The 72,089-nt window shown below is 42.0% G+C and overlaps 1 protein-coding gene across 1 annotated transcript; it reads right to left on the bottom strand.

Annotated features, from left to right (window-relative positions):
* Positions 1–29,440: 29,440 nt before the first annotated feature.
* On the bottom strand, positions 29,441–58,590 carry E2F7 (E2F transcription factor 7). The gene is made up of 12 exons (XM_065887820.1): positions 58,507–58,590; positions 50,680–50,955; positions 49,385–49,553; positions 44,480–44,770; positions 43,077–43,235; positions 41,465–41,599; positions 38,343–38,528; positions 37,763–37,835; positions 35,121–35,616; positions 33,748–34,003; positions 31,723–32,144; positions 29,441–29,611 (listed from the first exon to the last, which is right to left on the bottom strand). Exons 1-12 carry the CDS (start codon positions 58,588–58,590, stop codon positions 29,441–29,443), a joined length of 2,718 nt encoding a protein of 905 aa, XP_065743892.1.
* Between the last annotated feature and the right edge of the window lie 13,499 nt (positions 58,591–72,089).

Raw genomic sequence — 72,089 nt, 5'->3', positions numbered from 1 at the left:
GATCATTGGAACCGGATAGAAAGGCCAGAGATGAACATATGCACATATGGTCACCTTATTTTTGTTAAAGGAGGCAAGAATACACAGTGGAGAAAAGACAGCCTCTTCAATAGGTGGTGCTGGGAAAACTGGACAGCTACATGTAAAAGAATGAAATTAGAACACGCCCTAACACCATACACAAAAATAAACTCAAAATGGATTAAAGACCTAAATGTAAGGCCGGACACTATAAAACTCTTAGAGGAAAACATAGGCAGAACACTCCATGACATAAATCACAGCAAGATCCTTTTGGACCCACCTCCTAGAAAAATGGAAATAAAAATGGAAATAAACAAATAGGACCTAATGAAATTTAAAAGCTTTTGCAAAGCAAAGGAAACCATAAACAAGACGAAAAGACAACCCTCAGAATGGGAGAAAATATTTGCTAATGAAGTAACTGACAAAGGATTAATCTCCAAAATTTACAAGCAGCTCATGCAGCTCAATATCAAAAAACAATCAACCCAATCCAGAAATGGGCAGAAGACCTAAATAGACATTTCTCCAAAGAAGATATACAGATTGCCAACAAACACATCATCACTAATCATTAGAGAAAAACAAATCAAAACTACAATGAGGTATCACCTCACACCAGTCAGAATGGCTATCATCAAAAAATCTACAAACAATAAATGCTGGAGAGGGTGTGGAGAAAAGGGAACCCTCTTGCACTGTTGGTGACAATATAAGTTGATACAGCCACTACGGAGAACAGTATGGAGGTTCCTTAAAAAACTAAAACCAGAAATACCATATGACCCAGCAATCCAACCACTGGGCATATATCCTTAGAAAACCATAATTCAAAGTCATGTACCACGATATTCATTGCAGCTCTATTTACAATAGCCAGGACATGGAAGCAACCTACGTGTCCATCAACAGATGAATGGATAAAGAAGATGTGGCACATATATACAATGGAATATTAACCATAAAAATAAGCGAAATTGAGTTATTTGTAGTGAGGTGGATGGACCTGGAGTCTGTCACACAGAGTGAAGTAAGTCAGAAAGAGAAAAACAAATACTATATGCTAACACATATATATGGAATCTAAAAAAAAAAAAAAAAAAGGTTGTGAAGAACCTAGGGGCAGGACAGGAATAAAGACGCAGACAGAGAATGGTATTGAGGACATTGGGAGGGGAAGGGTTAGCTGGGATGAAGTAAGAGAGTGGCATGGACTTATATATACTACCAAATGTAAAATAGATAGCTAGTGGGAAGCAGCCACATAGCAGAGGGAGATAAGCTCGTTGCTTTGTGACCACCTAGAGGGGTGGGATAGGGAGGGTGGGAGAGAGATGCAAGAGGGAGGGGATGTGGGGATATATGTATATGTATAGCTGATTCACTTTGTTATACAGCAGAAACTAACGCACCATTGTAAAGCAATTATACTCCAATAAAGATGTTTTTTAAAAAAAAAAGACTGCTTAGAGTTTAGGGGCAGGGACTATGGAGCCAGACCCCTGCCACTTGGTAACCAGGTGTCTGTGAGTAGGTTACTGAACTTCTTTATATACTTCTGTGCTGTAAAACTGGGCTAGTGATTGCACCTAGCTATACCCCAAATTTGGTGTACATAAGATTGCTGGAAGGTTGTGATGCAATAAAACTGGTGCAGGGCCCAGGAATCTTCATTTTAAATAAGCACCTCAAGTAATTCTGACACAATCCAATTTCCTTTGGGAAATAGTTAATTCTGTCTCATAGGCGAGGTGAGGAGTTCATGCCTGTGAAACACTGGGCACAGGCCTGGCGCATGATTGGTGGGCAGAAGGGCAGCTCTTGTCTCTTTCTGTGTTGCAGAGATGGACCTGGGTCAGGGCAGAGTGAGAGGAGTCTCAGATCTCAGATGATATTGCAGATGCAGGGACACAGTGCGCTAGGATGATGATGACGATAACAGAGATGATGATGTTGATCAGTATTCTGGTACCCTCTGTTTTGAAATAGGTATCGTAAGGAGGAGAAGAAAGAGGAGGTTACCAGTTCCTCCTATTTTCATCCCCAAATCTCCTTAACAGGAGTTAATTAAGTTTGCCTTCAGGTTTAACAGAAGAGATCTACTCTGTTTTAATTGTCCCTCTGCTCATTCTCTCTGCATATTTCCTTGTGTACTTGCACATGCCAATTTCCTTTACTAGCAGCAATCTTTCACACTGCAATTTAATGTGAAAAACAGAATGCAAATGTCTGGATGAAGTAATGTTTAGTTTGAATATGTTTCAGCAAAGTGTCATTAGTCAGCTGTAACAAACACACATACCCACTTAACAAATTCTTCCTTGTTTTGGTGGAGTGAAGTAGTGAGGAAAACTAGAGCTCTTACCATACTTAAAACAAAGGAAGGAAATCCATGAGGATGGATAAGTTGTAGAAAGAGTACTGAAGATGCCATACTAACTAAACACTGTGTCTAGCTCTGATTGACTGTGTTCTAAAGCATTGGCCCTGTGCCCTTTGGAGCCCTATAGAAGGGTCATTTTTCACACAGCTGCAAACACAGCCAGCTCTTTTGCATAACTTATACATTTTTCTTAAACACAACTTTTTTCCAGAGGATTTTGTAATGGAGGCACCGTTATAGTATAGTGTAACATCTGGGCCACAGAATGTAGTCAAAGACTAGATCCACAACCTATCTCATCGTAAGTAAATGTTGTGGGTGTATTTTAAGGTCGTTAATATAACGACCTTCACACTACCACTAACGTATCTTAAAGTAGAACATTCATAAAATATATTTCATTTCTTTCATGTATTTTAAAAATCACAGGGCACTAACATGCATTGGAAGTCCTCAGGGACTGTGGCTTGGGTGCTTTTAGATTTTGGTGGAAAAAAGAAGGCAGGCTCCACGCCCTGGAGGTACAGCATGAAATTTGGAATTAGGCTCACCAGGCGTGGGATTTGTGTGACCTTCTGCAACTCATTTAACAACACTTAACCTCAGTCTTTTTATCTGTAAAATGATGAGTCATGACAATTAAATAAAATGTAAAATGCCTATCTGGTACATAACACAGAGACATTTAAGATAGAGGAGCTCTTATAATTTTAAATATTTTTATTGTCTTATCTCTGTACCAGGACATCAATTGGCATGTGCTCAGGCAATTATATACTAAAAATCTAATTCTGTGTTAGTTTCTGAAATTTTGTGTATAGTGTGGTTCATGGTAGTTAAAAATACATAATGAATACCATAGTTAATACGTATCTGACCTTGAGCCTTAGAATCACTTAGAGAATAACCTGATGCTTGAAAACGCAGCAGGCATCTTGTAACCAGGAGGCCATATACATGAGAACAAATGACAATGTCTAATAATAGTGGAGCAGAAAGACTGGCAGAGCCTGGGACACGTATGCAATCACTGACTAAATTATATTAGCCCTGGACTGCCTCTCTCTGTAGCACACCTTGTTATATCAGAAAAATAAACTCCTATTTGTTTAGGTCATTGTAGTTCTGTTTCTTTACTTGCAGATAAATACTATTCCTGTCAATTAATAAGACTAAACCCTTCTGGGTGAGATTTCCCCCCTGCTCCAAAGAACAGATAACTCAGCTGACAAGATGGAGTATGGTTGAAACTAAGTAGAGACTAAGGTCATTAAACCTTATGGCACTGGAGTGGACAGAGGATCTTTCAAGAATTACAGTGCCTATTGTTCAAAGTTGTTTGCAATGCTGTGTTATTGTAGTAAAAACTATTTGCTTGTTTAATATTTTGTGAATGAAATCTTGCGGAAATTAGCAAGGGTTAAATTCCTCACCTGGATCAAAAAGGTGCATAACAGAGAGACCATATGTGGAAGCAGGAGCCCCAAGATCAAATTGATTTTGGGAACCTAAGTCCATGTGGAGTGCATGAGAATTTGGGGGTGGGCTCTATGCTGGCACAAGTTGTGGTATTTAGGGTTGGGGTTTAAACTGGTTTTACTGGGGTTTGGGGGTTGGAAGGTTTCTTTATGACATTTGGATTGCATGTGTTTAATCCAATGACTTTAAAGCAAATTGGCCAAATTTGCTTTAAAGTCCTAACAGTGTACTTTTATTACTAAGATGTCAGAGTGTTTTTGAACATGTTTTAGTTTTCCTCTTCTAAATAGGGGGGGATCTAAACATAAATCTAAATAGAAGAAAAGATAAAATGGTGACTTGATTCTTATCATGCTACAGAAGTACAAGAATAGTAAAGAATGTCATTTATGTTAGATACTATACTTGCGCTCACTCAACCTCCATTTCTTCCAGTTGGAGAGGTTGAAAAGATAAAACTACATTTTCTAGACTCCCTTGCAGCTAGGGTTCTGAATGTTAATTTGTTTCGGCTAATTAATGCACCCAAGAGAGATCTGAAAGGTGGAAATAAGGTAGAAACCCTCTTCCTGTGGTTCTTGGCCATTGCTTCTAGCATGTAAGTTTCTGGATGTGTGAACCTTGCACACAGCAGCATTCCAAGGTCCAGTCTCCAGCTTTCTGGGTGTTTTAAATTTATTTTATTTATTTATTTTTGGCTGCATTGGGTCTTTGTTGCTGCATGTGGGCTTTCTCTAGTTGTGGTGAGCAGGGGCTACTCTTGGTTGTGGTGTGTGGGCTTCTCATTGCAGTGGCTTCTCTTGTTGCGGAGCACAGGCTCTAGGCACCCGAGCTTCAGTAGTTGTGGCTCGTGGGCTCTAGAGCGCAGGCTCAGTAGTTGAGGTGCACAGGCTTAGTTGCTCTGCGGCTTGTGGGATCTTCCTGGACCAGGGCTCGAACCCGTGTGCCCTGCGTTGGCAGGTGGATTCTTAACCACTGCGCCATCAGGGAAGTCCTTTCTGGGTGTTTAGAGGCAGATGTAACTTTAGCAAAAGTCATTCCTATTTGTGAGGCTGACGTCCTATTTCAGATATGGGCCTTTGTGGCCACTCATATTCTGTGACTCTGCCCCCTTCTGCCCATAGATGACTAGAGACCAGTGCAAATGTTTAGTTAGGCCAATCAGTCTCTGTCTCCTGTGATTTAGAATTAGAACACAGATTTCAGTTCTGTGGCCCTCAAGTTTCAGGTGCATAAGGGTCATGAAGCGCTTGTGAAGAAGAGTCCAGTTGCTCCCCTTCTGGTGGGTCCCCGAAATGTCCATATTCCACCAGCACCTCCATGAGATTCTGATGCAAATCACACTTTGAAACTTGGCCTTAGCTGCTTGCTGGACAGGTCAGCTGAGAGGCCGTGTGGAGCCAGGACTACAGCCACCGTTGTGTGCCTGCAGAAGCGGAGAAAAGTGAGTCTGTTACTCTACATAAGCTAGTATGAGGGAGAGAAAGAGAGAGAGGCAGAGGGAGGGAGGGGCAGAGCAGAAAAGAAGAGAGAAGATGCCTTGGTTCCTGACAGTCCTGGTTCGCAGATAGACCCTTCTGAGTTCTCATCTTGGATATCACGTTCTTACCTAGTTTTAAAATATCCCCTTTTCGTTTAAACTAACTGAACAGTCTTCTCTTTTTCTTATCCTTCTCAAAGATAAAATGGCGAACCAATTCTTACGTATCTTATGACTTTGAAGACATTTTGGTTATATTGCATATTCTGAGTATGAAAAGTTATTTTTAAAGGTCAGTTTCACATGTATCTCAATTGTGAAGCCACTAGTGCCCCACTTGCTCCAGAAAATGGAGAATGAAGACAGGAATTACTCTACCTTAAAGTCTGGTGTTTCCACATGGGCTATAATGTTATATCAGAAGCTCCAATGTGTTCAGCATGTATTGTTACCAGTCTTCTGATTTCTGCTTTATAGGTGAGGCCAGTTAGGCTCAGAGAGATGAAAAACTTACCCAAGATCACACAGTTAGGAGATGCTAGTTCCAAAATTTGAACCCAAGCCACTCTCCCTATCTCCCCATGTTCCTGCTTCATAAACACAAACATTGGAGATACATAAGTGAACAAAGGAGAACAAAGTCCCTGAACTCACAGAGCTTATAGTCTAGTGAGGGGAGATGACAATAAATGAATATAAGTGCTTGGAAGAAAAGTCAGGTTGAAGAGGATACAAAGAGACTGCACAAAGATGTGTGTGTGTGTGTGTGTGTGTGTGTGTGTGTGTGTGTGTTTTATGTAAGGTGGAGATGACAATAAATGAATATAAGTGCTTGGAAGAAAAGTCAGGTTGAAGAGGATACAAAGAGACTGCGCAAAGATGTGTGTGTGTGTGTGTGTGTGTTTTATGTAAGGTGGCAGGAGAAGGCTTCTTTGATAAAGTATCACTTGAGCAGAGACCTGAAGGAAACGAGGGAGTGAGCAATGTGGCTATAGGAACAAGAGTGCTCAAATTAGAGGGAAAGGAAATGTTTAATATGTGGCTCTGAGAATTGACAGAGGTAATAATCTTTTTCTACATGCTAAAGTAAAAAATGTGAGCACTGTAAGAGCATATGCTTTCTTAGTTATCTGATTTTACCCCCTTAATTTTATAATTCTTTCTCCCTTACTTTCTCATCTCTACTCTAACACAGTCCTGGCTTACATAGTTGAAAAAATATTTTAAGTCATTTTTACATGTATGTAAAATTTTCTGTGCACCTGTGACCTGCATTTGCATTAGCTGCTTGGTCGTCCTTTCATGGTGAAGAGAAAGCTAGTCAAAGGACTTTACAGCTAAAACCCGAATAGAGGGTGTATTAATTTCCTGGGGCTGCTGTAACAAATTACTGTCAGCAAGGTGGCTTAAAACAAGAGAAATTTATTCTCTCACATTTCCAGAGGCGAAAAACATGAAATCACGACGTCAGCAGGGCCATTCTCCCTCTGAAGGTTCTAGGAAAGAATCTTTCCTTGCCCCTTCCTGGCTTCTTGTAGCTGTGGCAATCCTTGGCGTTCCTTGGCTATAATAGTATCACTTCAATCTATGCCTCTGATGGCACATGGCCTTCTTTTATGTGTGTCTCCGAACCTCCGTCTCCTTATAAGGATGCCAGTCACTGAATTTAGGGCCCACCCTAATCCATAATATAACCTCATCTTAACTTGATTACATCTGCAAAGACCCTATTTCCAAATAAGGTCACATTCACAGGTTCTGGATAGACACGAATTTTGGGGGGATGCTATTCAACCCCTTATGGAGGGGAAATCCTAAATATAACCTTCCCACCAATCATGTGGAATTCATCTCTTCCATCCCATCCCCAACCTCACAGATACAAATTGATTCACTTAAGTGTTTCATTTACAGTAGGAGTCAGCAAACTTTTTCTGTAAAGGATCAGATGATAAACACCTTAGTCTTTGTGGGCCATCAACTCTTCTGTTGTAGCATGAAAGCATTCACAAACAATACAAAACAAGTGATCATGACTATGTTCCAGTAAAACTTTACTTACAAAAACAGATTACAGGCTGGATTTGCTGGGGCTTATAGTTTGCCAACTCCGAATCTATAGCACTGAGAAACTGCTATCAAAAAAAAAAGAGCGAGAGAGAGAGAGAGAATATATACAGCTGCTTAAATTCCTACATTGGTAGAGATTCCAGTAACACTGGTTGAATTGTGGTTCGGAAAAAAATAACATTTTCCAAAGAATTATATCCACTTCTTTGAATAACTCCTACTTGCCCATTTGTCTCAGATACTGAAGAACATTAGAACGGGAGAAAAGGAGGAAAAAGTTTAGGTGTGCCAGGCATACTGGAGTTAAAATACTAGCTGAATATTACTGTGAAACAATGTGGTTTGTAGTATTTTGCAATAAAGTAAATGTTATTCCAGGAAATACTGTAACGGTCATACAGCTGTAGCCAAGTAGCGCCAATTTAGTCAACTGAAAAATGGTGCACTGGAGTGCAATTTAATGTGTTATGGAAGATTTTTATGAACTTGGTAGTCTGGTTATGATCATGGTGACTGGACCCAAGAGAAGCCAAAGGGATTTTACTAGAAACTTGAACATATAGACAGCAGATTGTCTTAGGAATAATCAGCACTCATATTTGTTGAATCTAGTCCATTACAAGAAATATTAAGACAAAACAAAGTAGACATACTTAAACAACATTAAATGGGGACTTCCCTGGCGGTCCAGTGGTTAAGACTTCAACCTTCCAGTGCAGGGGGTGAGGGTTCGATCCCTGGTCGGGGAGCTAAGATCCCGCATGCCTCGTGGCCAAAAAACATAAAACAGAAGCAATATTGTAACAAATTCAATAAAGATTTAAAAAATGGTCCTCATCAAAAAAATCTTAAAGAAAAATCATTAAATGGCAAGGGTGAGACTTATAGGGAGGGGAATTTTCCCTTTGGAGAATGACATACAACCAAACACCCTGAAGAGCTGTAGCACTAGTAGGATTTAGGGGGTGGGTGGAAGGCAATGGAAAGGGGATAAATAAATGATCTAACCCTCCTGGCCTGTGGCGCAGACTGCTATACAACTGCCTTGCCCCAAGATTTCGGCAAGAAGTGAAATTTAGACACAGGATGGTTTTCAAGACCCAGGACATTCTCCTCATGGCAGCAGCCACCTCAGTGAGGGGCCACCTGCCCCTTTGAGGTTGTCTCTCTGGTTTTTGGGCAGATCCCAAGATTCTCACCTCATCAGGATAAATGAGGGTGGATGGTAACTATGCGTCCTTCGTCACGTGATGCAAGCCCACACAGATGGTGTCATTGCCTCAGCTGATGTAGAAAACTTCAGTGGGGCTATTTTCCAGTGATGGATGCAACTTGTCAGTTGTAAGTGGATCTGAGTGTTCTTTTCATTCCGTGGAGTGGCCAGGCTGACCTGTGAAGATATTCTTTCTTTATCTGAGTTTCCTCCCACTGATGAGCGGGCAATGCGAGCCTGGAATTGAATATCTGTGATTAGTACTTGGGGCTCAGAGGAACGAGTGCATTCAACCTTGGAAACAGGGAAATACTGTTGCTCTCTTAGTCTAAGTTAAATTGGTAAAATAGCATTAAAAATAAAAAGGAAATATCATAGGTCAAAAGGAAGAATGGCAAGGACTGGAAATCAAATCTAGATGGAATGTGAGAGAAAGTGGTACCCTACCTAATGTTACTGTTACATCTGAAAGACTACCCTTGGAGCAAGGAGGATGAGTAAGTTAAACCGGAGATAAGAAGGACAGCCTGAAGAGTAAGAACTGTCTGCGTGTCCCCATATCGCTGTCTTTTAGCAAGGGTGCTCTGACCAGCTGGTGGAAACTTTCTCGCCCAATCGGATGGCATTTTGATATGATTATTGTCATAGAATCTATTAATTGTGCTGAGCACTTTATGTTATGATATCATCCAATCCTGACAAAACCTTAGGTGGTTATTATCATCTCCACTTTACACCTGGGTTCACCAACGCTCAGGGAGGTTCAACAATTTACCTGCTCTCTCACACCTAGTTAGTGGCAGAGCTGGGCTCAAGCCAGGTCTGTCTGAAATGGAAGATCGTGCTCTTACCTCCCTGCTCTCCTGCTTCTCATGTATGTTTTCCTCAGGAGGTGGGGATATTAGATCATCACAGATTGATCTCACTAGCCTTTAACATCATTCAACTAACATATTTGGTGTTGAATTCTGTACTTGTCAACTGTATTGGTTGGGGTGGACCAGACTGCTGTAACAAAGAGACCGACCTCAATATACAACGGCTCGAACGTAATTGAAGTTTATCACTCTCTCACTCACCTCCCAGAGCAAGGCTGCCCTCTACGTGTGGAATCAGCAATTCAAATCCCTTCCTGCTAGTGTCTCAGCTGTTCCCTAGAGTCTTCTTTATCTGTAAAGAGCTGGCAGAAGGGGAAGAGGAAGAGGGTGGAGGTTTCAAATCAGACACCTTTGAGCTCAAATATGAGCTCTGCTATTTGCAAGCTATAGCCTAAGCATGAAACTGCCAAGCCTCAATTCCTCATCTGAGATTTAAATGAGGTGTTGCATGTTCAGTCCAGGGCTCAGCTCAATAAATGTTGGCCACTTATTATTATGTACCTGGCATCCTTTCCTAAAAACCACTCTGTGACATTAGTATCAGCCCATTTTACAGAGGAGGAAACTGAGGCCAAACAGCAAGTAAACAGCAGAACTGGAGTGTCAAACCCATGCTCCCAACCGTGGGATAACACCTTCTCATAAGTTAAGTGGGGGAATAATTGGCCTCTGGCATAAGAGAACTGAATTCCTTATGCTCTATTTAAATGTTTTCAATATTAACTAGATTTAAAATGTAACTGTCAAATCACTCTCCTTTTTTCATCTACCGTAGGTCTGATAAAGGGCAGGCTGCCTTGAACAAATCACACGGCACCAATAGCGTGCTGGCAAACAGCCTGTGGAAACACTTGCTGACACAGACCAAAGGTGAACTTGAAGAACTTTTTTATTTCCAAAGTAGATCTTTTAAAATACTTTCTTTTAGAGAGTAACCACAAGACAAGGTTATACTTAAGAAAAACAAGTTTGGGTGGAGAAGATAGAGTTAAAAAAAATATTTTTTTACAAGTCAGAAACCATATGGAATTTCCACTCTCACATAACTCATAATTGACTTTGCCTGGTTTTCTTGAAACTTGACCCTCCAAACTCAGCAAAGTCTGAAGATGAGTTGTTGTCTAGAACTGATACTCTAAAGGCTCGCCTGTTACACAGGATGAGTTGTTTAGGAAAGAGGGGAGACTTACAGACTGGAGGAATGAGACATCTTTTTCAGCCATCAGTTTTTGACCTGATATTACCTCTCAAAGGCCTAATAACTTCTCTATTTCTGGACTAAAAATGTACTCTTCTTGCTGTTCTCTTTTGATGTTTTCCAAGGAAATGAGGACAATTAGTACATGACCCTATTAGCATCTCTATGCCATGATCTATACACAAAGCCGACAAGGTTAAACAAAAACAAAGAGGCTCTTTGACAACCTAATTATTTGATGACCTTAGGATTAATTTTTGAAAGACATTTGTTCAGCATTTCTTTAATGGGGTATGGTTGTGACTGAGAGGAGAAATTTTTTTTTTTTCATTTAAGGATATTTTCTGCTTTTGCAGAGGAAGAGCAATATACATTTTGCCAGTTACAAAAGAAAACTGTGGAAACTAGAGGTAGTTGGCATAAATTTTCAGTATATTCCTATAATGTTTGGGCAAATCTTTAGGGATTGCTGGGCTATGCTGATCGTCAAGCTAGTTCTGAAGCAAGATTCCCCTTATATCAGTTAGCATTTGCTGAGTAAAAAATCATCCCAAAATGTAATGGCTTAAAATAACCATTATTATTGTTAATCTGTGGGTCTACTTGGCAGGTCTGCTGATCTGGGACGGGTTTGACTGATATTGTCTGGATTCTTCATGTGTTTCCTGTTAGCTGGTGGGTTGGTTGGGATCTGGCTAGTTTAGGAAGGTCTCTGTTGGCATGAATTATCTCTACACCAAATGGTCTCTCATCTTCCATCTGGCTAGACCAAACTGTTTCTTAATTTGGAGGCAGAAATCCAAAGTAGAGAAAGCTGAAACACGTGAAGTCTCTAATAGTTTGACTTTAAATTGGCATCTCATGATCTCTGCTTCATTCTTTTAGCCAGAGCAAGTCACTAGGCAGGTCAGATTTAAGATATGGGAAAATGGACTCTACCAACTAACAGGAGGAATTTGTAGAGTTGCATTGCAATGAGCAATGGATAAATGAGGGTGAGTGGAGAATTGGGGCCATATTTACAATGTCTACCAATGGCCTGTAGACCAATGGCCTTCATGAATTCATGAAGTGAATGAAGTTTGTCTTTGGTAATTCAATGCTCCCTTTCCTATAGCGTATGTTAGTTGAAAGTTTAATGGATTCAAAGTCCAAAGACCAGGTTCAAATCCCAGCTCTGCTATTTCTTTTGGCAAGTCATTTTTGCTCTCTGAACATTAACTTGCTCATCTTTAAAATGTTCTGCTATCTGCCTTCTGAGTTTTTTTTGCTATATAAGCTCTCACTATCCGCCTTCTGAGTTTTTTGTTTTTGTTTCTGTTTTTGTTTGCTATATAAACTCTTAATAAATAAGGTTAAAAAACCCTCTGTCTGAGATGTTCGAAGGCTTTATGCTGGTTCTCGGCAGCTGAAGCTCTTCCCCCACCCTTCCCCCAATCCTTCCCCCATGCAAATATCTTCTGCTCCACTTATGTTTGTCTTTCAAAATCCCTCCTCACACCCTGGTCTGGACCTTCCCCAGTTCTCACTTTATCCCTCCATCAAAAGTCAATTCTCCTAATTTTTTTTTTCTTGCCTTGAGATTATTTTGCTAATTTGATAAATGACTTCAACCCAAAATGATGTTGATTCTAGATAAAATTGGCATTTTAACATCAGTCTTCTGAGGAAATCAGAATTGTTTCTACATTTCTGTTAAGCTTCTCTGGGTTCTCAAAGAGCTTTGCATGCACCTCTTCAATATATATGTCATTTCTTGATCACTGATAAGAGCTTGACTAGATGTGCAAAGACCCAGCCCTGCCATGGACTAGCTGTGGGATTTTGGGCATATCACCTCACTTTACACTTTGTTTTTCTCACCTCTGAACTGAGGATATTTGTCAAATTGACCTTGAGAGGCCCTTCCAACTCTGAGAACTTACACTATTCTAGAATATTTACAAAGTGAAACATGGAGGATCCAGTATTGTTTCAAATATTTCTTTATTTTGTGACTTAGTAGATCAAGTATTTTATAGGCAATGACAACTTAAAAAAGAGGAAATCATAATCATGATGAAAACAGCTAATGTTTATTGAGAAGACTTAGATTCCCGCTTGACAAAAAGTTGTTTACTATAAAAATCACCTCATCGCTACTTTACTGTTTTAATGTCAATTGAAGAGTTATCACACCACAATGAAGGGTTATGTCTTATATGAGAAATATTTTCTAGATAGATGAATGGATGATAGAAAGAGAAAAATACAAGCAAGAAAGAAAGAAGGGAGGGAGAGAAGAAACTAACATTTACTCAACTCTTACTCTGTGTGTGGTAAGAAATGGTCACAGAAACATGATCCCTTGGCAGAGATTGAGATGTTCCCCAAATTCGAGGTCCTTTTCTTCTTGGGTCTTCAGCCAGCTTACATCCCCAGGCTCTTACACATGGCTGCATCTATGTGCCTGGGTTCCAGCAGATGGAATGTGACTGGAAGTGAGGTATCCCACCTCCAGTGACTTTAAAAGCCTCTCAAACTTGCTTCTCCAACTCTTCCCCTGTCTAGCTTACCTGGATGGAGCTGATGCCCAGGGTGATCTTGAAAGTCATTTATTGAAGGTAGCACAACTGCTAGCAACCTGCTACCTTGAAGGAGAGGTGTGCTGCCAAAGAGGCACGCCCGCCTTGAGCTAAAGTGAGAGTGAGAAGGAAGCTCCTGTACTGTTTGAGCTGTTACACATTTGGGAGTCCATGTGTTGCAACAGTTTAACATATCCTGCTGAACATACAACATTAATTTTCAAATCATCTCTATGCAATAGATGCTCTTTTTTTTTTTATAGAGGAGAAACTGAGGCTCAATGTGAGGAGGTGACTTTCTCCCTTTCTCAGGTTATACGAGTGGCAAGGCAAAGTTTAAACTTGGGTTAGTTTAACTGCTCACACAGGGACTGAGAACATTCCATTTGTGTATAGAGAAGAGCCTGCTAGAGCTTTACTACTGAAATTCTCATCATACTTTTACATGTTGGAAAAAGTGCACCATTTTATGAATTAATGAGCTAAGATAGTAACTCTTGTCACATTCTGAACCTAATATGAGCAAGAGGCAGTGTGCCATAATGGTGTAAAAGTCAGACAGAATCTAAATCTGCCATTTGTTGGCTCTGTGACTTAGGCAAGTCATTTAACTTCTATGGGTCTCAGCTTTCCGATCTGAAAAATGAAAATAAAAATAAAAATTAAAAACCACAGATTTGCCTAAGAATGACTGGTGAATGGTTACCTGTCAAAGTTTCCTATTCCTTCCTCCCTTTTGGCAATAGTCCTTTCTGAAAAAAAACAATGTACCTTGCACTCAAGCAAATCTTATAAAGTTACTCTGTCCAGTGTTGTAAAAACCTTCAAAAAATAGGGTTGAGTATTAAAAGAAATAATATTTTGAAGATTAAAAGAAATAATAAATGTGAAGCACTTAGCACAGTACCTGGCATATAATAGGTGCTTAATAATATCATGATTTTTAAAAATAAGGCAAACTGAACCCTTATTAGCACAGTGTTTGGGTATTGTGTTCAGAGTTGCTCAAACATTCCGGGTTTCCTTTTCCTGCACTTTTCTATTGAGATGTGATTTGCTTTACTATTAGCATAAGTCATAAGCATCCTGCTCTGTTTTTCAGAAAAAGGAGGTGATTTTTGGGCTGCAGCCATGTTCTCATTAGAGAAAATGAGGGCAGTTAATGGTTAGTGTTCCAAAACGAGGCAGCTCTCTTAGTTGCTTAGCAACTGAAGCTGGGGGGTGGCCAGAGACTGTGTAAGCAGCAGGGAAGAGAAAAGCAGAGAGGAGTGTAAAAAATGAATTTAATGTCCAGGTCATTCCCAGGTGGGTGAAAAGAGATTTACATAGCTCTGGTAGTTATAACTACAGCTTATTTGTTACATGACTGGAAAATTTAATGAAATATTTTAAAATTCAGCAGCGGTAAGTCACAGTGGACATTTTATTGTTCTAATGCTATATGTACACTGTTTATTTAACATGTTGATTGAAAATGAAATATGGGAATGATTTAGAAGCCACCTAGATTTGGAAATCCGTCCTTCTGCACAGACACTACTGCCACCATGTGGACAATGCTGGGAGCCTACTGAGAGATGAAGGGTGAAGGATGGGCATGAGAGAGGGTCCGTCTCTGGGAATATGATAGTGGTCTGTACCCCTTAGAATAATTTTGAAAAATTCAAGTACACTTTTAACTTTGTACGTAAAACTTTAAATTATAAGTTTGAATGGTTGTAAGGAATAGATTTTCCTGTGGTTGTGGAAATCGACATTTTAAAATAAAACTGCTGTAACACTCCTTTAAATGTATACAATGGAAGCAAAATGCCAAAGGGATTTGATGTACACCATCAGCCATTGTAATATTACATGAGCAAGAAATTTTAAATGAATAATTTTCACACAATTCTTTTTCTCCTTAAACTTGTATTTGAATTTTACTTCCCCAAAAGACTTATATTGTAATGTTTTATGCATATATATCTTATATATAAGATACAATGTTATATATATGAAATACTATATATATAAAGTTTTATATATGTTCTCTGTAAAAAAAATAAGTATGTAAATTAGATTTTAAATTACAAAATATTTCTGTGACTAGGTTTTAGTTATCTATATTTTTTACATGTACATTTGATTAAAAACAAATATAAATGTTGATCAACAATTATAAAAAATTATAAAGTAGTGTTTTACTTGGAAATTTACATCTTAGTGAGGGATATAGGGATTTTAAAAAATTAGTTCAATTATCTATGATGAATATTCATTATTGCTAGCATGAGAGACGGGTCAGCATCCATATTCTCTGTTTTTATCATTTTTTCTAGTTTTAAACCTCAAGAAACTTTCATTCACAGCAGCAAGTAATGGGACTGGAAGAAATTTTATTAGGCAATGTAACTCAATTTTTTGAATGATTTCTAAGTTACTTGCTAAATATAACCTAATACTCTTTCAAGATATATTTTTTAATGATCAGTGGGCAACTGGCTAAGTTTGGTTCAATGCTATTAAGTAAGAGCAAAAGAATTGGAAGCTACCTGACCCACAAAAGGATTAGAAACCCAGTCATTAGAATCATTTATTTTCTCAGGACAGATACCAGTATTTAAAATTGTTCCTGTGATGGATGTCCCATAGATACCTGTATCCCAAACAGTGTACCTTTGTAAACTTTGGTTGTGTGGGAATTAAGCTCTTTTTTTTTTTTTTTTTTTTTTTGGCCACACTATTGAGTTCTAACCACTGGGCCTCCAGGGAACTCCCCAAGCTCTTCTCCTTTTTTTAAAAAAATTTATTTATTTTTATTTATTTATATTTTTGGCTGTGTTGGGTCTTCCTTGCTGCCCGCGGGCTTTCTCTAGTTGCGGCGAGCAGGGGCTACTCTTCATTGCTGTGCACGGGCTTCTCATTGCGGTGGCTTCTTGTTGCGGAGCACAGGCTCTAGAGCGCATGTGGGTTCAGTAGTTGTGGCTCGTGGGCTCTAGAGCACAGGATCAGTAGTTTTGGCGCATGGGCTTAGTTGCTCCGCGGCATGTGGGATCTTCCCGGACTAGGGCTCAAACCCATGTCCCCTGCATTGGCAGGCAGATTCTTAACCACTGTGCCACCAGGGGAGCCCCCCCACCCAAGCTCTTCTTTTTTAATGGGAAAAACGGGAGACGGGAACAGAGAACTATAACAATACAACACAGAACAACATGACACAGCATCACAGTTATACCAGCATAACAGCTGGCCAGAGATTACCAGGGCTATCAAGTTTATCAGTTTTAGAAATTACTAAGATTATCAAATTTGGAAACAAATACAAATGGAATTTGAAGATACAAGGGAAATGTATTCCCTTTAAATTATTTTAATATATATATATATATATATATCTTGCAAAGTCTTTGCACATCCCTGGTTGAAATCACTGGTTTATCCCAAAAGCCAGTCTATGATGAAGCTTTCCATAAGTCTGATGCCAAATAGGACCGTGGTAGTAGGGGCAGAGGGGGGCATTGTTAAGTTTTCAAAGTGTTAAATTTGCTGACTTTAAATAACTCTTCCTTATTTTGCTGTAATGTCTTCTGCACTGAAAAAAAAAAAAAAGAAATATGGTGCTAAGAGATGTCAGTATTGATTTTGAAAGCCCATGCCATGTTGGTGTTTCACTTACAGTGCTTTTTAAATTGTGCCAGTTAGAATAGCCTGAATAGGCTGAGGTAGTAAACAAGCCCAAATCTCAGTGATTTGAGAACAAGTTTTATTTCTGCTCACGCTCTATGTTCATTGCAGGTCGGCTTAAGACCATGACAGAGCAGCCCCTCTCTCGGACAGCTGGATCGTGGCACAGAAAATCATGAGCATTCTCTTAAAACTCCTGCTTCCAGGGACACGCATCACTTCCATCTACATTTCTGGAAAAAGTAAGTTCATGGGCTTCCTTGGTGGCGCAGTTGTTGGGAGTCCACCTGCCGATGCAAGGAACGCGGGTTCGTGCCCTGGTCCGGGAGGATCCCACATGCCGCGGAGCGGCTGGGCCCGTGAGCCATGGCCTCTGAGCCTGCGCGTCCAGAGCCTGTTCTCTGCAACGGGACAGGCCACAACAGTGAGAGACCCGCGTACCGCAAAAAAAAAAAAGAAAAAAGAAAAGTAAGTTCATGGTCTCTGCTGAGTTCAACACGGTGAGGAAGTACAGACTTGGTCCAGGAAGAAGCAACAGATGTTCTGACAGATAGTACAAGCCCCCCACAGCCATAAAAACCCCAACTCTAGGAACCATTGATTTACAGTCAACAGATGGTAATCATTTTCTAAAATTATTAAATTAAAATAGCTATTTTAATTCTAGAATTATAAAATATTTCCAACATAAAGAAAAGTATAGAGATTAATATCACAAAGATGTGAGTACTTATATCCCCAAATTACCAGCTGTTAACGTTTGCCATATTCCCTCAGATCCCTTTGTCACAAAGAGAAATAAAACATTGTAGGTGCAGGTGAAGCACCTCCAGTAATCCTATCTCATTCCCCTTCTAAACCCCTAACTTTTTAGAATTAACCCTATTCTGATGTTAGTATATTTTCTTTGTGCCTATTCTTTTATATATTTGTTACAAAGTGCTTTAAAAATATACGTGATGTAAAATGTATATATCTTTCTACAACTTTTTCCACTCAACATTATGTTTTAGTTGTATCCGTGTTGATGCATATAGATCTGGTTGTTCATTTAAAGTATTCAGCAGTAGCATGAGATAATGTATAGATCACACTTTATCCATGCTGTTGGAACTTTAGTTCATTTATAGCTTTTTGCTGTTACAATGGAATGATAAACACCTATATATGTATCTCTGTGTATAAGACAAGATTTATGCCCTCTAATTGAAACACTTCACCAGAATGGCCTTGCAGGGTCGAAAAGCTAATTGCTTTTGCATACCAAGTTGAAGTTTCACAAATGGTGGCTCCAAAGGGGCAGACTCGACAAAAAGTGACACTGTGGCCCAGTCTTCCTGAAACTGTCTGGGCAGAGAGAATCAGAGACAGCTTCACAAGACTCTCCTGGGCCTCTGAATTGTGCTCAAAGCAGATGAAAGATTATCATCCTAGAAAACTAGGTTTTCCTGGGGGCTGTGAGTGGTGTGGTGAACATGGGATTGAGAACCAGCCGATTTGGAGATGCCTTGGGGTTGGATGAAAATGGCCCAGTGGGGAATGCCGGGGCTGGGAGTGGACTTAGTATCAAAAGGGTAATAAGGACCAAAGATTGGAAGGAAAAATGTACAGCTGAGCTGATGTCAATTTGAACAGATAAGGACTGAGAACCCATATATCCTTCATGGTGCCCTGATGCCATGGGCTGTAGTGAAATTGCAATTGCTAATTCCTGCTCTTCGCATTCTACTAGAACCCAATTTTGTTCAGGTGTCAACCCTTCCCCTACAGAGCCCATATGTTTCAGTTCCAAATATAGGTGTAAATGGAATAAAGATAATCCTACATCCCTTGCCAGTAATTGGTCTAAAAATGGACTTGTAATAAAATTTGAGCCAATAAGAACTGAGGAGAGATTTTTCTGGGGGAACTCTGAGAAAGTCTTTTCTTACTCCTTTGGAAGAACTTCCCACACGTTGTTTTTCTCTTCCTTTGAACTTGGCTTGAGTGGAAATGTAATTGCTGAAGCCTGTGGATAACACTGGCATGTGGAGTAAGGCAGAACCAAAGGAATTGAAGTGAAACTGAGCTTGAATCATGGTCCTACCTCTGTGCTTTTAATGATGTAAGCAAACCAGGCCCTTTATTGTTTAAGCCTGTTTGAATTATGTTTTTAAATACTTGTCACTACAAGTACTGCTTCTAGAGAGTGGCAGGAAGTGTAAGTTGAGGAATGGGGAGTGTGCTGAATTGAATGATATTATTCCAAATTGACTGAGATTAATTTCTGCCATAAGGTAGATAGAATGAGAGATTAAAATAGAAATTAATTTTTTATTGAAGTATAGTTGATTTACAATGTTGTGTTCATTTTTGCTGTACAACAAAGTGATTCAGTTATACGTGTATACACATTCTTTTTTATATTCTTTTCCATTGTGGTTTATCTCAGGATATTGAATATAGTTCCTTGTGCTATACAGTAGGACCTTGTTGTTTATCCATCCCATATATAATAGTTTGCATCTGCTAACCCCAAACTCCCAGTCCATCCCTGTCACACTCTCCCTCCCCCTTGGCAACCACAAGTCTACTCTATGTCTGTGAGTCTGTTTCTATTTCGTAGATAAGTTCATTTGTATCGTATTTTAGATTCCACATATAAGTGATATCATATGGTATTTGTCTTTCCTTTCTGACTTACTTCACTTAGTGTGATAATCTCTAGTTCCATCCATGTTGCTGCAAATGGCATTATTTCGGTTTATATTTTTAATGGCTGAGTGGTATTCCATTGTATATATATACACCATATCTTTATCCATTCATCTGTTGATGGACATTTAGGTTGTTTCCAGGTCTTGGCTATTGTGAATAGTGCTGCTATGAACATAGGGATGCATGTATCTTTTTGAATTATAGTTTTGTCTAGATATATGCCCAGGAGTGGGATTGCTGGATCATATGGTAATTCTATTTTTAGTTTTTCGAGGAACTGCCATACTGTTTTCCATAGTGGCTGCACCAACTTACATTCCCACCAACAGTGTAGGAGGGTTCCCTTTTCTCCACATCCTCTCCAGCATTTGCTATTTGTAGACTTTTTAATGATGGCCACTCTGACCATTGTGAAGTGATACGTCATTGTTTTGATTTGTGTTTCTCTAATAATTAGTGATGTTGAGCATCTTTTCATATGCCTGTTTGGCCTTCTGTATGTCTACTTTGGAGAAATGTCTGTTTAGGTCTTCTGCCCATTTTTTGATTGGGTTTTTGTTTTTTGTTGTTGCGTTGTATGAGCTGTTTGTGTATTTTGGAAATTAAGCCTTTGTCAGTTGCATCGTTTGCAAATATTTTCTCCCATTCCATAGGTTGTCTCTTTGTTTTGTTTATGGTTTCCTTTGCTGTGCAAAAGATTTTAAGTTTCATTAGGTCCCATTTGTTTATTTTTGTTTTTATGTCTATTGCCTTGGGAGACTGACCTAAGAAAACGTTGGTACAATTTATGTCAGAGAATGTTTTGTCTATGATCTCTTCTAGGAGTTTTATGCTGTGATGTCTTATGTTTAAGTCTTTAAACCTTCAAATAGATATTAATTTTAATCACAGAATATATACAAGCAGTCCTTGCTTTGCACAGTTCTGATATGCACGCATGTCAGTTACCATGGTTTAGTTACATAAACATGGTTCAAATTCCAGTTACTCTGATGTGATATATTAACTGTGTATAACTGGATAAAAATATCAACTTCACTGTTTCAGTCCACAAATCACTACATAAATAACAGATCCTGTTGTGACCAATGACCAATCATGTCAGTTCTTTCAAAGTCTGTTGTTCATGCACAAAGTCTGTTCATGCAGACAGAAAGGCATGTAGTCATGTTGCCTCTGGGTTTCCCAGTGATGCAAACACGTGATATTTTAATAAAATCAATACTGGAAAGAAAGAATTGGCCAAAAAAGATGAAAGTGAAGCAAAGAAAGAAAAAAAGTGATAATGCTGGAGGTGAAATTTGAACTGAATATAAGTGTAGTTAGAAAGAAAAAATTGATAGTGAGGATGTAGACTCTGCCACCATTTGAGAGACTATCGATATACAGTTAGAAGAACTTAATGAAGGTGAATTTATCAGTGTAAGCAAGGAAAGCGATTGAGATGAAAAGGATATAGATGCCCCCAGAGAGAGTGATGCCTGCAAAAACGCCACATTAAATGACCTCATAGAGATATTTCATCAAATTGAAAGTGCAAAGGATAAAATTTGGAAGCTGACTCAAACTTAGGAAGGAGTATAATAATCCGTCAAGACATAGAAAAGATGATCAGTACTCACTGTAATTTATAGGATGAGAAGTTAGGCGCTATTCAAGCTATTCTTTTTGTTTTAAATATAAATTTATTTATTTATTTTTGGCTGTGTTGGGTCTTCATTGCTGTGAGTGGGCTTTCTCTAGTTGCGGCCAGCGGGCGCTACTCTTAGTTGTGGTGCGCGGGCTTCTCATTGTGGTGGCTTCTCTTGTTGCAGAACACGGACTTGAGACACGTGGGCTCAGTAGTTGTGGCACACAGACTTAGTTGCTCCGTGGCATGTGGGATCTTCCCGGACCAGGGCTTGAACCCATGTCCCCTGCATTGGCAGGCGGATTCTTAACCACTGTGCCACCAGGGAAGTCCCCAAACTATTCTTGATAAGTTTTTTTTATAAAGAAATAAAACACTTTAATTCTCAATGTTTCTAATGTTTTAAATTACATACTAAATCAATATTAGTTTTACGACTTTTTCATGTCCCTAAATATTTATAGTCAACAGTAAGAAAGTTTTTAATGTTTTGATTAAAATGTTTAAAGATCACAGAACAATTGTAATTATGCATCCATGCCTTTGCACCAGCCATTCCTTCTGTCCCTCCTCCCACCTCTGTTTGTCTACCTGACAACCTCATATGCATTTCTCAAAACCCAGGTCAGGTGTTAAGGTTGCTTTGCACAGTTTCAGCTTGCTGTGTAAAGAGAGGACTGCCTGGGAAATAAAGTCACAGCTTTCTGCACACCCAAGTTTGTGAGTCTATAAAATTCATACATCCTGAAAATTTGATAGATTTGTATGGATGTCTCCTTCAACATCTTGTTAGAAGGTTTTGCTTTCGCCTGACAACTGGCATGGCATAGGACAAGGGTGCTGGACTAGGTTATTGGGAGGCTTGTGTTCTGGTCCAGCTTTGTGGTTAAGTAGCAGTGTAATCCAGGCCAAGTCACTTAAGCCCCTTCCATTTCCCCTCTGTAAAATACAGTGAATATGAATTTTCAAGGTAATTTTGAACTCTACATTTCTATAATTCTCTACCATTATCAAAGAGAGATAAAGGAAGGGAGAGAAAAATGCACCCCCCCAAAGACTATTGCCATTTTCATAGTAACAATAAATGTTTATGGAGTGAATAAATGATTAGCATGATTTTGGTGAGGTAGGTGGAGCTATGCAAATATTGATGCTGGTAAGAAGCTGCTGTTTACTAGCAGCTATAGCTGCTAGTAGCTATAGCCACCTTGATAACTTAGGGTACCCTATTATGTATTCTTCAGCTTGGTTGACCACTTATTCACATACTCATTGGGCACAGTGCTAGGCACTAGATGAGAAAAGCTCAAGTCCTGCTTTGGAGGATCTCCCACCGTGGTGGGGAAAACAATTCATGCTTCCCAAGGTACGGGCATTTAAACTGGATTTTGGAAAATGCATATGAGATAGCCCAATAGAGAAAGAGAAATGGGGTTGGGAGGAGGGCATTTTAGGAAGAGAGGATGGCTTGTGCAAAGGCATGGATGCAGAAAATAATATGAAGAGCACTGAGAGTGGAGTGATCAACAGAGGATAGGTGGTGGGAGGATTTAGAAAACACTCTAGGTATTTCTAGTAGGAAGGTTTTAACGGAGAGAATTAGGTGCTTACAGAATTGCTGGAATGGATGGAAATGAAGTAGGGGGTTGTTGTGCAGTGTTTACATCATGTCACCACAGCTGCTACCCAGAGGTTGGGGGATGCTGTTTCCTCACAATGGCTGGGAACAGTGTGAAACCACTGCCAATATCACAGCTGGTACATAGTCTTTGCCTGGACAGTAGAATAAAGTATGGCTGGTAAAATACTCAGCCTGATGCCATCTGTTACTATAGTGTAAGAGGAAGAACAACTTCAGCTTCCTTTCTCTCCACCAAATCCTGCATGAGTGTATTTAACTGACAGGATCACATCTAGAACCTGGTAGCAAGGGGATCTGGGAAATGTAGTTCCCAGCCTCCCAGACCCTGTGATAAAGAACTCAGGAAGGGATTGGGAATGAATGCTGAGGGTCAATAGACAATATCTAGCATAGCTGGGAAGCCAAGTTGGGACCAGACTGTGAGGGGACTGGAAAGGCATGCTAAAAGTATCAGAAAATGCTGCATGGGATGCCACTGAAAGTTAAAAGCAGGATTTTCACAATTCAATCGGTTTTATAAGCATTGATGGCATAGTAGATGCCATTCTTCTAAACGAAGAAAACCCCAAGCTCTATACCACAATAATTTATTAAATAAATAATATATGTATAACCATGCAATGAAAAACTCCTCTAAAGGTTTTTTAAAAATTATGTACAGTCAACCCTTAACACAGGTTTGAACTGTGCAGATCCACTTTTACAATTTTTTTTTCAAAAATAAATACTAGAGGGCTTCCCTGGTGGCACAGTGGTTGAGAGTCAGCCTGACGATGCGGGGGACACGGGTTCGTGCCCCGGTCCGGGAAGATCCCACATGCCGCAGAGCGGCTGGGCCCGTGAGCCATGGCCACTGAGCCTGCGCGTCCAGAGCCTGTGCTCCGCAACGGGAGAGGCCACAACGGTGAGAGGCCCGCATACCGCAAAAATACATACATACATACATACATACTAGAGTACTACAACACAATCTGGGGTTGGTTGAATCTGTGGATGCAGAGCCAGGATGTGGAAGAGCATCAAATATGGAGGGTAAGGGGCAGACTGTAAGTTATACATGGGTTTTCAACTGCATGGAGCGTCAGCGTGCCTAATGCCCACATCATTCAAGCGTTAACTGTATTTGTGCTAACTCATCACCCATTTATTTATTGGGCGCACATTTTGTGGCAGGCATTGTGAATACAGATATAAAGCACCCATGGTCTCTGACATTAAGAAGCTAATGTCCTTTTTATCTTCGGTTTTTAGAGGGTTATTTGGTAGGTTAATTCATTGATTCTCAAAGTAGCTTCTGTTGAACCTTGTAAGAGGAACATCTTGTAAGATGCTAAGAAAAAAAATGGTCCCGCTATCAAACCAGGTTTAAAGAATTTGTATTTTATTTCCTCTTGCAAATTTCAACCTCTAATAAATCCTGTAGTAAAACATTAACTATTTAATTTTGTTTTACCAAAATTACCCACTGTTGACTCCTAATATGTATCAGCAGTTGAGTTCTTCAGAGCACAGTTGGGGAAAGACCAGCTGCTTGTATAGAAGAGCCAATCAAACTGAAGGCTACCACTGTGCTATTTACAAAAAAAGGGTTTAGATATGAGAGAATGAAAAGAAGAAAACTATTGTAGCTTCAGGTATGATTTCATTTCAGAAGCATTTGCAGGACAGAAAGGACATTGAACTAATCAAACCAATCTTAATACTAAAAACATTAATAGCTATCAAAAATTAATTTCTTAAGGATGAGCTTATTAAGTGCCATAACAATCATCTAGGAAGATGCAAATCTTGGACAGTGGAAGGTTATAACTATTTTAACAGGATGTTAAATGGTGAGCTTGGCCGCAGCAGCAAATTATAGTTGCATTCCAAAAAATTGATCAAGAGGTTTTGCAAACCAGTTACACACTATGGAACCCCTTAACCTACAAGGCCTTGAAAGAGCCTTGAAAGGGTGGAGCAAATGGAAATAGAAGTGGATTTTGTGGAGAGTTATGCTGTGGTCCTTCACCTGTGGCTCTAGGGAGGCCTCCCTAGAGCCATTAAGGGGAGCTGTGGGGTGTTGCTTGCCTAACCTCTTGCCTGCAGTTGAGACACTTTCTCTTGTATGACTCTGGCCTGGGGGATCTGGGTGGGATCGCAGCTTTGGCAGAGAGCGGGGAGGCTGCGTGAGTTTGGCTGGGCCTTCTCTCCAAGAATCAGACAAAGAGCGCTGGATGTGGGCTAAGACGGCAGATAGAGGCAGCCTGGGGCTGTTCTAAATCCTGCCCAGTAGGCTATCTGGAGTGGATGCAGGAAAATCAGAGACTGGGGGAGAATATCAGCTGGAGGAAAATGAATTGCCTGCAGCACAGAAAGTTCAGGCACGTGTTCCCAAGCTGAGGCTTCTGAGGAACTGTCCACACAAAACAGCTCCAACCTCTGCCAGCCCCACCGTATGAGAAGCCTGCTTACGACAGTGCCTGTTAAACCGTTGATACGCTGCGGCCTTTACCTCTCCCACTGCCCCTGCTTTGACCTTGCTGGGCACAGAAATCTAGGCCAGCTCACTGGGAGAGGAGAGATGCCCAGCAGAGAAAAGACAAAGGACCATCATCGGTGACCAGGCTACAGCGAGCCCCAGTGGCAGAAGTTTTAAACGCTCATTCTGCATCGTGAACCGAGACTGTCTTAATATGACTATAGAACTTCTATTATTTACAGTAACAAGGAGGTCACAGCACCTGACCTCATGTTCCTACAAGGGTTAGTGCATTACCCCCACTGACCAGGCTTAAAGGGACACTGGGAGACAAAACTAACTTGCTTCCACGATTACCCCATGAGTTCTGCTTGTTCAATGTACCCTTTACACCGTTAAAGACAACCGACACAGGCATGTGTGAGAAGATATTGGTAGATGCCTGCAATACAGCAGGGCCTTGTTATAACGTAACATGCCACTAAATATAGGCTGGTAAAATCCTAATCCTGTCGTGTGTGTAGAAGCAAATCTATCCTGGGTTATTTTAGACACATCTGTAAGATGAAGGCTAAAGACTGGGACAAGAAGTGATGTGTTGAATCTAACTGAAGGCTGGCAGAGGGGCGAGACCTGTTGCAGCAGGTCCTACGGTCCCTCCTTTCACCATTTTGGGGGTTTCCGGAGTCGCAAGTGCCAGGCTTGACGCTGGGGTTTCAAAGCTGTTTCCCCAGCACCTGACAATTTAGCAGGGGAGACTGACAACAACGCAACCACTAACGGACTCCGGAGATCCTACGAGCTAAGCAAAGTCAGAGTAGGTCAGCGTGGAGGTTCATTTACAAGTGAGGGTTAACAATAGAATTTGGCTTTGAACTACAGGTGGGCATTTGCTAGACTGAGAAGCATTTAACCTTGCAGGTAACATGAGAAATCAGGAGGTAGTCTCACCTGTGATTCTTACATTGGTGAAGCTTCAGAGTCATCTGGAAGCTCCAAACCCCCAGTGATTCTATCTCTGGTAGAAATCAAAAGCTCAACAGTATAGTCCCACAACCCTCCCAAGCTCCCACATGATTCTGATACAGTAAATTTTGGCATTTGGGAACCGCTGGAAGGGCTCAGCAAAAGGATCTGACTTGGGTTTATGAAGGTCTGGTTGGCTGTTCTGCAACGGTGAGTGGTTTTACTGAAATCGGTACCCACAGAAAGCCCAACAAACACAACCAACAGCTCTTGTTAAAATGAATGAACTTTTATTGCTATTTTATAAAGCTTAATACTTTGCTAAAGGAAAAAAATTATATAGATAATATAGCCATTAGAAGAAAGAGCAGAGCTGAGTGATACAAAAAAAGCAGTAAGCAGCAATAAAATTAATACCTACACAAAACTAGCAGTGCAATAGATAAAGCAGAAAGCAGCTTTACACTGGGAAAAAAGGTATTTAAATACAGAAGTAGCACCTTACAAAAAGGAACTGAGAAATGTAAACTTGGTAGGTAGATTCAAGTATAAAAGTTATACCCCCAACTCTTGTACCAGAATGAAAGGGTTTCACAAACCCTGGACAGTGTAGGGCACACACACACCTCCCTCAGTGCTGACTCAAAGCTGCATTTCCTTAGCAGGATCACTGACAATCTTTTTTTTTTTTTTTCTTCTTTTACGAAATTATACAATGATAGACTCAAGATTGCCACGGCTTCTTCACCACCCCTAATATCCAAGTCTAGCTCAGCTGCTCCACTACCATCAGTTGCTCTGTAACAAATTCATATTCCCGACGGAAACAACCACTGCATTATTATTTCTACACGTCACAAAGACACATGAAGAAGTGGGTACTGAAAACAAAAGGAACCTGCTCTTGGTTTTCTATTGCTAAGAATGGTCACAGAATCATAATCTCATTTATGGGTTTGTTTCTTAACACCCCTCAAGAACTGTGAATCCTCTGAGGTTTATGTGGTCATATCATGAACAGAATTACAAAAAAAAAAGGATAGCAGAGAAAGTGGTGGGCATCCAAGAACAGTGAGGGGAAAATCGGTCTGTGTTTTCATCTAAATATAGACCTCTCAAGTGAAAATATTTTGTGGAAGGTCTGAAGCATTGATATATTTAAAATGCATGTATCCTGTGCAGATTTATATGCCACGTGTCTTATAATCTACTTGAAAAAGGCATATTTTTATTTCGATAGGGAACCCATCATATTAGTTCAGGGTAATCGTTACCATGCAATTAGATTAGCTGATGATGAGAATCACATTTTTTACCAGTTTAACTCTAGAGAATTAAACTCTAGAGCGTTCACAGTCTTGTGAACAAGGGGGAAAAAATATCATCTTGTAAACTTTAAAAGTTTAGTGTTGATAAAAATTTTATATAATAGCAAATTTATTTAATCTTGCTACCTACCTCAAGTTTTCAAAAATCTTGTGGGGGTGATAAGGCTAATATTATCCTGTAGTTAATATAAAGCTACTTTATTCAGACTCCCAGAGTCTCTTAAATTAATATCTTTATTCTTTCATATAACATTTTCTTGGGTCCAAAAAATAAAAATAAAATCCTACACCAAGATTCCACATCTAAGAAGTATAAAAAAGGAGAGAGGAATAAAGAAAGGAAGGAATGAAGGAATGGAGGGAAAAATGAAGGGAGGGAGGAGGGAGGGAGGGAGGAAGCCATTTACTCTGAAGAGACAATGAGGTAAATAATACATCTAGGCATACAAAGATCTAGTTTGGCTACTTAATGAAACCCTAAAGTAATATGGTTTAACAAAGGGATACTGGTAAGTTTCCAGAATTATATTTATGCTAGAACAACGATCCCCTGCACTCTCTGTTCTTATTTTGCATTTCTAGGAAAAATAACTCTGATTTGAATATTCTTGGATTCTGAACATCAATGTGTCCGTTTTCCCTCTTATTCTTCCCAACATGAAGAAAAAAAAGTAAAAGAAAATAAAATAAAGTATCACCTATTGTCCTACATCAATTTCTACGCTGTCACTCTTCAGAATTCTACTAAAAGGTCCCAACTAGGTTCCAATTTTCCATATAATTCCTTTCTACCATCCTGATTTATTCAATAAACAGCAATTGCTAGAAGACATCCCATACCTGACGTTCTACAGTTAACATTTAAATTAAAACACAAGGGCATGTAGTGAAGGAAACTGAACATAGTAGGATTTTTTTTTTTTACAAACGAACAGTAAAACCTCACTGTTCACACAGTTATTGAGAAGCAGCTATCTGGCTGCTAGAGTTCATCCTAATTCTCAGGCCCAGCTCAGGTTAGCACAGTTCATTATAGCAAGGTGTGTCTTCACAGTTATTCTGGTCTTGACATTCCGTCATGTATATACACTTATCCACATTATTACTAGGTTGTAAAGTAAGTGCAGGGCAAATTATAGGAAAAAAGTACAAACATTCAAGTCGTCATACCCTGAAAAACATGTGTTTTGCTCTCGTTGTAAACTTTTTGCACTAAATCCCACTTCAGGAAAAAAATAAATAATACCATAGGATTCAAACTGAAGTTGGCTTCCTGATGAAGCCGAAGGAAGCAGTAGCTTTTTCAAACTGCAGAAAGGAAGTTTCTCTCACCACAGATCTACTCGGGGTGAGTGGGAATACACGTCAAGAACGCTCAACCCAGTTAAGTGCTAGACGGGCCTCCCCCACTTTAGAAAAACCACAAGGCTCCAGGAGGCTGTTCAGATCTCCTTCCAGCAACAAGATGATTCTTGAATGAAAACCACAACAGTCAGTTGGTGCTTCCACTGTGACACCACGAACAGAGTCTGGACTCTAACTGGTAAGAAATGCACAATTAGGAACAATTACTTTCAGGAAAATAGATGCTTCCTGAAGATGGATAGTTAACATTAGAACCAGGGGATGCAGGAGAGAGGAAGGATGCATGCTGAAGACCAGATGGTTTGCATTCTAGTTTCTGTTCACCATTAGGACATGACCTGTAACACAGGGAAATTCAGGCACCTCCATCCCACCCCTGCTGGGCAAAGCGTCAGGTTAGTCGGCCCCGCCGCTGGGGATTTCGAGCCTCCTCTGTGCTGAGCTGGTGTTTCGTGACTGATTCCTTTCTCTTCTCCTAAGGACAGGGTCCCCGAGGCTGCCAGGCGTCTTGAAAAACGTCTCTCGATGTGTGCGTCGGATGCTCTTGGGGGTCACTGGAACTGGTGACTAAAATAGAGAAGGAACAAAAAAGAGTACATAAAAACAGAAGTGAAGTCAAATTGTACCCAGTCTCTGAACTGGAAGCCCCCTCTTTTTTTAATTGAAGTAGAGTTGATTTACAATATTGTGCCAACCTCTGCTGTACAGCAAAGTGACTCAGTTATACACATAGATGTTCGTTTTTTATACTGTCTTCCATTATGGTTTATCGCAGGATATTGAATATAATTCCCTGTGCTCTACAGTAGGACCTTGTTGTTTATCTATCCTACATATAACAGTTTACATCCGCTGATCCCACACTCCCAGTCCTGCCTCCCCCTTGGCAACCACCAGTCTGTTCTCTATGTCTGTGAGTCTGTTTCTATTTTGTAGATAGGTTCATTTGTGCCATATTTTAGATTCCACATATAAGTGATATCATATGGTATTTGTCTTTCTCTTTCTGACTTACTTCACTTAGTATGATCATCTCTAGTTAAATCCACGTTGCTGTAAATGGCATTATTTCATTCTTTTTTATGGCTGAGTAGTATTCCACTGTGTATATGTACCACATCTTCTTATCCATGGACATTTAGGTTGTTTCCAGGTCTTGGCTACTGTGAATAGTGCTGCTATGAACATAGGGGTGCACGTATCTTTCTGAATTATAGTTTTGTCTGGATATATGCCCAGGAGTGGGATTGCAGGATCCTATGGCAACTCTATTTTTAGTTTTCTGAGGAATCTCCACACTGTCTCCCATAGTGGCTACACCAACTTACATTCCCACTAACAGTGTAGGAGCCCCCTCTTGACCTGTGTCGCTGTGATCCCCACACAGGTGTTCCATCCTCTTTGCTTTTCTGTCACACTCCTCCAATGTATCTCCTTCACAACACTTACCACAGTTGGAAATTAGCTGATTTATTCTGTGTGCAGAAAGGCAGCCTAGCGAAGAGGTCACAAGTGTGGCACTGACACCTGCAGCCAGGGTTTGGGCTCTGCCATAACTAGCTGTGTGACCTCGGGCAAATTACTTAACCAGTCTGTCCCTCAGTTTCTTCATCCATAAGTGGGGATGATAAAAGTACCAACTTAGCAGGGTTGCAACAATTAAAGGAGATGAGATTAATAAAGCACTTTAGATCATGCCAGGCAAGTAGTATGTGCATGTGTCTTTGCTCTTTTTGTTTACTTGCTAATATTTATCCTCTCACGTTACATATTTATCCCTTTAATGTGCCCTAAAAGGGCAGGGACCATTATCCTGTTTACTGTTACATCTTTACTGCCTAGGTCAGTGCCTGGCACGTAACTGGTGATCAAGAAGCATATGCTATATTATAATCGCCTTGTTTAAAAACTAACATGTATCTTTCAATGTCTAACAAACTTTTGAGCCCCTGAATTACTTATCTAAAATACTTTTGGTCACAACGTAACTCTTTCTCTGGGAGAGAAATAATTACTCTGAACGATGCCTAATGAATAACAGGAATTCAACAAATGCTCACTGACTGAACTACAGATGGAGTTGGGGGAGGCAAATAAAGTACTGATTAATTTATATCGATTACAGACATTTATCTATGTACATCTGTATCTATTTTGAATATGTATATATATATACACATCAAGGAAACAATGGATATATTAACATATAGCCATTGCCTCCTAAACAATGCATTTTATGAAATGATGGACGCTAAAAATCTTTGAGCTAGTATCAAGACTTTCGTTTCCCTTGATTTTTTCTATAGCTGCACAATTAAAATTCAGGATGGTCTCCGTTATTAACCTAATGAAATGAGAGCTTGGAGAAATCATCTGAATATTCAGCATGCGTCACAAATCCCCATGAGCTATGCTTTAAATAAGTTCCTCCTGAGTCTAAGAAACAGATTGACACCTAAAACGAGTTTTGCCTCTAAAGCACAGGATCTCCCACCTTCTGTCTCCATGCTTTATGAAATAAGCAGATACCTCTGGGTCTACAATGGAAGCCAGGTAGAATCTGATGTAGCACCCCTGTCCTACGGTTGTTTGACTAAAATCTGATTAAACGCAGGCAAATGCTATCACGGAGTGATGCTCCTTCTTGTGCGGAGCTGAAATGAACCTTCGGGACTCACCTGTTGTAATTTTACCACAGAGGCTGGATGTCCTCCATAAACGGGGGACTCGGGCTGGATGATGCTGTGTGATCTTGACATCACCGGACTCAGGTTAAGTGAGTGTGGACCCTGAAGCTGAGCATCTGTGGAGGGGAGTGTCGATGACTTTGGATTAACCAGGGCAGCAGGGCCGATGAGGAGGTGAGCTGTTGATCCAAGGCCAGGCAAGCCGAGATTCACAGGTCCCGTGCTTGGGAGAGCACTGGAAGCAGAGGACACCGGCCCGGGCATCGTGGGTGAATAGAGAACAGGAAAAGGGCCCAGCGTCGGCGATGGCAAGACCATGCATGGAACACTGAGCGGCGGCAGCTGACCTGAAGACGGTCCCACAGCACGGGGGGTCTGATTGCCAGATAAGAGCACACTGAAACCATTTAGTCCTGGAACAGAAGCAGAACAAGGTGAAAGTCAGGGCAATGTGAAGACACCATCCAAGCTCCCACCCCTCAGGGCCCTTTCAAACGGGAGCCCACTGTCAATCAACCCTCATGCCGCAGCCTGGCCACCCGCTCTGTGCTCTCCCAGCCCCGCACCGTCTCCTTGCCACAGTGGCCACCGCTGAATTCCCACAGTTACCTATGTGACAGTTTGGTGGATGCTTGAGTCTCCTGAGAGACTTGATTAACATGAGCTCCACTGAATCCAAACTGAGGAGGAAAGTGAACTTGGTTGGGAACAATGATAGCTTCCTTTTTACACAACTTCTAACAGAAATTTATATTTCCCTCAATTAAGACCACGGGCAACAAATCACAACAGAATGAACGGTACCTTGAATTTATCACTAGTAAAAAGCACAGATGTATTCATGTAATGTTACCACGATGGCAGATGTCTTAAGAGTCTAACGGTCCCCACAACTGTGAGGTTATGAGAGGCTTGCACTTGCTGTCAGATCTTTTTATTACTATAATTAAAAAAAATTCCTTTTCTAACTGGATTTCAATATAATTGGCTTCCTCTGTAATCCTATGTATTTAATTCTCTGCATTTGTAAACATCCTGAGGAGGAATCCACGGCCTTCACCATAGAGTCCAAGGGCCCATGGCCCAGAAAAAGCTACTGATCCCTATGCTGTGCTGTCATTTTCATTCTGAAGAAGGCGGATCTGTTTTTTTTATTTATTAGGGTATCAGCAACACTGAGTAGCATGCTTAGACGAAGCCCTAACAAAATATTTGCTAAAGGAATAAAGAATGTTTTCTAGATAAATGAGAAATAACAAACACCTACCTAACCTGTGACGGGAACAAGGGATTGAAGAAAATCACTTTAAGTCTCTTTGCAAGAAAGCAGCCTCATGTACACAATGCATATTTAAAAAATTAGGTATCTGTTATATTTCAGCTTTATTTCAAGAGTAAGAGCATTTATTGAGTCTTACTAAGCGTCAGGCACTATTATTCTAAGTGCTTTAGATGTATTATCTTGTTAAATTTAATCCAATTTTCACAGCACCCCCATGAAGCAGGTGCTCTTATTATTGCTGTTTTACCAATGAGGAGGGCTGAATACTTAAGTTCACGCAGATAGTAAGTGGTTTTAATGTCCAGCCCTCTCGCTCCTGCCCTGCGCTCGACCACAAGGACATGTCAGCACTTCTGAGTATTGAAGAGATCAGCATGTGAGCTGTACATGGTGGCCAGGACGTTCACATTGTTAAACTGAACCACTGCCAGATTCAGCTGAATTATAAAAACAGAATCACCTTTTGAATACGTTGTGCTTTTTCCCAAGTAAAGTTGAATGCGTTAAAAATAAATTACCTGCCCTAACTGTTTTCTCCTTATCTGTGAGGTTGGTGAAAGTGAAAGCAGCCTCTGCCTTCATTTCGTCCATGGAGAAAGCAAGGGGCTAGGACTGAAACGACTCAGAGGCAGCTCATCAATGCACCAGCTTGGTCGGGTGACATGAACAAACATTCAAGCATCAAATTTATGACCCGAGTACCCCAAGGGACTCGAAGACATGACACCCCTTACCTGCTGGCGACTGCACGTAAAGATACTGCAGCAAAGAGGGCTCTTTGGTGCTTTCATTTTCTTTCGAAGGCTTTTCTATCTCTGTATTCCTAGAAGGATTTCCCCACTCAGAAGAAATGAAGCAGTCTGCTGTAGCCTTCCCCGAAACCTCCTTTGCAGCAGAAAGTTGTCCATTCATGTGAATGTCTTCATGGGGTGCAGGTCCCCTTTTATCCACAGTCTTGGAAGAGGCAATGTCCGTGGAATCTGAGGGTTTCTAAGCACAACCCAACCAGGAACCAGAAAAGCAAGTCAAAATCCCAGCAGTAAATTATAATAACAGCTTTCTCCAAATAGCTAACATATAAACAAAAAGGTCAGACACAGCTGTGTGCCACCCTGATTTGTGTATGTCAGTTGTTTCTGTCATATTTATAGGAACGGCCTGAAGATCACTGTCACGTCATGCGCTTCTGTAGGCTTACGATTTCTTAAGCACAGAAACGATGGAGATTTTAATAATGGGAAACTGGGTATGGCGTTTAGACTGTGAAATAAATTTCTGAGCTGGAACACATAAAGGGTGTTGATGCTGCAGGCTTTTAGGGCTTGATAAGAATTGCAGGGCTGACCCAAAGCTGTCTTGGTTATCTAAGACACGTATATATAGATATACCAGTCAGTCTTTTCCTTCCGTTTTGCAACCCCAGGCTATATACAAAATTAGAAAAATTCATTCTGGCAGGAGGAAGGCATAGAGGAGGAAGGGTCTTAATTAATGGACTGATTTCCATGAGGTGTGCCTCCCTGACCCTCTACAAACAGCGGCAGGGAGAGTGCTTCTGCTTCCTGAGAGTCTGACCAGTCATATCTCATTAACCTCCGAAAGGCTACTGTGGACAGCTCAGAGTTTTGTTCTTTTCATTTTGTGGCTAGGGAAACGGGCCCTCTGAGCAGTGACCCGAGCACTGACATAGACACTGAGGGCCAAACGGCACCTACATTCTTGACTGTGGACCCCAGGTGCACCCTGGATTAAGATGATTATTTCATCAACGTGTTAAAAAAAAAAAAAAGTATAGCAAAAAAGACTGGGAAAGAATATACAAACATGTTGACAGTGATTGCCTCTATGTGGTGGGATCATGGGTAGGTTTTTTTCCCTTTATACTTTTTAGCGTTTTATGCAAAGTGTGATTTTTATAAAAATCACTTTTGTTACAGCACTGCTTCATGGCAAGATTATTTGGGGCGGCCAGTCCTGGGCTTAATTATACAAGTGACACATGCACTGCTTCCTATTCCAGGCTCAGTAGCTTATCTGTGTGTCTCTATTGGGAAGGAACTACGGGTCGACAGGCCAATCAGCTAGCACGTCCACCGGAACCCCTTACCTTGGGCATGACGAGGGAGAGGGGGCCGTCTTCGTAGTCCCTGCTTTGTCTCTTCGTGGCCGGCTCTTCCTCCTCCTGGGGCTTCCTCTCCTCCCCTAGGCGCTTCTGAACTGAGGGCGTGGCTGAGTGCTCTGCTGTGCCTTCGGAGCCCCTGCTGTCCCTCTCTGACCCTGACCCCGGGGACGGCGGCTCTTGCAGGCTCCCACACAGCATGAACAGCGAGGTGGAGGGCACATACACCAGGGGCTGGCCGGCCAGCAGAGCTGGCTTCAGGCTCTCCGCGTCCAAGGCGGCAGAGGCGAGGGAGACACCTCCTTGTCCGTTCAGACCATTCTGGGCAGAGAAGGCCTGCAAGTCCGTTGGAGCCACGGAAAGTACTGGGTGGGCCAAGGCATTAACACAGTATTCTGAGTCAACAGAGAGGCCAGGGAAAGGAGCAGCGGCCTCCAGGCTGCTTGACGGAGGTATCGCTCTCTGATTGGCAAAAGCTTCTGCCCTGGAATAAAAGAAACAGAGTGGGACCCATCCAGTTACCACATTCTACCAACTCCTGACTCTTGCTTTCCTAAAGAGAGATGTACCAAAGCAGGAGTGAGAGAATACTCCTCAGGATGCCATTAAAGCGCACTCTCTGAGCCCGTGAGCTGACTCCAGAGGCAGATGACCATATCACCTGGATGGATGGTTAGGGGTGGGGTAGGGGGAATCTCAGGTGAGGGCTAATAGAGGCTCCTCCCCTGCCTCTCCCACAGCCAGTAGCCATCAGCTACCCAGCACGTACCCCTTCCCAGGCACACAGATGCTACGATGACTAGCATAATAGGGTAATAATTTCACATAATTATTATAACACTAGCTACTCTCATCCATCCCCCCTGCCCCTGTTTACTAGGGAGGAAAACAAGCTCAGAGGCTAATCCACCCACTGAAGGTCACCCAGTGGGGCCTCACAGTCACTGTGAGAGCTCCTGGGTAGATAACAGAGTCTAGGCCAGACATTGATTTAAAGGACATACCTAGTTTGTCTCAAATCCTCTGTGAGATAAATGAAGTGGGCAGTGAGTGAGGAAATAAATTTATCTACAAAATTATTTTCTGTCATTCTTGTCCCATTCTGCTCCATATTACTACAGAATTTTTAGACAGCACACATTCAAAATTAAGTCCCCTCAATCTAGATTATAAACGATGTCTGGGCCTTTTATAAAGAAAAATTTCCAAATACTAGAAAGCATGTTTATATTTTTAGTATTATTTTGCAAGTAGATGAGGAAGACTCTTTTGAGACTCCTTTAAGGACTAGTAAATAGAGAACAGGGATTTCCCTAAACCTCTCTGAGGGAATCACTGAGAGCAATTTTGCCCACGTTCTCACCCGCTGTGGTGCTGGGAATAAGCGGAGTGCACGGGGCTGCAGAGGTGAGTAAAGCTCTCCAACCACAGCCTCCCGGAACAAGTGATGGCTATCACTCAGCTCCATGAAACAACGTGCCCACGCTGATGGTCGCACCCACTGTCCTACCTCTGGCCATTCACCTTCAACTTCCCCATCTCCACCAGTAAGATCACCGTCACCTGAGACCCAGGTGTTCTTTGTGATGCCTCTTTTCTACTTCAGTGACTCTTGCCGACTCACTGTCTTATACTGATTTCCATTTCTTTCCATCCCCAGCTGACACGGCTCAGACCAGCACCACAGCAGACCAGAATGACTAGGAATGCTCTATTCTATGATCTCCTAATCTGAAGCCTTTCTCTATTCCAAGCCCACCTGCTTAAAGCAGCCAGAATGGTCTTCTCCAGTGAACCTACAATAACTCTTTACCATCCATCTAATAAATCCAAACTCTTCAATTTGGCTTTCAAAGCTTTCTGCCAACTTGACCTACTTACCTCCAATATCCCAAGCTCTTCTTATAAATACTTCCTTTCATGATCCTATTTGCACAGATCATTAAGGCCAGACTAACCAGTTTATTTCCCCTCCACTCCCTGATCCTGGCTCAACGATCTGTTTCTTCCCATGTCTGGCATTATAAACCCCTCCTGTCTTCGCTTTAGCATTTCCTCTGCTAATACATGATTTCCTTGAAAATCAGATCCCAAATCTGATTCAGCTCTGTCGCTTAATAGCATTGCAACCTTGGGCAAGCTACTTAACCTCTCTGGATTTCAGTTTCCTCTCTGTAAAATGAGGATAATAGTACCAACCTCAAAAGGTTGTTTTTGTGATGTTAGATGAGATAATACACATAAAACTTCAGGAATAGTACCTGGTAGTTCATAAACAACGTTAGCTACGATGATGACAAAGTGATTCATGGGACTATGATGTGTCATTTCTCAGTGTCACATTAGCAGTGACTTGTCTTTTCTCATTGTATTTGTCTTTTTATTTATCTTTTTCCTTGTAAGCTTTCATGGCCTAGGGGAATAAATTTTTCATACTTTTGTGTCCCTGATGCCATATCCTGCACAGTGTTGGGCACAAGGGGGAAACTTACATAATTCTTAATAAACAAATGACTGACTTTTGAGCAGGAATGTTAAATTTTACCTTTTGATGGGTGGCATTTCAATTTAGTCAAAGTTAAGACTAGGAAATAGAAAAAAATACACTTGGAGTTTTTAAGACTACTTACTGTGAATTGTCTTCTAGTTTCTGTCTGTAGACAGCTGCCAGACTTCCGATTTCTAAGGAGTAGCCACCTGACCCTAAAAAGGAAAATGAAGGTCTAGTGAATATAGCAGGGGACTTATACACACCAATTATATACAGCAGGATTCATTATTCACAGCTCAGGGATTATAAGACTATCTCAAATGCATTCTGGTTTTGATTCAAATAGAGAAATGTCCAGAAGCTAGCTGTTAATGGTGAATGCAGGTCTCATCAAAGATTAGTAAGAAAACAAAACAAAGCAAGTATTGCTTTGTAAGTCTGATGAATTGCTGAGATGCATCAAACAGGCCAACCATGGCAAACCAAATGATCTTCAATCTTTTAAGGCCGGCTAGAATAATTTCAGGCATGGGGCTATGTTTATAACCTTGAAGTCACCAACTCTTTTACCCACCCCCCACCCCCAAATCATTTCACTTGAGGTAAGTGAATAAAACAGGCACAGCCTAGAGTCAGCTCACTTTAAAATGACAGTGCATGGGCCGGGCTGCAATTACATGGTGACTGATGGATTCCATGGATTAAGTAAAGGCAGATACCTTGTTTTTCTCTGTAAGGGCTGCTGGGTTCTGAGTTCACTTTCCTCTGGATCCTCTCAGAAGCCTGATCTGAGTTAAAGGAGCCATGTCGAGCAAGCTTCTGTTTTGCACATAATTGAATGTGGCCGTATGTTTCTCTTTTCAATTCTGGTAGGACAGATGCAGAAACATCCACTATTTCTTCATCTAAATAAATAAGAGAATTGGTAGTGTTGTTATACAGCTATAATTCAGGATAATTTTAGCCTTTTTAAGATATGGCTTTGAGGACCTATCATTGTAATGGAGCTACCCTATAAATTAAAAACTAAGACAATCAAAGGAATTTTATAAGCCTTGTGTCAAACCCCAATTTCTTTCAATGTATTGTACTAGTCCTTTTTGAAAGTTAGTGGATGACTTTAAAGTAAGACTGAATCCATATATATTCTAAAATTATCTAAACTGCAACAAAAGTAGAACAGGATGTTCTATAACCCAAATTAGAATGGACCTGACATTTTAGATGCTTTCTTTGGGCAGAGATATCCAAGAAAAACCCAATCATACTCAGCCCAACGTGCAGATTTAGAGATTTTAACGTTAATTGAGATCAGCCTCTTACGCCACAGCCCTAGGGCAATGAGTATAAGAACCTCTGTTTTCTATTATTATGCTTTATTATTTCTTTCTTATGCGGTAGGAGGCTCAGTTACTAAGTGACCAAAGGAATAAGGTCAGCAGAAACTTCACGGCTGAAATGCTGCAGAACAGTGAGGATAATAGAAGGCTGGGCCTTGGAGGCACATTTTATGCTTAAATAAGCCTGTGTGAAATCAGGACAGAAATTTCTATACAGAACCAGGCCTATATTCTACAAAGAAACGACCCCTGTTGTTCAGATAGTCATTCCTACCCTGCTCATCTGTGCTATTTTTTTGTAAGTTCAAAGCATGTACATTCAAATTATAAGACTGATTTAATAAACTGAAAGGCCCAGCTAGACTTACATTTTCTAAAACACACAAATATTGAAAAAGAAAATCACCTTACAGGTTTCTTTTTCTTATAACAAAACCCCAACAGATGTTCTGTTTAGAAAATCCGAAGTTAAAAAAAAAAAATCAGAAGTTATAGTATCAAAAAGAAGAAAATGGGTCAAGATAGTAATGGATCATATCTACACTCCTTCCTGAAACAAATAAAATATTGGACAAAATATATAAAACAATGGCTCTCAAGACATTGGACATCAGGACAGTGATCCCTTAGAGATCACTGGGAAGAACTTAACCCATATCCTCTCTGAATTCCTACCGAGCCACTACTGCCATGTGTAGTGCTTAAGAGTTATCTAATTTTCAAATGTGTGCTAATTATACACCTTCAGTAGAAGCTCATTAACCAACTGAAGTGCATAAAGCACTGATTTGGGTACCAGGGTGTAATCAAAGGTGAATAAAAACTGTGTCTGCCCTCAAAATTGTACAGCGGGGACAAAGCATAATATCACCAAGTACAATAGCATGATGCTAAACTGCAATCGTTTAGATGAGGCACTCTGCTCTGGGTGATCAGGGAAAAACTTCATGCAAGAGCTGATGTTTGAGTGACATCTTGAAGGTTGAGTAGAATATTTTTATGTTGAAAGGGGGAAGAGAGCTTCACAGGTGAAAAGACCGGGAGAAGCCAGAAGCAGAGGAGTAGAAAGTGGCAAAGTTGTACACTTCACGCTGGCAGGGGCTGTATCACATACGTCTTTGAATCTCTCACGGCATTAGAACAGGCAAACCTCGGAGATATTGCGGGTTTGGTTCTAGACCACTGCAATAAAGCGAGTCACATGAATTTTTTGGTTCCCCAGTACATATAAAAGTTAGGTTTACGGGGCTTCCCTGGTGGCGCAGTGGTTGAGAGTCCGCCTGCCGATGTAGGGGACACGGGTTTGTGCCCCGGTCCGGGAAGATCCCACATGCCGCGGAGCGGCTGGGCCCGTGAGCCATGGCCGCTGAGCCTGCGCGTCCGGAGCCTGTGCTCCGCAACGGGAGAGGCCACAACAGTGAGAGGCCCGCGTACAGCAAAAAAAAAAAAAAAAAAAAAGTTAGGTTTACACTATATTGTAGTGTGCAGTACCATCACATCTAAACAAACAATGTACATACCTTAGTTAAAAAAATACTTTATTGCTAAAAATGCTAAGCATCACCTGACAACGCAGGGTTGCCACAAACGTTCAATTTGTGAAAAACACAGTATCTGCACAGTGCGATAAAATGAAGTATGCCTGTATAGTCCACATGCAGTAAGTACTTGCTGGGTTGAATTAATTAGACTTGATTTTAAGTAGTTTCATCTAGTTCCTAAGTGAATAATGTGTTACGAATGAGGTAGAGAGCGATATCTGTTATAAGCCTGGGTTAAGTGCCGGAATTTATACTAAGACTAAAATTGGAAAGGTAACTTAAAAATAACTTTAATGGCTTTTTTCCAGGCAGCATAGCCATACATAAAGTAGCTGGTGCAGAAGGATCCGGTCCCCGGTTGTGCAAATATTACTTTTGAAGTAAGCAGAAGACAATACCCTCTTTTGCTCTAATTTAGTAAAATTATGACATTAGCAACTTTTTAAATAAATTACGAAAAAGGTGTTCATTACATCCATACTATATTTAGAAGCCATCTTACCATATATTAGTTTTGGGATAGTAATTGATATAATTTTTACATTATCTGGAATTTCAAAGAAAAACAATGTTTTATTCTGCTAATGCAGAAACAACCAGAGTTCAAAAGAAGTGTCATTTTAAAAAATTGAAAAAATTTTTATTTTATGAAGTGTCATTTTTAATCCTCAGTCCCAAACTTCCAGGAACTTTGGAATAAAATAAAAAATGCAAAAGAGCTGTGATTTAATAGTTCCAGAAACTGCCAGGTTCTAAGTTATCTGTGTGTAAGCCAACCAGCATAACCATTTGTAGACTAAGGCTCATTGTTCCAAGACTGATGTCACTAGTCTAATTTTGAATGTGATGTGGGTGATGGGAAATGAAGGTGAAGATCAATCTCACTGTGTGGTGGGTGTATGATCTGGAAAAGAACTGGGGATTATACATAAAATGGTCCCTAGCAAAACCATGCCTTACCAGTGGAACTGAAATCCACAGGCCCAATCCACTTGAAGGCGGGTTTCCGGCCTCGCTCTTCTGTTACATGCACTTTCTTTATCAGTGCCAAGCTGGTCAGAACATTGGCTATGTCATAGAGGCGTCGTACCTTTGCTAGAAGATATAAAGACAGTTGCGGTCACACCATACATTGGTCAGCAACACCATTACGTTTTCGTTTATGTGACAGGTCACTTTCTAGCCACCATATATAAGCCTCTAGCAGAGAGCAGTGGGGTAGCGTGAAGAGACCAGTGGCTCCGGCGTGAAATCACCCAGGACTTATGTATCTGATGACACTACTAAGGGAAGGTCACTGTGTTCTCCCATTTCCACAACTTCACACCTCGTACAAGAGGAACCTGGTGACAGGCCAGGATCGCTGTGATTGCAAACGTACCAAGAGAGGGAAATGGGCTGTAATGAAAGGCTTAGGAAATGTAATTCTGATCTGTGGCTCGTCAAAAGCTTGCCTGGAGTTTCTTCCAGCAGGAGGTGGTGGCACCTGCTCCATCAGGCAGCTAGGCTGTGAAAATGACAGGGATTCCCCAGAGCTTCCTGAGAGGCTGCACTGCTGGGCACACAGACTGTCTAGGGCTCAAGGTTACGAGGTATGACTGTGCTGAAGACAGGCAGCGCCTCACCTTTAATCCCAGTGTTCTGGCCACCCAGCGGGGGAGGGGTGGGATGGGCATTCCCTGAGCCTGAAGAGGTTTTGTGAGAGACATTTGAAAGTACAGGGATTGGGGGAGAAATTCAGAGGGGTGGTAACACATTAAACAGGCAGGATGATGCCCACAAAGTAACTTCTACTCAAGAAATCAACGTATAGGTCGGAAACCTACTTGAACTTAGGGCTAGGATCAAGCAAAGGGCTTTGATTACCGACCAGAAACATCAAGCATTCACCCCAGATGCCATAGTCTTCCCAATCCTGATAGAGCTGGATTTTATCTAGTCATTTCTCCCACAGGGTGGCTATACTTCTAGCTGGAAACAAACAAAAAAAAGCTAGAGAATGTTCAGCTCATGGTTTCTCAGGGCTTGAATGAGCTACCAGGAGCCAGGGGCCTTTGGCTCAGGACCCAGGTTTGATGCAAAAGGAAGATGCACGGGGTGTGAAACTTGGAAACACTTTCCTCGTCCAGCAGCCATGTCCCACCACCCCTATACCCTACCCTGCTCATTCCTCTGGTTCTTACCTGTAGACAACTTTCATGTCCACCCATCAGAAGAGTATGCAGGGGGCAAGGAAAGAAGGGAAAGAAAACTCAGACATTCCGTCTTGGATGCAGCGATACTAAAGAGAAATGCAAAGCCTCTTACATCCTCCCTGACCTGCATTTGTGGGATGCCATTCTGCTTCTACCATCCACTCTGCCGGGGAAAAGGCATATCGGACAGAACTTTCACAGGAATTCTGGTATGTGACCAGCTTACCTCTCACAGCACCAAGAACCTTTATGAAGGCAGGAAGGAGTGCACGTCTCAAAAAAAAAAATAAGTTTTTAAATCTCTGAGGCAGCAAACATCAGCATATGACATCCCACTCTTTCTGTGCTAATAAGTGGATTTAGGTGAAGATGCTTACTTTTAAATTTACTGTGATCCGGCGTATCTTGGCTTTCTTCTATCAGTATTTTGGCAGCCACGTCAAGAGTAACAATCTTGGTTTTGGAGACCAGGAACAGCATGACAAACTTCTGGCTCATAATTCTCAGGGACTTATCTTTTCTACTGTTTGCAGATGCTACAAAGGGAATAAAACAAAAGCGTCAAAACGTAATTTACCACAAGAGAGACTGTACTTCTAGTTTGCCAGACCTATCTAACTGTATCAGCAGATGGAAACATCACTCTTGTTACAGTGATCAGCGGAAGCCTGTTGGACACACATCATAAAAAGATGGTTCACAAAGAAATAAGACAGATTTTCTTGTGGGTCATAAAATTACAGTAGGTATAAATTCTGAAATGCTTTATATTCATACTTCATTGAATAGAAGCCATGAAGTAGTTTTCCTGAAGCAGTTTTGGAAAAGATCAAAGTAGAGGGATAAAAGGATAGAGTTAGGGACCAGGAACTATTTTCAGAACATCAACTCTTCCCTCAATGGCAAGGTCTCCACTTTTATGTCTCTGAGCCCACAATAGCTAGACTGTACCCTCCACATAGTAGGCACCCACCTCTTCCATTGCTTTTCAGAAATAAGTGAAGAAATAATAAGTAAATAGGAGACACTGATTAGATGTGTGTTGCCATTGATGGCAGGCAAACCATCGCCGACAGATGGCTGTCTCCTCTGGTTATGAGGATAAGAACTGGCTCATAGGGTGGAATTAAAAGGCATGAGGTAGTAAATGGAACGAAAGCCAGGCCCACCCTTCCATTCCTATTGCTTATAAAAGCAAGTGAAATGTTAGGGATACCTGCACTTTATTATCTTAGCAAGGAGCAGCAGGGTGAGAATGCAGATCAATGGTTAAAGGAGGGACAGCATAAATATGAGCTGGGAGGGGAAGAACAATGTAATATAAGTAAAAAAAAAAAAAAAACTGCATCAAATAAAGGTTGTTCATCTTTCTAATCAGTATTTTCTGCTAATGGGGTTCTTTTCTAAGTCATCTACTCCAGTATATAATTAAACAAATAGGATCCTTTGGAGAGAGAAATTCTTTCCAAGTAAATTTTCCTTAAAGGCTCACAAGCAGGAATCAGCATGGGGCTGTCAATCTGAAACGGGAGTGCTGTTCGAGATCTACGGTCCAAACACACCAAATACCAAGTGAAACTGCTACTAGACAGTTTTTCAGTGAGGTTGAGTGGGCAGCCCAGTCGGGAAGCCATCTGTCTCCCTGTCTTCAGGAGAGAGAATAAGAGGACATCTCCCTCCAGGGTGGTCCATTTGGTTCCTCCCATCTTAGCAGTGACTCTCTTCAGAAGACACCATCGCCCTCTCCCTGCCATTACTCGTGTGGGTACCGTGGACTCACAAGAGGGATAGTCCGGTTCAGAGAAATCCAGTAACTGTGGATCCTGGGAATCTGGACAGCCATCTCTTTTGCGTTCCCCAAATTTATAATCCATCAGGTCGAGCTCTTTCTGTTGGAGGTGGGCCATCTGCTCTTCGTATTTCTGCTCCTCTCCTAGCCTCTGGAGGTTCCTCAGGGTTTTGGGCAGGCTGTGCCGTCCGTGCCAGCCGTACTGATTCTTGGCCACCCGGCTGACCAGATGCAGCGACTCCAGCACATTCACAATGTCGTAGATGCGTCTCCTTTCAACGCCTGTTTGAAAAAGAGAAGCCAGCCATCATCATGCCGACCAACATTTTTGAGTATAAAGTCCTTGAAGGCTTGGACCTTGTCTGTGGACTATTTTGTGTGATACTCTGCCCAGCAAATATAATTGCTCAACAAATTCATACTATATGAATGCAAGCAAAAGAAATTTTTTTCTTCTTGGGATCCAACTCTCGATAAGATCTAGGATAAACATCCACCTTGAGATGGATGACAGTTCCATCTGTATTACATAAATAGTAGAGCAACTTTCTTTGGACCTGTTAGGCAAACCACATGAACATTTCAGTGCGTTAAAACTGGTGGGCTTCAGCAACACACGTCACAGTAATAAATGCTTGATGAATGTTGGATGGTTGATTTTGACTTGTAATCCTAGTTATACAGACTATAGAACTGTGTCCAGTAACTGTTAACTCATTATTGGACCATATTCTCCTTTCCTGGAGTTTGAATGATGTGAAAAAATTACTTGTTAATTCTCTTAATGGCCAGTAAGGAAAACAGATGGTAAATATTTTGTTTCCCATTTTGCACTGGCAACTCAGGAGTCAAGGGCTTGGGCACCCTTCTCAAGTTGCTGGAGGAAGCTAGTGCCAGGGCTGGAACAACGTACAGGCTGCCCTCTGCTCATCACACCTGTGGACAACTCTCCCTGGGCTCCCATTCACTGTCAAACAGCCCATTAATAAAGCACAGAAACTCTAGCAGAGGCTGACCATCCAGTTCATCAATTCCCTACCCACTTTCCCAACACTCCCTAAATAGCCAGGATTACGAGCAGTCTATTGAATTTACTAAAAATATTTACGCTGGTTAAGTGCGGGGGCTTCAGGGTCAGACTGCATGAATTGGAATCCCTGCGTTATCCCTTACTAGTCGGGTGAGCCTGGGAAGTTACTTAATCTCTCTGTGCCTTAGTATTTATCTCATAAAATGATGAGCATTAAATGTGATCATAAACTTAAAGGGTTTCTGATAGGGGTTAATTTATCTACTCTTTGTATGTTATTTGGTAAATATCAGAACTTCCTGCGTGGCACTGGAGATACCTAAAATTCCTGCTAGCATAAGAGGTGACAGTAGAAACAGATTTTTAAATCTTCCATCTTGACTCATCCTGTTATGCAATAGGCCCTTAGGCTTTGGGGACTCAACTGGCCCCTTGTGCTCTCACCTAAGTATCCGTAACAAAAGCCTCCAGGCATCTCTCAGAAGACTGGCCCAGCTACAAAAATGCCTTCTTTCTCTTCACTTGCCAAGAGCTGTTCTATAATCAGCGCAGACTTGGTGCACATAGCTCTTGGCCTTTCAAAGATTTAACACAAGAAATAAATCAGGTTACAATGAAAACTGTGGAGCTGAGAGGAAATTCTACCCCATGCATGAAGAGGCATTTTGCAGTCAGAACATTTTGGCTCATGACCTGGAAAGGCTCTTCACTCTCAAAAGCCCAGGCTTTGGTGCCAGATGCCTGCTGGAAGGTGTTGGCCAGAGCAGTCAGCAGCCCCTTGTCCGGATCTGCCTGGCTCCTTATTCCAGTCTGTTTTCATATATTAACACATCTTGTTGAGAGTGGAACGTTACAAACCTTCCCATTAGAAATGTCATGTGAATGCAACTGAGACAGCCCAGGGCCAGCCATATGTCTGGCTGTTTTGTTATTCTGTATTAGACACAAGCTGCTAAGTCTCCATCTAGTGGCTAGACATCTCAAGAAATAAAGGAAGATTTGGACAACTAAGAGAGGAAGATGATGCTTGCTATGCACCATAAGTGTTCAGAAGGTGGTGCTGGCAAAAGCCCATAGGCAGCTACTTGTCTGAATAATCACTCACCTTCGCAATCTGGACTAACTGTCCACTGGCTGGGTGCACCTAAACTTCCCACGTCACAGGTCTCAAGTCCTGCAGGTAACTCTGGGGCTTGCTCTGCCAGGAAAGTCTTCCCTGGCATTGAGCCTTCTTTTTCTTTTGTATTCAAGGCAATCCGATTAATCGTAGGCATGGCATTAGTTATGCCCTTGGAGATTTACCAATTGTTACCATGCTTCCCTTATGCCCCACAGAGCTTATCAAGAGCATCTCAGCCCAATAAATAGTTTCCCAGGCTGTGTAACTTTCCATTTACTAAAGTCACTCCCAGTTCTTTAACCTCTTATCTATAATATCAGTATCGAATCTACATGAGACCAGAAACTGGGAATGAATGCAATTTGAATGCTTTGCACATCGTTGGTTAAAATATGGTCTTAAAGCTTGTGACCTGGGATAGAGCAGGAGTTTAGACTCAATGCCAGGAGATGGTTACCCCTGAAACAGCTTCTAGGAAGGGACTCCATTTTTACGATCTCACGTGAAGAGAGATGGCAGGTTCATCTGGCAGGTCTTGGAAATTGTGAGACAGCAGGAAGCTGTTGCAAAAATCTTTGGCATTCTGTTCCAGGCGGTTATAACATGGGGATTTACAGCCCATATGAGAGTAGGATCCCACTCTTCTGTCCTCCCTGGGACCTGTAATGTAGCTTTCCAACATCTAATCTTTTGTCTTCTGCACTGATATCAGTGCAAGGACTCTTGATGTGGCCTGGGTATATGGAGGAAGGTGGCTTCGTGAACCCCAATGAGAAAGACATCGTATGATCTGTTGTTTTACCCTCATCTTCTTTTTTTTAATTTATTTTTGGCCGTGTTGGGTCTTTGTTGCTGAGCGCAGGCTTTCTCTAGTTGCGCGGCGAGCGGGGGCTACTCTTCGTTGCAGTGCATGGGCTTCTCACTGCAGTGGCTTCTCTTGTTGGGGAGCACGGGCTCTAGGCGCGCGGGCTGCAGGAGTCGTGGCACGAGGGCTCATAGTTGTGGCTCGCGGCTCTAGAGCGCAGGCTCAGTAGTTGCGGCCGCACGGGCTTAGTTGCTCCACGGCATGTAGGATCTTCCCGGACCAGGGCTCAAACCCGTGTCCCCTGCATTGGCAGGCGGATTCTTAACCACTGCGCCACCAGGGAAGTCCCAACCCTCATCTTCTTAAGACTAGTTTCCGGACCCGGTTCCTCAGCTATGTCTACACCAAGCCTCTGTCCAGCTGGCTCACCTTCCCCTTCTTGGTTCATTGCTACCAATGCCAGAATACTGTATTCTACTTCCGGGTTCTAAAATGGCTCCCCGTCAAAGCCCTCTGCTTCCTGTAGAGGATCACAGGATGGCTTGAAGATGGTGGAGGGGGTGGGGGGAGTACCTCTAATGAGAGCTGAGTAGAAACTGTTCCATGTAGCAATAAGAGTAAGCCAGGCTCTGAGTTGGGCATGTTACTGACATTATCCCCAACTTTTCTAAGTTTCTGCAAGGTAGGTGCTATGGTCCCTAGGCTGTAGTTGAGAAAAGAATAATTAACTTTTTAAAGCTCTCACAGTCTATAAATTAGAGAGCTGGGCTTGAAATCCAGCTCTGTCTTACTCAAAGTACAGCCCATGGTCTTCCCATCACAACACACTGGTTCCTCATTACCTCAATTTCCAGCAAATAAAATCTTTTTAGCCATCAGTTTGAATCATTCAGAGTGATCATCATCTACTGGGTCACATTCTTTGAGCTACAGGAAGATATAGAACTAATAAACAAACTAAAAATATACTCTATCATAAAGCCTACTGGGCTGATTTCTTCGAGCCTTTTTCTCCCCTGTATGCAAACCCTCCTAATCTTTTAAGGGGACACTCTGACATCTTCAAATCATGTGATTTCTACTTATTTATTGTCAACAGTATGTTCGTTCTGAAACCAACTGCAATCCACGTCCACTAGGAGTCTCTATTCTGAATCGGCAGTCTGCATATTTATAGTCCAGACACCACTGCACATTACACACACCCACGCCATGTGAATGGGTGTATTCCTCTTTGTTATAAGGCTTAGCTCTTTGAGTTATATCCAGATGTGTTTTTACTAGTTGGGCAGACTTGCTGTGAAGGTCACAGTATAGGGCTTCAAACATAATGCTCTTGCTTTCAAATCGTGCTTTATAACAAAAATAACACCAGTTCTGAACTCTTTGAAGCATTTAAAAAAATAAACAGAAGGGTATTTCTAAATATCTTTTGAGTCTGTCTGAAACAACATGGGATTAAGATATTAGATATTAATTTGTAATGTGAGTCTTCTGTAAACATATTTTTTAAGCTTAAAAAACCCAAATATTTGTTTGACCCTCAGGCCTAAAAGGCTCCCTGGAATTCTATGCATAATGATGATGACAGAAGAAAAGCTCTACCTGCTCCTCTGTCCTCACTCTTTTTTTTTTGCGGTACGCGGGCCTCTCCCGTTGCGGAGCACAGGCTCCGGACGCGCAGGCTCAGCGGCCATGGCTCACGGGCCCAGCCGCTCCGCGGCATGTGGGATCTTCCCGGACCGGGGCACGAACCCGTGTCCCCTGCATCGGCAGGCGGACTCTCAACCACTGCGCCACCAGGGAAGCCCCTGTCCTCACTCTTTTGAGGGTCAGCTCTTTACTTAGTAAAGGAGGTGATCTGAAGCCTTTGGCTTGCCCGAGGAATCAACTTCTCACCGTAACTGGAGACAGGCCTCCAGGTGATCCCACGATACATACCGAGACTGACAGCAACTTCATCTAGGGAGATGGTAGTTTTCTCAGTTGACAGTGGATAACTTGGATAGCGAGCTAGAAACTTCTGGCACAGGAGTCCTAAACTTTTCTGTTTTCTGCTTGGCCTTTGCTTTTCAAATTCGTCCACAGCACTGTCCCCAACAACATCAAGCTACAGAGGGCAGACAGAGGGAGGGGGGAAATGTCACAGTTAACATCTTAACAGAGAAATTGCAATGGGTGGTATTGGCGAGTGGAGGGGAACATCTAAATCCATACCATCCTAGATTCTGGTTAAAATGCATTTCCTAATCTAATTTTCTTAACATTTTACCTATTGCTTTCTCTGAACTGAACTTTTCCTCCTTTGTGATTTGAGGCTGAGTCTACTGTTTAAAATAAAAAATGAACAATGCAGTCATTTATAGGTTGCTACAGCCTTGATTTATAGGTTGCTACACCCTTGCTACTAGCGTGCTTGTTAGACTGAGATCAGCGCCACCAGGAGCATGTTAAGAAGTATAAAAGCTCAGGCCTCACCTCAGACCTGATGTATCAGAATCTGTCTCTTCCTAAGATCCTGTGTAATTCCTATTAACGTGAAAATTTGAGATGTACTTGCCTGCAGTGTGTCACCAAACTCTTTATTGTTCACAATTTACCAAGGGTTGATGGAACTGAACAGGGGAGCTAAATCTTATTCTTCGTTATTCTTTCTTATTGTAAGTACATTAAACTAGTGTCCTTGTCTTATCAACTCACATTTGAAAAAGGCTCAGTTCAAGCCCCAGGAAAAAGTTTTTTTTAAAAGTATAGATATGCTGCTTGTTCAGTAGCTCTGGTTCCCTACAGGACAGGTAATTTAAAGATGATTTAACTTTAAAGCCCCAAACCAACGAACTGAACATACGTGAGAATGATAAAATTCCCCAAGTCAAAAACATTTAGATTAATATTACCCTTAAAATCAAAGCAACAATTATAATTCATGGCAGCATTAAAAAAAATCCAAATTTCTTCATTAAATCAAAATTATTAAATATCATTGCTTAAAAAAATTATCATTTAAAAATGTGTACTGGTGAAGACAGTATCATACAGAAGAAAAGAAAGCATTCATTATGAAAAATGAGATATAGAATAAGAGTTCCACTTCAGCTGTAAATAAATAAAAAGATTAAGTGGAGTACTGCTTTTGACTCAATAGTAACCGAAAAACTGAGAATTCTGTGACTTTTTAATAATCAGGTAAACATTTTAAAATTCTATGAAAGGTCTTAGAAGCACAGCCTGTTTACCTGCAGACAGTCTGTAAATGCATCATCCTTGTTCTCAATGGGTCTGAACAGTCCTTTTTTCTTCTCTCGGTCTCTTATGTCTGGGCTGGCAGCACTAATGAGCATCTTCAGGTTAGCGGTGGGTGTCCATGGTTCTGCTTGCTGTCTGTCGACAAGCTTAACAGGAGTGATGGGATTTCTTTCTGGAGTGAAGATTTTTTGTTTCGATAAGTCAATTGGTTCATTTTTTATTGGCGTCTTTGGGGCCATCCTTGAGCGATCAACAAATATATTTTCCTATTTTAAAAAAGAGACCTTTTAGTGAAAATGAGAAAGGGCAGGTATCAGCTAACAGTACACTTTATTCCCATTATTCACTAAGTCATGAAAATACAAACAGACCTATGTGTTCAGGGCTGAAAAGTATCAGGATAGGTAGGACTAATGAAAATAAACAGAAGGATCCATGGGAACCGAAGAGTGGCTGCTACTCCCTTTAAGCATGTTTTTCACAGCACCTCTGTGAAAGAAGTCATGAGTGTTATGCGTCGCTGGTGGATGCTTGTAATAGGCGGGGATGATAATAAGAGCAAATGTGGGTTGAGCCCATATTGCTTCTAAGTGACATATTTTTTTAAACACTACTTATGAGTTTGCACTAGTGAAGAGCAATTATGCTTTTGTTCAGTGTTCACCAGGGCTAATAGAGCAATTACCAGGACAGAATAATGGAAGGGCATCCAACAAAATGCCACGTTTCAAACCACCCAGCTATCTAATGTCACTCCCCCAGAGCAGTGCTTCTCAAACTACCCCTGGTTAAGGACCAGGGTTTTTCACAGACTGAAAACTCCCAGAGACTGATACATGGTCTTACTTCATAGGACTCATATGCAACTCCCATCACATGTGACTCTCTTGAGTTTGCCACTCAACTTGACCTACAGCTTGTTCGACAAGAAGAGACCACTGAGCACAGGTTTAGATGTCACGGGCCAGATCGACTGAATGACTGTAGAGGTTTCTAAGTGCTGAACTCTCAAGTTCTGTTCGTAATGTGTTGCAGCTTGGTAATAGTTTGTGGCCTAGCACCTTCCCCCAGACTCTTTGAATAGACTATCTTAGATAATTAAAAGAAAAGATTAATGATGGGTTCATTAATCCATTAAGAAAAAGGACTAAGTACACACAACTCGCGTTTGGAATTACTAAATTACCGAAACAAATTTCTTTCCCCTAAAATAAGTTTTTGCCATTCAAACCCAGAAAGATTCTGCTCTTCCCATAGTTGAACTCACCTCCAGGTAGTAGTGCCTTTACGTAATTAGGAAGGTGGATGAATTACATATTTGTCACTCCCTTTCCTGCACACAATATCACTCTATAGATTATTGCATGCTTGGATTTTGGCTGAACAGTGGTTTAAAAAAAAGTGTTTTCCTATAAACGAGCAACATATGAAGAAGGAAAAAGAATTGTTTGGGATGGACTTCCCTGGTGGCGCAGTGGTTAAGAATCTGCCTGCCAATGCAGGGGACACAGGTTCGAGCCCTGGTCCGGGAAGATCCCACATGCTGCGGAGCAACTAAGCCCGTGCACCACAATTACTGAGCCTTCGCTCTAGAGCCTGCAAGCCACAACTACTGAAGCCTGCGCGCCTAGAGCCTGTGCTCCACAACAAGAGAAGCCACTGAAATGGGAAGCCCGCACACCACAACGAAGAGTAGCCCCCGCTCGCCGCAACTAGAGAAAGCCCGCGCGCAGCAATGAAGACCCAACGCAGCCATAAATAAATAAATTAAATAAATAAATTTAAAAAAATTGTTTGGGAGAAACTGGAGTTTGCGGTAGCAGGCCAACTCTTGTTTTCTGGATCAGCAGAAGCTGCAGCTAGCCATGGTGAGGTTCTGTCCTAGGGTAGCAGGAAAGGGGTGGAGATGGGGGTGATGATTTCTCACGCCACTGGCGCAGTAAGCATCCGGCCTGAGGCAGTGCATCTATTCACATCTCTTAACAAATCCCTACTAGTATACAATTCTGATGAAGTCTTCTACAAGGGAACTCTCAAGGGAAAGTCCTGAGTGCATATTATGTGCTACACATGATACCTGGTTCATGCACTTTACACCTATTAACTCCTCATCCAATCCTGTAACCGAGGTAGTAGTATTTTTCTAGCCTGCAGATGAAGAAACTGAGGCACACAGAGGGTGCCTTGCCCAAGGTCACATACAACCTCATTCAGTATAAAAGTCATTGGTAAGGCAAGAAATAGCTGACAGCAGAAGTTTCCAAAATTCTGCATCTAGAAGTAAGCTTGTCCTGGGTGTGAATTGGGAGGAAGTTATCTTTTTCGCAGCTCCAACAAAAGGTATCCAGCAGGCCACAGGTCCCCACTAGCCTCTATGGAGAGGCAGCACGGGAAGCAGTTCTGCACGTGGGCTGGTAGGGCCAGCTTACCGGCCTCTGCTACTTATCAGCAGGGTGAAAGCAGGCAATTCCCTTCTCACTTTAATTCTCTCAACTGAAAATGAAGTTCATAAAAACACTGATCTCCAGAGTTATGAGAATAGTTCCTGGCATATAGTGAACACTCAATAAAACGTAGCTATTCTCTCTCCCCCCGCTCCACTTCCTGTTCTTTATTACCATCCATCCTGGCCCTCAGAGCTAATATAACATAGCACACTGTACTGCTATTTAACTCCCTGGGCATGTGTCTTGTCTCATTGACGAGACTGTGCACTTCTGGAGGTCAGGTAGCTAGTTCCACACGTCCCATTCCTCACAGTTTTTGGCACAATGCCTTCCCCTTTGCATGTGCTCAAGGAACACAGGACCTTGATTATCTAGTTATTTCAAAAGGTATCCCAATGGTGGAGGGCGTGTCCCAGGCTTGTTGAGGTGCAGAGATTCATCCTTCTTCTCCATGGCCCTCATGGTACCTGTCCTCCCAGGAACACTGAGCTCCTACTTTTTCCCTACCAAGGAGCAATTCAGATGAATTATTTCCTCTAGCACTTTGACATATTTTCACTACAGTTTAAGTAATACTTAAAGTAGGAGGGGAGTTATGTCACATGGTAGGTTACGATCGTTATCACACCTCTACTCAACAGAAAAAAATGCCAAGCAAATTGTTTTCTGAGGTTTCAGGTGGGCAGAAAGTCAGCTGCAATCTAATCACATCCTGATCCATCCGTCTGTCTATCCTGCAATCCTGACACTGTAGAAGGCAAAGGAAAGGGGATTGGAATGAGAATTCAGAAATAGAGCGGTTTTGACTCCACTCTATATCTTTCTGATACTGCACAAATTGTTCATTTTGTCTGGGCCCAAGTTTCCGATCTTTGAAATAAGGGGTTCAGACCAAATTATATATCTCCAAGGCTTTCCAGCAAGGCTACCCAGCCATGTGGTGGACACTGGGATGCACCTGGCTCACTTCTGGAATGAATGACTCATTTCCCCAGCTGCTGGAGTAATGCCAATAGTAAGCTTCTTCACGCTTTGGCTGAAGAGGGCTGACTCATCCGGGATCACACGCCTTCCCGAGAGGCCGGTACTGTCCTCAGTGGCTGGGAGAGGCAGCATTGACCTGTAACAGCTTGGTCCCCTTACCCCGACTCAGGACTCCTCCGAGGGGTCGTCCCAGAACTCCCTATGGGGTAAACCCAACTTCCACTGAGACTGTTCTGCAGCTCTGCTTCTCCCTCTGTCTAATTCTGCTGCCTTCCCTTCCCTTAAATGGGCTCCTATCCCCAGGGCGCTCCCTAATAAACCACCTGCATACTAATCTCCACGTCAGATCTGCTTGCCAGGAAGTCAAGCTGCAACACCCTGGAAACCACCTCTTCAATTAGAGGGGGCCTGGAGAGAGTCCCCAGGAAACGGGTTCTCCAGTTCTCATGTGCAAATGGAGGTGATGCACCTTGGCTTACCTGCCATGCAGTTGCTGTGAGGATTAGATCAGATAATGAGAGTGAAAGCAGTTTGTAGTCTGTGAAGTGCTGTGCAAATGTTCATCACCATCATCATCATTATTATTTATTATACCAGCATTATGACTGAGCTGTAAGCTGACATGGAAAGGACCTGGTAATTAGAAGATCTTGGTTCTAGTCTTGCTTCTGTCTCAGATACAGCTTTAATCATGTTACCTCAAATAGTACACAGACGTCAGCCTGTTCAAGGCCCTTGGTGACATTTTGCCAACCTCTTTTCCGGTCCCATCTCACGCACGTCCCACATTTTGTCCAAACAGTCCATCGTTCTTCTTCAAACCTGCCCCAAATTTTATCACACCTGAGCCGTTGCTCACACCATCACGTTGACTCTAAAGCCATGGGCTAAGCTTTGCCCACTGAAACCCGACCTGCTGTTTAAGACTCATTGCAAATATGACAGGCACGTCAGGAGGCGTCTCTTTCTAGCTATTGACTAATAACTCTCCTTCCCTTCAGAGCACACTTTCCAGAATTAGTAATCCACACGGAGGGCTTTCCCCTGCCTGTCTCCCAGGGGTTTCCTCAAACCACCAGTCTGCTCTGATCCACTGCTCTCATTTCGGTCATCTGTCAGTCGACAAGTCAATGGCAAAATATTGCACTTGACCTCACTGCAACGGTTAAGACTGTTGACTATTTGCTTTATAAAACTCTCAGTCCTTCTGAGCTACCACTTTTTGCTCTCTTGGTTCTCTTCTGACTGTTCCTTCTCAGCCTCCTTCACGGGCTCCTCTTTTTCTACTCTTAGAAACTCAGCCCTCCACACCTCCCTGTTTGCTCTCTCCAGGGCAGCTCACCCACTCATGTACAAGGCTTTAAAACCAACCTGTATGTTGTTAATTCCCAACTTTGTATCTGGCTAGGACTTTCCGTGAATTCCCAGATCAGGCAACCAACTGCCTCTTGTACATATTTATTTACCTGTAATCACACGGGTACAAATACATGCTTCAAGTTGAACTCACCTTCTTTTTTAACCACTCCCAAAAGATGAATGACCTTCAAAGAAAACCCATGCCCGCTAAGTCTAGGCGTGTCCCCAAATTTGCCATGCTGATTTACTTCTTTACTAGTTTCCTTCCTCTCTACTTGCCTAAGTCTTAGCACTCATCCCTTCAAGCCCTAGCTCAAGTGTTATCTCCTTCACAAAGCCCTCCCAATAGCTCAATCCTTGTTGTCCACCGCTTCATCCCAAACCATCCTTTTTCTACTTTTGTCATTCCTAAATGCACTGTAGACAACTGAAGAGGAGAGTCTTGCTTATAATCTCACAACTTGGGCACAGTAAGATTGGGTAATGGCATTGAAAACTCCCCTATGTTTTAAAGAAAAGTTTCTCCGTGAGTGGTAAGAAGATGCATGCCTACCTGTAGACCTTGAGCAATGAAGATCAGACAGTCAAGAAAGATAAGTCCTCTAAATGCCGACTGACCCATAGGATACTGTTCCAGGCACCCACCAGAGGCTTTCAAGAAGTACCACTAGCTTCTTGCCACTCTGGAAACTTTGAACATTTCTTGAATGTCCACGGCACATATACTCATATAGATTCTGCCTATAATGACCGTCTTACTCCTTCTTGTTTCTTTATAGTTGAAGTCCTCAGCCCAGATATTACCTCTGTGAAGCTTTCCAACTTTCCCTAGACTCCCCATGAATTTTTTTCTTAATCTTCTGTTCTGCTGGGGCACTTGGTTCCCACTCCTATAGCTCTTACCAAATCACAGTCTAGTTGGTTAGTTTTACATCTCAGTCCCTGAAAGTGTCTCAGGTAACCGAGGGCCAGGCCTGCATCATATTCATCTTTGGGCTGTCAGTTCAAATGAGTAAGGTGTGGGGCTTCCCTGGTGGCACAGTGGTTGAGAGTCCACCTGCCGATGCAGGGGAAACGGGTTCGTGCCCCGGTCCGGGAAGATCCCACATGACGCGGAGCGGCTGGGCCCGTGAGCCACGGCCGCTGAGCCTGCGCGTCCGGAGCCTGTGTTCTGCAACGGGAGAGGCCACAACAGTGAGAGGCCCACGTACCGCAAAAAAAAAAAAAAAAAAAAAAATGAGTAAGGTGTGAACAGTATGGGTTGCTGGGTGCTTTACAGACACCCAAAGAGGAGAGGCTACTTATTAATTTCAATTTATGGAAGAAAAAATAGGCTTAGGGAAGCTAGGAGACTTATTAAACCGCTGTACCCCCAGCCCCTGAAACATAAATATTTGTTGAAACACTGAATAAATATATTTATTTGAGGTTATGAAGCTAACAAATGGTAAAGCAGGAAATCAAACCCAGATCTCTCTGACTCCAAATCCCACGTTCTCGGCAGCCCTAGAAATCCTCCTTCCTTTACTTCACAGCAATGTGAAAAGAGAGACAAAAGCCCAGCCTAGCATTTCGCAGGAGCGCTCTGTTCTCTTCCTTTGCCATCTCTTTGACAGGTGAAATAAGCCCTGCTCGTGTATTCTATTTCAAACATTTTAACCACTTTCCCAAACCTCTATGGCGTCATTTGAGGTTTTCTCTACACCCACTAAAATATGAAAGCTCAGCTGGGCACAGCACTTTACTGGGCTAACTAGAGTAGGAGAAGTAACCTTGTTGAAGGCACGATAAAAAGTCATTGACCCAGAAGGAAAGAGGTGGACAATTTGACTTTATATAAAAGTATACACATTCTTTCAAGGCTGTCCCATCCAAATTACAAAGGAAAACAAAAAGTTTTGCTCTGAAACTCCCAAAGCCAAAACTCTGAATATATACTTTAAAGTCTGGGCATTGCCACTCTCAGATGGCATAGCGAGTTCTTTAAAAATGCTCTTTAAAAGAATAATGTTTTGGTATACTTCTTTTCCTAACAAAAATAAATCAAATGGTGGGGGGAAAAAAACCCCTACATGAAAAAGCATACAGTTTCACACCTACCCAAAATTAACGGTTGTCAAGTATTCTTCAAAGGCCCATGTAACAGGTGCTTTGCAACCAGGCAATTTCATTGTGGGTGCCAAGCCTAAAATTAAGCCCAGGAACCAGAGAAGTTCAATGCCTATGGAAGTTGCTATGCTCAGATTGATATTTAAACTTTGTAAACCCGGGTTTGTCATATCTACTTGCCTCTGCCCAAAAATGCTTAGATGTTCGCTACTAACAAGCTATTACACCTTTTCGGTAGGGCACCGGCTGGTGAGGGCATTGTGCTGACATGGGTCCTGTTTAGACATTGCTATGGCCGGTTCACTTTGTAATGTTTCTTGAAGACGCTACTATTGTCTTACAAATCACAAGGCATGCAAAAACCACAAGGGAAAGCTCAGTGCAAAACCAGAAGTAACACTGTAAAATATTCAAAGAGTCCTTGGTGAGCTCAGTCACTTTTTCTCCCTATATGGGAGACACTGGTCATGTTCTTGGTTGGGAGAATGGAACCACCTCTAGGAGCTGGTCCATCAGGATGAAGAACATTTCACTGCACTTTTATAATCTAGCATTTAGAGTGAAAAAGTCTATTTTCCTGGGAACTGAGGCTTAATATTCCTGCCCAGCATTAGCTAATTCTACTCTTGATAACTACAGTTATTACAAACCTTTGATTGCAGTGTCTAGCATATCTTTGATTCATATAAGTCAGTTTCAACATTACATCTAACCACTGCACAATGACTGAGAAATTCAACAATAATGGTTGGATGCCTCCTCCATTAAAAACAAAAAAAAAGAAAAGCATAGTCCTAAAATGTTCATCAAGATTATTATGTTTTTAAGACAAATATAAGTGGCATTTTGGAATCCTGAATTGCATTAGACATCACCATCGTAAATATGATAGAACTTAAGGTATTTAAGTTCACTTACCTTTTGGGCATTTTCCCCATCTTCAATTGCAAAATCTAGTCTGGGGTTGATCAGGTCTTTTAGTGTTAAACAATTTACCTCCATCTGTAATGCACAGTTACATTAGAAAATGACTTTAAATTGGATATTCTTTCCTTCAACAAAAATACCTATTACTTGCTCATGAACATGAACTTCCGCTCCCTAAACTCATCCTGGGAATTTTCAGGATTGTGGCCACTCCAACTCTCCGAAACGCACACGAACGAGCACAAACACTTAAGTGTGCTTAGTAATTACTGAAGTTGGGAAGAAAAATCCCCAGATAAAAATAATACTTTTTAATGAAAAGCAACAGGACAAAATTAAGTTTCAAGTCAGGAGAGTGTAGGGCAAATCTGTCAGAAAGCACAGGGTCTCCTAGGTCAGTTAATTTTGGCGCAAAGAACGGGGAGGAATTCGGCTTTGAGGGGTTTTGAATCAGGGGGGAAGGAAACCTGATCGCTAGACCAAACCCACTCAGCGCTCAGCGCAGCCCTTTCCCAGGCCTCCGAGCAGACCCCAAATATAAACTTTTCCAATGAAACCCCCAGATCGTGAGGAAGGGCAAGTTCCCTACTGCCCGGCCGGAGGGACAGCTGGAGCCCAGACACCCCTCGCACGCCTGGTCCTGCGGCAGCCGGGGAGGGGAAGGGTGGCAGGCTGGCAGCCGGGGCGGGAGGGTCCCCTTTCGCCCCAATTCCCGCCTCCCCGCCAGCGCCGGGGCCGCACGCTACTTACTCCCCCTTTGCGAAGGAGCCTTCCTGCCTCTACCGGGACCTCCACGACCCCACAGCAGCGCGGGATCAGCTGGGCGAGTCGATCAGCAGCCGGGCGGCGACATCGGGCGGGGAAAGCGAGGCGCGCAGTTCCCCGCTCCGAGTGCCCTGCGCTAGCGGGGACCCCGCGGCGTCCGGGCAGCGCCAGCGCTCCGACACGCCGAGCGCGACTCCAGCTTCGGATCGCAGTCCCCGCTAAAACACCTCCTCTGGCGCCTTGAGACCGAATTTGAGAATCCACCAATCAGCGGCGGCCGGCGAGGCTGCGCCGGCCAATCGCGCGGCGGCACGGCCCGGGCTCGCCGCCCCTCGGAGTCTTGGCGCTCCTGGGCGCGCGTTTCGACCTCACCCGCCCAATTGTTGCCGCCTCGCCCCCTCCCCCTTCCGGGTACCTGGAAACATCGGGCCCGGGAGCCAATTCTTGCCGGGCACGCGGGCCCGGGCGGCCGCGGGAAGCCAAGGCGGGGGCGGCGCGGGGCGGCGGTAGGAGGAGGTGGAGGACTCTTTTGTTATGCGTAAAAGACCCGCCCGTCCAGCGGCTTGCGGCGCGGGGAGACCGCGGGCACAGCCTGAGGAGGGAGAGCAGATGGAGTTTGGAAAAAACGATATACACGCTCTGGATGCTGCCGCCGCCACCCCTCCCCCCAGCAACCTGCGCGGAAGCGAAGTTGTCCAGGCTTGTTGGGGCAAACTTCTTAACACGAACGCTGGTGTGACACTTGAACCATGGTTACCACTCTATGCTGCGAGCAGATGGCACGCCAGTTAGCTGTGGAAACTCGACTGCCAGCAGAACCAGCTGTTTTTTCTTTGCAAGTCCAGAAAAGTTTATTGGTGTTGTTACCTTTTCAGAATATCGCCAATAATTAGCCTTATTAAGTAACTCTCTGCAGTCTGGACTAGCATTCTGGGAAAGTCGAGAAAATTTCCTCAACATTGCTGATTTGTATGAAATGTTTCACTTCCCTCAACCTTAGTTTCTTACTTAAAATAGGAATGTTGATAGAGACAGCCGTGTGTGTGTGTGTGTGTGTGTGTGTGTGTGTGTGTTTTAATAGACGTTAAGAACAGCTTTAAATTTACAGAAAAATTGAGACGATAGCACAGGGAGTCCCCGCATATCTGGCACCTGGTTTCACCTATTCATGAACATCTTTACTGTGTAGTGCGTTTGTTAAATGAACCGATATGGCTATATTATTCTTAACGAAAGTCATTATTCAGATTTCCGTAATTTTTATCCAATGTCCTTTTTTCTGTTCCAGGATACAGCATTACATTTAGTCTTCATGTCTCCATAGGCTCCTCTTGGCTGTGACAATTTCTCATACTTTCCTCATTTTTGATGACCTCGACAATGTTGAGGAGTACTGACTGGTAAGTTCTTTTGTAGGATGTTCCACTATTGGAATTTGCCAGCCTTCTTTAAAGCATGTCTGCAGACATTTCCCTACAAACTGTATCCATTCTAGCAAGGATATCATTCTCCTTATTATCCTTTCTGTACCAAGTGCTTCACTTTCCACCCCTCACCTCCCGAATTTATATATTAAACATATAAACGTACTTAAACAAACTTTCTGCAGAATTCAGAATGTTCAGTCAAGTGCTTCACTTTGTACTCTATTTAGGTTGCTGATAAATACAGCCTAAAAATCACTGCTAGATCATACATTAAAAAGCCCCCCCAAAAAAGCATGGGAAATATTAAACTTAAAGAAAAATAACAATAGTTATAAAAATTTGACACTTTTATAATAGAAATGATATTTTAAGTTGAAATCTGTCTTGTAAGTAGAAGCATAAGGAGACAACTATAAAGAATAAAATTGCAATTTATTAAATTTTGCACTTGTGTAGAAGCAGAAAATTAGATGAAGATTTTTTTTTTCCCAACTGTATTGATTTCCTGTGGCTATTGTAACTAATTACCACAGACTGGTTGGTAAGCCAGAAATTTATTCTCTCACAATTATGGAGGCCAGAAGTCTGAAATCAAGATATTGGCAGGGCCACACTCCCTCTGGTGCGCTGGAAGAGAATCTTTTCCTCGTCTCTTCCAGCTTCTGGTGGCTGTAAGCAGTCCTGACGAATGTATGGCTGTCTCACTCAGATCTCTGCCTTGGTGGTCACATTGCCTCCTCTTGGTGGGTCTTAAAGCTCTCCTCTGTGCCACTTGAAAGGATACCTGTCATTGGATCTAGGTCCCATCTGTACAACCTAGAATGATCTCATCTCAAGAGCCTTAATTACATCTGTAAAGACCTTTCCAAATAAGGTAGCATTCACTGGTTCCAGGGATTAGGACATGGATGTGCCTTTTTTGGGGACCCCCATTCAACCTTCTAGATCACCATTTCAATGATTAAAGTCCATTCATTTCTCTAATATTTCAAAATAATATTGGTTGTTTCTTTGAAGTTAGGCAGTTTTATGTTACAGACCTTTCCCTAGCATATTCAGAGTATTTTTTCATCTATTTCAATTAAAATGTAGCCTCTATCTATTCAAAACACGAAAAACAATATGGAGCCTCAAACACTTGTAATTTCATTGATTGCTTAAAGCAAGAGTGATCTTAGATTTGGAGGAAAACTAGAAAATGTGGGCTTCCCTGGTGGCGCAGTGGTTGAGAGTCTGCCTGCCGATGCAGGGGACACGGGTTCGTGCCCCGGTCCGGGAGGATCCTGCATGCTGTGGAGCGGCTAGGCCCGTGAGCCATGGCCGCTGAGCCTGCGCGTCCGGAGCCTGTGCTCCGCAATGGGAGAGGCCACAACAGTGAGAGGCCTGCGTACCGCAAAAAAAAAAAAAGAAAACAAAAAGTAGAAAATGCATGTTTGTTGGGCAAATTCAGAGACAGTACTCCATTTATATTGTACCACTTATTTATACTGATGTTTTCAAGTCCCAGAATTTGTAAATAATCTGTCAGTTTCTCAGTTGAAGCTGATGGTGGCTGGGAGCTCAGCTCGGACATCGAGAAAATGTGCCTTCTCCATGCAACTTGATTTTCCTCACAGCGTGGTGATTCAAGTTGGTTGGACATACATGGTGGCTCAGGGCTCCAAAAAGAGTCTCCTAGCCCACAAAGTGGAAATTTTACTTTGTGCACTTTTGTGATGTATCCTCAGAACTAAGATAGCATCAATTCCGCTGTACTTTTTAAAACAAAGCAGTCAAAGATCCATTCATATTTAAGAGGTGAGGACACATACCCTACTTCTCAATGGGAGAAGTGACAAAGAATTTGGGGCCATATTTTAAAATTGCCACACCACGTTTCATGCTATTTGAAGTATTTTACAGTTCTACCTCGATAATCTTTGCCTGAACGATCATTGACTTTGGAACAGTATAATATTACCTACGTGGCCACAGTCCCCAGGGTTCTGTATTGTGCTAAGCCCATGGTTCTCAATCCTGTCTGTGCTTTAAAATCACCTGGAGAGATTTTTTTAAAATTCCTATACCGGAACTGCACACTCAGAGATTTCTAATGAACTTGATCTGGAATTGGACTTGGGTATTGAGTTTTTTTCAATTCCTAGTGTCTTGTTCCTTTGCACATGCTAATTGAATGGTTATTCATCGACTCCTTTGGATGCCTCTGACTCAGTGGTTTCAGAAATGGATCCTCAGGTCCCATCAGTGAGGACAGGAAGAGTTGGGCAGGTGTATTGCTCTCTGGAATAGGTGCAGAGGTTTCAAAGGGCTGGGTCTTCCTGGTTTATGGCCATGTCATCACTGGTTTTCGGAAGGAGATGAGGTTGTAAATGAGAAATCTGATGGGCAGGTGGAGGTTAACAGAGAATGAACAGCAAGGGCTGTGATCAGAATATACACAGATGATGACTGACATTCCTCTGTATACAAGGCGTACTGCATGCCTTCTCAAACTTGGACATAGTCTTTTGCCCTTTTGGGGTTCTGCATCTCATGATTTATCACACTTTACAGAAAGAATAAATGTAGTGAAATACGATCCATGTCATTTAGCCTGAGTTGTCCAGTTAATGTATCAGCTTCCTCTGATATTTTCCTTTCTTTCTACACTGCAAGCACAGTCATCTTGGTGTAACATCTGTTCGCAAGAGTTCAGTCACAGAAGGGAATTAGAAACTGATTTTTCACCACATGAGTAACAGAAGGACCTTGACTTCACATCCTGGCAGTTCTGAGGTCTCTGAGTGGATCGGTTTAACAGTTCTTCTTAAACTGAGGGCTGCCATTTAAAATGGCCTTTGTCTTCAGCTATTCCTGGGTCTGAGAATGTGATATATTTGCTTCTCTAACTGTTTGCAGGGTCAGAGAAGGCAGAAAATTTATTCTTGGCTGACCATAAGCAATGTCAGAAGGAGAATGAGTTCATGATTGGTTCCTCCTCACGGCATTAGCAACAATTAAAAAAAAAGATATTAATACCAAAGGGCAGTTATGGCTCCCATCTCAAATGACATCCAGATGTCCAGCTGTTCAAAGAGAGCTGCTTAAGCTGTGGTTATGTGTCCCATAGGGAACAGAGGGAATTCATTCTTTATCTTTACAGACTCCTTGTCATCCTGGGCACTATTGAGCAAGGTCAGTTTCCTTAATGATTGTGTGATTTGCGTCCTCACTTAATGAAAATATAGCATGTTTTGTGTGCATGTTTGCATGTGTGTACTTATGTGTGCATGTTATAGGCAAGGACGCAGGGAGTGGGTTGTGCTGTAACATTTCAGACCACAACAGATAGGATGGATTTTGAACTGGGTTAGGTGTTTCCGGGAATAATGTGATAAGGGAGAGTGTATAGTGGGACACCCCTTTACATGATGCTACATTTATGCTGCAGGTTTGGGTGTGGTTGTTTGGAGAGACCACAATGTTTGGAGGGTAAAAATGGAGATTGACCACTGCCCTGGAACCGAGATTCTGGATAAAATGGGGGACAGGCGTCCCGTTAATCTCCAGAGCCTTATCTAGAAGGGAAGGAATTCACTTTGAGTAGTGGAGAGACATAGGTTCTAGATCAAGGTTGGCCGTGGAACAAAAGGTATTGCCTACCTAGGCCTCAGTTTTTTTCTTTAAAATGGTTTGTGTGATTTGGAGGACCTTTGAAGAACCTTCCATTTCTGTCATTCTAAGTGTTTATTGGACACTTAGGATATCCTCTTAAAACTATTTGCTGCTGGCGCCTAATCACGTAGTGTGGATGTGTAAGATGTTTGCTGAAGTCACTTTTTAATTTCCATATTTGGTGAAACTGGACACATCTCTACTAATCATATTACATTATGTACATACATACATTAATAATGAGAATGTTAAAAAACGTCAGGCCAAAGACTGACATTTATCATCTCTATCTTTCTAAGGTTAGAATTAAATGGCTGCAGGTAACTTTTTCTACCTTCCTAATAGCATTATTTTAATAGCATTTTTTCATTATAATGCTTTGTAGGACCAAATGAAAATGTTTTCATTGTGAAGTGGAAAGAAGAGTTTGGGGTTAGGGGCTCAGGGACTGGAAACTTAACTTTAAATACTTCACATACTATCTTTTCCTAACCTAGAGCCATCTCATCATATGCAGGGGCCTTCAGCCTTGGAAAAACTGGACAAGTAGAGTATTGAGCCCAAATGGAGATACATTAGCCCACAACTTCACTGAACAGTTGGGGGAAGTGTTGATATACAAAGGTTAAGGTATTGTCTCCAAGAAGTCCCTCTTAAAATGCAAACTGTTCCTGGAAAGAGTAATCACTTAACCAACATCATCCATGTAGCATGTTAAGACATTTATCCTCAGACCACACCTGGGGGTAAAAATTGGGTTAACCTTAAAGTACAAAACATTGTTTCTCTGTAATACCTCCTATAAAGCACTGGACCTTCTAGCCTTGTTCAGAGACTCACTCCTGCCTCTCCCGTGAATTCTGGGCGCCCCCAGTCACACATACTCTGAAACAAGTCCCTTCAACCTCCCTGATACCCAAGGCCTCCACTGCAATATGTTGGTTTCTTTCTACCCCTACTGGGGATGCATGACATCAGATATCTCCACGTAGCCTGGCTACTCCTGCCGATGAAGCTGTTGTCACTCCGAAAGTCAGGGATGTTCTGTGATGCCACTGTGTCCTCTGTCAAGGGCACCAGCTGCTGCTGCTGCCGCCATCAAGTGAAGCCAGATCTGGATCTTCACTGGTGCTGCTGCTGGAGAGTATGGGAGATGGCCTTGGCCCCCATCTGCACCCTCCTCTCAGCCCCCAGCAAAGTCTTATCAGGTCAGTTCCTTTCTGTGCTGAAATAGGCAGGCAGAGAACAATCCCTCCTGGTGGTTGTTTTTCACTTATCCTTATTCCTAAGCATTCAGGCTGGGGACCACATCTGGGTAGTAGGCACTGTGTTATACTCATAATTCCTCCCCACCCCCCATGGTTGAGACATTGTAATTGGACCAAATTTTGGTCTCTTTGGTTGAATTATTTCCCCAAATGCTCCTCTCTCCTCCTCTAGTTGCAAACTAAGAGGGCCAATTCTTGGATGTGTATTAATGTCCTCGTTATACTTAGATAAGTTTATCAACGTGTCTGTAGACAATAGGACCTACAAGGAGAGAGAGCTCAGGGCAGGCATAGTTGAGTGGGCCAGATGGAAAGATTGGGGGCAGGAGGAAAGCTTGAATGGAGGTGACTATGTTCCTAGTGGGGTAGGACGAGAAAGAATCTCCTGAGAAAAGGAGAAAGATTCAGAAAGGAGTGTGAGAAAATGGAGGCTTGCTTGACCAACTTAATGGAGTTGTTTGGGATCCCTGGATTATTATTCTTGTCAAAGATTTAAGACATGAATAAAATCTGCAGTGGATAAAATCTCTAGATACAGCATGCCTGTCCAATAAACTGCCATGTCCATGTTGGTACAACAGAGACTTTTGTTCTTATAGTTGGCTGCACTTATAAAGAATGATACCATCTAGCATCGGGACCTGTAAGCCCTTGCAAATTAGGACATAGTCTTTTGGTCTACATTTTAATGATGCCATAATTACTTTAATTAAGTTCTCTTTCTCTCCTCTCCACATGTTGTCTGTTATAAAAGCCCCATCAAAAGTGATTGTGTTTTGTGCAAAAGAGTGCCGAAACATTATTTCTTTTGTTTAATGTTACTTTTTAAAGTTGTAAGTCCTTATTTGTAAGACAGCATAGTTTATTTTATCTTACGCTTTATGTAGGTTAAGTAAAGTGAGAATATTTTCTTTTAAGTTTTTTTGGTTTTGTTTTTGGTTTTTGATTTTTGATGTGGACCATTTTTAAAGTCTTTATTGAATTTGTTACAATACTGCTTCTGTTTTATTTTTTGGTCCCAAGGCATGTGGGATCTTAGCTTCCTGACCAGGGGTGGAACCCACACCCCAGGCATTGGAAGGTGAAGTCTTAACCACTGGACTGCCAGTGAAGTCCCGAGAATCTTTTCTGATTCCTTATGTGTTTTGCTTTTTGCAAATAATGTCTAATATTTGTTGCATTTATTTCTCCCCTCTGAGGCCTTACACCTCTTTAGTAAACTGGTCTAATATCCTTTGTGAGTGTGTATGTGTCTAATTCCTCTTTGTTTCAGTTTTCAACATGCTTTTAGCTGATGATGTTAAATTCTGCCTATCCTTTTGACTCAAGGAAGACTTCTTCCTGTTTCCAGCACCCAGTTTACTGGATTTCTTATTGTTTAATTATGTTCCCATGTGGCCACTTTTATTATTTTCTTAAGCTTGCTGAAATTTACTCTGGAATTGGTTTTTCCATTTTACTGATTTCTTGTCTCATGGTTAAATATTTTATTGATGTTTGCAATTGCAGTGACATGATGCTAGAGTATCCTCAGGGTACTTTGTGTTTGCTCTTTTCCTAAACCTTTTGTAATCTTGTGATTTTTAAAAAACAATTACAGATTTCAAGAAGTTTCCACCTTAGTCAGTGTCAGCCTAAACCAGGCAAAGTTGCTAGTTGGAGAACAATACAGTTATGTAAATGGATTCCTTTTTTTTCAGTGACTCTTCTAAACTAGTTAAAAATTACAAACTCAGCTGAGGCATAGCTGAGAACATATTATAAAGAGAGGAAAGCAGACAATATTGCCAGAGAGGAATACCACATGTTGTAACGATAGGACTAAAATTTTAAAAGGAAAAGCAAGAGATGGATTAAAATTTGTACAATAGAAAGAGATTAATTTTGCTCTCACCATTATCTAATAATTCTCTTGTTAAATATGCAATTAGAAGTAAGAGAGGTAACCCTCCATGCAGTCTGTGAGTCAAGCTTCTCTGACTTTCGTGGCTATAAAACTGACATCTTGATCGTTTTCCTGTTTAAAGTGGTAGCCTGCCATTTTTGTTTGTTTTAGAACAATCACAGTTGACTGTTTGAAAGAACCCAAAGCAATCTTGTCTCTCAGGCTAATGGCAGTTTCATGGTTAATATTAATGACAGCACTGAGGATGAATATATTTAATAGTATTAAACCTCAGTGAAAACTTGTTATGGGCTGGGTAGCTCAGAAAGCATTCATAAGACCTTCAGTTAGTTTTGTTTACTTTTTACACATCAATTATTTATTTATTTATTTAAGATGTTGGAGGTAGGAGTTTAGTAATTTATTTATTTATTTTTGCTGAGTTGGCTCTTCTTTTCTGTGCAAGGGCTTTCTCTAGTTGTGGCAAGCGGGGGCCACTCTTCATCACGTTGCACCGGCCTCTCACTATCGCGGCCTCTCTTGTTGCGGAGCACAGGCTCCAGACGCGCAGGCTCAGTAGTTGTGGCTCATGGGCCCAGTTGCTCCGCGGCATGTGGGATCCTCCCAGACCAGGGCTCGAACCCACGTCCCCTACATTAGCAGGCAGATTCTCAACCACCGCGCCACCAGGGAAGCCCAATTATTTATTTTTTTAATAAATTAATTTTTAAATTTTATTTATTTTTGGCTGCGTTGGGTCTTCGTTGCTGTGCGCGGGCTTTCTCTAGTTGTGGTGAGCGGGGGCTACCCTTTGTTGTGGTGCGCGGGCTTCTCATTGTGGTGGCTTCTATTGTTGCAGAGCACAGGCTCTAGGCATGCGGGCTTCAGTAGTTGTAGCTCGCAGGCTCAATAGTTGTGGCACGCAGGCTTTAGAGCACAGGCTCAGTAGTTGTGGCTCATGGGCTTAGTGGCTCTGTGGCATGTGGGATCTTCCTGGACCAGGGCTCAAACCCGTGTCCCCTGCATTGGCAGGCGGATTCTTAACCACTGAGCCATCAGGGAAGTCCCTACACATCAATTATTTATACCTGTAATGAAACAATAATGCTGTTATGCATTGGCAGAGCCCTTTTCACTATTGAGGACACCAAGTACTTTATGAGCTGCTGGGAGCCAATTTCTGCTCTTGATGCATATATAGTTGTCTGTCGTGAGCCAACCAGAAGCATAGATAGCATTTATGCCTGAATTTCCGACAAGAAGCCTTTGGCACTACCTTAAAGACATACCCAGAATCCAAACACAGCTCCCTGCCTCCACCATCACCTCCTGATTCCAAGCCACCTTCACCTCCTTCTTGGATTGTTTTAACAGATCTCTCTATTTGTTGTCCCTCTGTAATTTATCCCTAAGCACCGGCTACAGTGGTCCAACTTAAAAGGTCATGTTCTCATTCTCCAGACACTTCAGTGGCTCCCCAACTAATTCAAAGTAAAAGCCAAAGTCCTTACAATGGCCAGCAAGGTCTTAAGGATTTGACCTCTTTTTACACCTCTGATCTTATCATCTTCAGCTTTTCCCCTTGTTTGCTTGGCTTTGGCCACACTCTGCTCCTTGCTGACCCCTGGGCACACTTACTCTGTTGCCTGAGGGCTGTGTATTGACTGTTCCCTCCGCCTGGAATGCGCTTTGTCCAGAGAGCTGCTTACCTCTCTCCTTCACTTCTTTCAGGAGCATTAATTCAGGTGCTATTCGCTTCTGTAACAAAGAAACCTTAAATTTGTGCGTTTGTGCGTTGAACAAAGCAGAAGTGTACCTCTCACTCCTATAACAGCTGATAATGGTGTACCTGGATGGCAGGTGGCTTTCCTGTAAGTGGCAACTCTTTGGCAACCCAGGCTCCTTCTCTTTGTGACTCTGCAGTCTCTTTGGCCAGGCCCCCAGGGCCTCTGTTTCTTGTTAGTGGAAGGGAAATCAGACAGTGGACATGGCATACGTCACTTGTACTCACATCCTCTTGAGAGAACAATTAGTCACAGGGCCACGCTGGATTCAAGGGGGAGCTGTGATCGTAGTCACTGGCTCTGTAGCATGTCCTAGCAGAACTTTAACACTATGAACAGGGAGTAAGGACTCCTGGGGCAGCTAGTCATTTCTGTCACAGACTGCCTCCTGGCCACCCAATATCTATGTGACCTCCTCCCTAAAGGAAACAACCCAAAGTACCACCCAGGTGCCTCATCCATGACAAAGTCCAGGCACTCTGGGTAATGTGTTCCTTTGGTCCAGAGACCTATGAATTCAAAAACAAAGTTTGGGCTTCCCTGGTGGCGCAGTGGTTGAGAGTCCGCCTGCCGATGCAGGGGACGTGGGTTCGTGCCCCGGTCCGGGTAGATCCCACATGCCGTGGAGCGGCTGGGCCTGTGAGCCATAGCCGCTGAGCCTGCGCGTCTGGAGCCTGTGCTCTGCAAAGGGAGAGGCCACAACAGTGAGAGGCCCGCGTATCGGAAAAAAAAAAAAAATATATATATATATATATATATATGTGGATGAGGAACAGGATAACCACAACAGAAACTTGTGTTTGTGAAAGGGCAGACTGGGAGATCCTTGGCGGTAACTGGTCCATAACTATGAGGAATCCGACTGGGCAGGTGCTGTGAAGGCTCCCTGCCCGGGACGTGGTGCAGATTCTTCCTTAGACCATGCTCCTGCTCAGTGGGTGGAACTTGCTTGTTCACTCTTCTCTGTGGTCCTTGGCTCTGGCCTCTGGGATGTTCTTCTTGTCCACTATCCTTTCTGGGATACCTAAGATGAGCATTAAGGAATATGACCTCCTTGGAGCTCGCACAGTTTTTACAGCCTGCTTCCTGCTGGTAGATATTGAGGTCCTTGGGGGGATGTTTTACAGCCACAGGCTTTGTAAGGCCCAGACCACTATTCTTCAGAAACATTATTCCCTTGATTTCTAGTTAGTTCCATGTGCAGTAATCATATCCCAAGTTCTTTCCTAGAAGTGATTCTTACACCTGCTCTCTTTCTTTCCTTTCTTGCCCCTATACTTCCCTTAATTTAATGGGGCTTACTGGAGGCCCCTTGAAGCAATAGGCTTGATGAGAAGAGAATAAGTTCCCATGATCTGTGTTTCAGCTTTGCACACCTCTGCTTAATGAAAGCAACTTAATGGGTGCTTCTGCTCAAAACACTTCAGGTCTTATCTCCTACTGCTTGGTGTCTAGAAGCAGTCAACTTTCTAAGCCTGCAAGGCCTCAAACCCACCTTAATTCCTAGATTTTCTTTATTCTGTTCCATTTCTGTTTGCAAGCTAGCCAGTTCTTTCCTGAGCACATTTCTTTCTTGAACTCTTTGTTCAGTGCAGAGGGGAGCATTCAGCATCTTTTTTGGACAGAATTTTGCCCCCTCAAATTCATATGTTGAAGCCCTAACCCTCAATGTGACTGTTTTTGAAGATAGGGCCTTTACAGAGGTAATTAAGGTTAAACAATGTAATAATGGTGGGACGCTAATCCAATAGGACTGGTGTCCTTATAAGAAGAGGAACACACACCAGGAGTACATATGCACAGAAAAAAGGCCATGTGAAGACACAGCAAGAAGGCAGCCATCTGAAAGCCCAGGAGGGAGGGCTAACCAGAAACCAACCCTGCTGGTACCTTGATCTTGGACTTCCAGCCTCCAGAACTGTGAGAAAATAAACTGCTGTGTAAGCCGCCCAGTCTGTGGTATTTTATTATGGCAACCCTAGTAGACTAATACAGCGTCTTTTGGCATTCTGGATCTTTCAAACTACTTATTCTAATGCTACAGGATCACTGAGTACTTGTTTTATCTTACAAGTGTGCACACATAATAGTTTTAACATTACATGGGTTTCTGATTTCCAGCTTCTAATGTCTATTTTGTGCCATCTCCTACCTGATTGCTAAGTCAGTGCTCTATATTTTAGTTTTTTGGGTTTTTTTTAAGACACCACTTCAAGGAATCAGTTTCTGTAACAAATGGACCTCAAAACTTTAGAAGATTAACATAAAAGAAGTTTATTTTTCTCTCATATAACACTAAAAATTATTATATCCTGTTGGTGGGTGGCTGTCTTCCACATGGAGATTCAGGGACCCACCTCCCTGGGTGGCTTGGCTCCCTTGGCTCCAGCATATTCTGAACCTGCAGTGTCCAATGTGGTGCCACCTGTGGCTACTGAGTACTTGAAAAGTGGCCATCAGTACTGGAAATATGCTGTAAGTGCAAAACACATAAGTAGATTTTGAAAAAAAGAATATAAAGTGTTCATGAATATTTTATATTGAATGTATACTGGAATATATTTTGGAGATATTGGGCTCAAAAATGCATTATTGAAATGAATTTAACCCATTTCTGCTAGCAATAATCACATCTTGGATGAACTCCCTTGGCTACAGTACTGCCACTACACAAAGCTATAATATATATATATATATATATATATATATATATATTTTACACAAAGTAATAAAACATATGTTAGTGTGGCTACTAGAAAACTTAAAATTACATATATGGCTCACATTGTAT

This window comes from Phocoena phocoena, chromosome 11 (genome assembly GCF_963924675.1).
Source record: "Phocoena phocoena chromosome 11, mPhoPho1.1, whole genome shotgun sequence".
NCBI lineage: Eukaryota > Metazoa > Chordata > Mammalia > Artiodactyla > Phocoenidae > Phocoena > Phocoena phocoena.
Note: the sequence above shows the minus strand (reverse complement) of the source record. Positions and strands in the feature narration are given on the sequence as shown.

Coding starts and splice junctions, on each gene's coding strand:
- E2F7 (XM_065887820.1), bottom strand. CDS start 58,590: ATGGAGGTAAATTGTTTAACACTAAAAGACCTGATCAACCCCAGACTA. Junction 38,529..41,464: donor TGTGGATTTCAGTTCCACTG/GTAAGGCATGGT, acceptor TTATTTATTTAG/ATGAAGAAATAGTGGATGTT. Junction 29,612..31,722: donor CTGTGGTAAAATTACAACAG/GTGAGTCCCGAA, acceptor TCTCTATTTTAG/TCACCAGTTCCAGTGACCCC.